At 38.9% G+C, this 72,089-nt stretch overlaps 2 protein-coding genes across 2 annotated transcripts; both read left to right on the top strand.

Moving 5' to 3' along the window:
• The first annotated feature begins 41,666 nt into the window (after positions 1–41,666).
• On the top strand, positions 41,667–41,729 carry LOC129523580 (uncharacterized). Its single transcript, XM_055351902.1, has one exon. The coding sequence runs from the start codon at positions 41,667–41,669 to the stop codon at positions 41,727–41,729; it is 63 nt and encodes a 20-aa protein (XP_055207877.1).
• A 3,007-nt stretch (positions 41,730–44,736) lies between these two features.
• Positions 44,737–58,646, top strand: LRRC8B (leucine rich repeat containing 8 VRAC subunit B). Its single transcript, XM_019027993.4, has 2 exons — positions 44,737–46,875; positions 54,839–58,646. The coding sequence occupies exons 1-2, from the start codon at positions 44,737–44,739 to the stop codon at positions 55,109–55,111; spliced, it is 2,412 nt and encodes an 803-aa protein (XP_018883538.1). The 3' UTR covers positions 55,112–58,646.
• Positions 58,647–72,089: the final 13,443 nt, after the last annotated feature.

Raw genomic sequence — 72,089 nt, 5'->3', positions numbered from 1 at the left:
AGAAACCCCCACCCAACACATCACTTACTATGATAGACATTTGCCCATCACTGCTAACATATTAAGTATTTATATTCACATTTATTCTCCTGATGACCTGCAGTAGAGGGGACAAGCATTATCCCCATGATACAAACATGGAAACTGAGTTCCTGAGGGGATATGTGGCTTATGTAAGTGAACCACACAGTTACCAGCAGATATGGCACTCGAATCCTGATAAAGCAGCTTTTTCTATAATATATTGCCTGGCTCCTTTTCACAGGTGTATTATTTTAGAAAAATCTCTAAGGATTGGGAAACTTGCCTTAAAGTGATTGTATGAAGATTGAGATAGATAATTTCATAAAATACCTAGTAGAGTGCATGGCTCTTAGCAGGCCCTAGAGTTTTCATTCAATAGATTTTTTTGAGCACTTAATATGTGTCAGGCACTGTTTACAGGCACAGGGAATAAATCCAACAGAGAAAACAGAAAAAAAAACCCTTTTTGCATGAAGCATATATACTAGAGGAGGGGAAATAAGCAAATGCAAGGTATAATGTCATGCAATAAAGTGCTATGAAGAACAGTAAAACAGAGTGAAGGACTAGAGAATGGTTCTTGTTGGGGATTAGGTAGTATACAATCAGGGACAGCATTTCTGGGGTGGGCAGTTTTGATACCAAGTATGATGCTCACCTGAGTCTGAGTTCAAACTTTGAGTTTATTTGAGTAAGTTGATTCGACTCATGGTATTCCAAGTTGTGTGGAGGAAACCTCAGAGGGTACTTTTAATTTTTAACTTTTTTATATTATAGATATACTTGAAGGTCTTTCCCAGAATACACACATACTCATATGTGTACAATTTCAACATGCCTTGAAATCATCCTTAGAATCCTCAAGCTCATACCCCTGTTCTATTTCAGTCATTCTTTTAACTGGTAAGATACTAAGATTGAGAAAGGCAAAGTGAAAATTTTCCACAGTGTCACAACTAATTAGTGACTGAATCAAGGACCTAAGATTCCCACAAAGTCATTTATTGCTTTTTCTATTGAAATGTGTAACACCAGGTCTGGTAGGGGAGGCTTGAGGCTTGAGTTCAAGGCTGTAGCACTACGATCATGCTATAAATAGCCACTACATTTCAGCCTGGGCAACATAGCAAGACCCTGTCGCTTAAGAACAAAATGTGCAAGTAGCTAGAGTGTTTCTCCTGATTATTTTGTGTATGCATTGCCATGGTCTGAGTGTCGGTGTTCCAGCAGAATTCAAGTGTTGAAACCTAATCCCAAGGTGACAGTGATGAGAGGTAGGACATTTGGAAGATGATTGGATTGCAAAAGCAAAGCCCTCATGAATGGGATTGGTGTGTTTTTTGTTTTGTTTTGTTTTGTTTTAATTTTGAGACAGCGTTTTGCTCTGTTGCCCATGCTGGAGTGCAGTGGCATGATCTCGGCTCACTGTAACCTCTACCTCCTGGGTTCAAGCGGTTCTCCTGCCTCAGCCTCCCTAGTAGCTGGGATTATAGGCACACACCACTACACTGGGCTAATTTTTGTATTTTTACTAGAGACGGGGTTTCACCATGTTGGCCAGCCTGGTCTCGAACTCCTGACCTCAAGTGATCCAGCCGCCTCAGCCTCCCAGAGTGCTGGGATTACAGGCATGAGCCACCACGCCTATCCAGGATTGGTGTTCTAATAAAGGAGGTTGGAGGGAGCTTGTTTGCGTCTCCCACCATGTGAGGATACAGCAATAGGGCACCATCTATAAGGAACTGGACCTCACCGGTCACCAAGTCTGCTGACATCTTGTGATCTCAGAATTCCTAACTTCTGGAACTGTGAGAAATAAATGTTTGTTGTTTATTAGCCACCCTAGTTCATGGTATTTTGTTATAGGAGCCTGAATGGATTAAGACATGCATCATTTTTATTTACACAGAGTAAAACCTCCCCAAGTATGTGGCTGGTAGGGCTCCTTGTCCTGTTTACTCTGAAAGAAACTTCACTCTGAAAGAGCATGGTTAGAACATACCACTCTTTTGGACCCAGGCATGGTGGCTGGAGCCTGTAATCCCAGCTACTCAGGAGACCAGTATCACAAGATAAATAACATTTCAAGTATTCCAAATGTCCTAGAAAATTATGAGCAAGGAGAACTCTGGCTGGTGGCGGGAGAGAAAAAAAGCAAAATAAGAAACAGAGGTCTTGAAGTGGGAAGATTTCTCTTTCCTTACAGATGAAATTTTGGCATGGCAAAGAACAGTTAGGAACTGATAGTGCCTTTGAAGGTCTGAACCAGTAGACAGGAGAGAATGTTTCCTCTTTCTTTCATAGAAGCAGTGACTCCCTTAGAGTGAAGTGACCGTCATCCCCCACCCCAACCCCAGTGATTTCCTTTGGGGACATTTTATACAGAGACTTGGAAGATAAACTTGTCACTTTTAGGGAAATACTCATTGTAGTAAGTTATCTTCCCAACCACACTTCCTTAACAGATGTGTCAACTTTTAGTACTACAAAGTAACTAAATATTTTAAGTAGCAGTCATCCACACTGCAGCATGAGTATGTCATTTCCAAAACTAGATGCTGTTTAAAGGTTTCAATTAGCATCTTCGAGGTTTTTTTTTTTTTTTTAGACAGAGCCTCACTTTGTTGCCCAAGCTGGAATGCAGTGACATGATCTCAGCTCACTGCAACCTCCACCTACCGGGTTCAAGCGATTCTCCTACCTCAGCCTCCCAAGTAGCTGGGACTACAGGCACCCACCACCACACCCGGCTAATTTACGTATTTTTTAATAGAGATGGGGTTTCGCCATGTTGGCCAGGCTGGTCTCAAACTCCTGACCTCAGGTGATCCACCCATCTTGGCCTCCCAAAGTGCTGGGATTACAGGTGTGAGCCACCACACCCAGCCCCTTCAAGGTTTTTAATACATCTGGCTTTAAAATCTCAGAAGCCTAGCAAGACTACCTCATAGAAACATTGATATTTATTGAAATTTTAGGGTATTTTCTATTGTTGCTCTCTTAAAGGCAAAGAAAACCTATTTTTCTAGTTAGAATTACCCCTTAATGCATTGACAACTCTGAAAGAAGAAATTCTAGCCTTTTCTTTCCTAATCAGTGAAAGGCCCTTTCCCCCATATTGCCCTCTCTGCCCCCCATATTTGGGTATTTCTAGCCTACTTTTTCATCTGTATGCCCTGTTACTATGGTGACAGGCACCATAGAAATAGAGAACAAAGCAGATGTAATAAGCATCTCCTACATGGTTTACAATGCCAAAAAGAGATCTAGGATTTTCAGGCGTTGCTTTTTCTTCATTGATGATAGAACTGGACCAGCCCAACATTGTGGGGGTATAGGGACTGGGGTTATGGGCTGATTTGGACCCTACAATTCCCATCGTCTTTTACTTTATCAGTCCTTATTCTACCCAGGAGTCATGAAGGTGAAGAAAGACTAACGGGAGTCTGCATGGAAAGTGTAATGTAGAAATTAGGGCCACAGAAACAGCACATTGCAAAGGACAGATACTTCTGCTGAAGCATATTCCGTTGGAGGGAATCAAGCCAGCTGTAATGTTCACCAGTCATTGATCCTTTTGCTTGATTTTGCATTGTTCAACTTAACCTTTCAATAGAAAGATTTATCAGCTAGGTTTCTCCAACTTCAAGGTACTTAGCCTATGTTAGATTTTTTTTTAATTAAATAAAAATAAATCTGGATTACTAATAACTTGCAATATTTGCTCCTGGCCATTGGGGCCATTGAACTTTTTAAAATAAGTAGTTGAACAGCTAATGCATGCTCATTTTGTGCTTGTTTTAGAATTATAATTAAATATTCAGCAGATATTGTGAAAGTTAGTTTTCCATAAGATCCAGGAGAAATTTTCCATAAATTGTTTTTAACCTTCTACATTCATGTCTATTATTTTATTTATTACATCTTCATGTATCATTTCTGGATATCTTTAATCAATTACTTAAGATTAAATAAAGTGTTCCAACTACTCAATTCCATCACCTAGACAATTATTTTTAAGTTTATTATTTTTTAAGTTTTATGTTGCTTATATTTTTATGTTTAGGGACCTGTATAGTTTTAAAATAATACTATGTTTAGAATATAAGTTGTGATACATGAATCAAATATTTGGAGCTATAGAAGCTGAATGATCCATGTGTCCATTACATTGTGGTATGAGGGCCTGAAACTCCTTCTACCTCTAAATTCTTGTTTCTTTGCCTATGTGGCTCTTTTCTTTTTACTTGACGAGCAAAAGAAGTATACTTTGCCAATTTTGTTATCTGTTGTAATGGCCCTAACAGTGATGTGAAAATATGTCTGAATCAACCCCACACTTTGAGTTTTAAAAAACCCACACAGTGTAACCTTCCCCAGTCATGTCAGCTTTTCCCCTTTGTGACATGAATGAAAGAACAAGAGCATTGGAGTGGGAGTTGGAACAGCCAGTGCTGACCGTGGCACAGTCTCTGCCAGGGGTGAGCTTGGAGATACATTTATATCTCTATACAAAGCATACAGCTTCCTCAGGAAGAGCCCAGGAGCCCCAAGGAAGGTTTTGAGAGATTATATCAGATTTGTTTTGGGAAGTAACACTGGCAACTGTGTGGAGGGTGTGCTGAAGATGAGAGAGATCATATTGCGAGACCAAGTAGGGCAGTGGGATGAAGTAGAGGAGACTAGTAGAAAAGTTAGTTTAGAAAAAAGTCATAGGATTAAATATTCTATTTCCTTTTATCAGAAGATCCTATGGTAATTACTTAAGTCAAACAGTGATTACTGACATTTTACTAGTTTTACTATAGCTTCTAACTTTTTCAGAGAAGGAGTGGATTAAGTTTTGAACCAAATGATTTGGGGTCAAATTGTCAAATTTCAGGTTACCAGTGAGTGTGCTTTATATTAGCACAACTTTTAAAATTATAGCTTCTAAACATTTATGTCTTCTGACTGGAAATGGGAAAAGATTTGGGGGAAGTACTATTTGTTCTATGGAAGAATAATGACACTTTGCACAGGAGAGGTTTGCTGAAACCAGGTAATCCCTCCAGGCAGCTTAGCTCATTGTCTTCCAGAAAGCTAAAAAATTATGGGCTCATGTGGTAAGGTTTCTTGGCCTAAGAGAGAATAGAGGTTGTATTTGTGAGGAGCTTATTCTTTCATGGATTGCTGTTCTCTAAAACCTCCTGGGCGGAGAGAGTTCCCATCACTTTTGATGTTGTCATCACTGTAAACATAGAAAGTAGACCAGGTAGAGTTATTTCTATTTTTATCAATTAAAAAGCTGGCTTTCTGAGAGACTCCATAACTTGGCTAAAGTTAAGGCAGATGGTAGGCAGGATAAGAGTTCAGTCTCCTCCATCTTTTTGCTGACTTCTACTCTACCACATGCCTGAAGTAGCCACCTTCACACATTCTTCAGAACAGAAAGCATTGACTATACCAAGAATCAAATTTTCCTGATAATTTTAGTAACTGTTCTCTTGATATACTGTACAAATTATATTATTTAAATGACTAATTCACGGATTAAAATTTTTTAATGTAATATATGGCTTTTACCTTTAAAAGTTGTAAAATCCTGGGAGCATTTGAAACTTGAACACAAACCCAAGGCTGCTCTCGTGTACCAAAAATATGGAACTAGACAGAGACCTCCTGGCCTTGAACATGTCTTGCTTTCATGACATCTTGGTTATTATTTATTTCTGCACCTACCTTTAGCTAAGGGACTAGAGAAGAGTGTCATCTGCTAGGGCAAGCTTTTGAGCTCTCTGGCTCAGTTCTCACAGTGGCTCAGTCTCCTATGAGTTTCAGAGTCTTCAAGGTGGTTCCTCTACCTGCCCCACAGCATCTGAAGCACTTACCGTGATTATAATAAAATAACTGAGGATTTGTTTAATCTTTGTCTCTGTCACCAGACTATAAATTCCATGAGGTAGAGATAGCACCTGTTTGAGGACATCATGGGTTTTGTTTATTTTGTTGCTTCTCCAGGGCCATTTACCACGTAACAGCCACTAAATATTTACTGAATGACTGAGTGAATGAATGAATGAATGAATCCATGTTTAGCCTGTTGTTCATTCCATGGAGCTAAGCTACTTTTTATTTTTCTCAGAGATCTCTTTGAAGAATATTCATATTGATGCTCGTTTTACTATTATGAATTTACTATTTGTGCATGTTTAGATAAGTCACATAACTGTCTCAGTTGCCAATCTGTAGTGGAGAAAATCTCATGGGGTTGTTGAGAGTTTTAAATAATTTATATAAGCACTTATAAAAATACTTAACATAAAGTTATCTCATCATGAGTATTGGCATCCATTATGGTTATAATATACAAGCATATTCAACTACTTCAACCTCACATCAGCTACTTGTTAGGGCCTATGTGTCCTCACACTAGACTTGTTTTGTCTTATGTACTGGGGGGAACTATTAAGGCAAGCTCCACCTGATTTATCTTTTGTAAGTTGTCAGTTCAGTTAACTAGACTTAAATTTACTTTTTCCTGGTAATTTTTAAAGTAGGGTCAAATTACTTAATGATGAAAAATTAGACTTGCATAGTTGTTGATCTAATAAAAGCGCTATTGGCAAAATAGAAAAAATTATAGCTGTCTCAGGACCAGATCACAAAAGCCTCTAAATTTTCGTTATAGCCTGAAACTTGTTCAATCTTCACATTTTCTGAAATTCAGCCTTATTCAGTAAATAGACAAGTAAAAGAAAACTATGGTCCTTCACATTTTTTATGTATATTTTGAGACATATAGACTATAACCTTGAAAAGTCTTTTATGCTAATTGGTCATCATGGGTAACAATACTCAAAGTATTCAAAGTAACATAAGTCTAAGGTATAAATTCATATTTCATTTGTTAGGAGTCTAAAACTTCTTTGATTCTTTTTCTGTTGTGCATGAAGGTAACAAACGCCAGTGAGTAGTAGTTTTCTTATTATAAAACAATCTATACAAGAAAAAATTTATTCTAATATTATCTAAGTTTTGAAAAACTGATTTTTTTTTTTTAAGTTGGAGTCTTGCTCTGTCACCCGGGTTGGAGTGCAGTGGCACAGTCTCAGCTCACTGCAACCTCTGCCTCCTGGGTTCAAGTGATTCTCCTGCCTCAGCCTCCTGAGTAGCTGGGAGTACAGGCACATGCCAGCACGCCTGGCTAATTTTTTTTTTTAGTAGAGATGGGATTTTGCCACATTGGTCAGGCTGGTCTCAAACTCCTGACCTCAGATGATCCACCCACCTTGGCCTCCCAAAGTGCTGGGATTACAGACATGAGCCACCGTCCCTGGCCATTTTTTTTTTGAGCTGGGGTCTTGCTCTGTTGCCCAGGCTGGAGTCCAGTGGCACTGTCACGGCTCACTCCAGCCTCGATCTCCCAGGCTCAGGCTATCCTCCTGCCTCAGCTTCCTGAGTAGCTGGGACCACAGTTGCATGCCACCAAGCCTGGCTAATTTTTATTATTATTAATTATTTGTAGAGATGAAGTCTTGCTATGTTGCCCAGGCTGGTTTTGAACTCTTGGACTCAAGTGATTCTCCCTCCTTGGCCTCCCAAAGTGCTGAGATTACCGTCATAAGCCACTGCGCCCAGATGATTTTTAAAATCTCTATAAATGTCTGTTTATGCAGAACAAGGTGTAAGAATACATAGTTATTTGGTGTGTGCAGTAGGGTTTCATGAGAAGGGAAGGGAAATGAAGGAAGCTGTTGTTCAGTAGTTTACACTTTTGATTCTTGTTGTTTTCCTCTCTAGTAACATCCCAGAGATGTTACACATGGTAAAGTCGTAGTAAAAAAAAATTATTTCTAAACAAAATGTTTCTTTCCCTAATGAGATTCTGGTTTGGGTGCTTTATTGTCAGTGTGCTGGGAATTTTGGAATGTTCTCTGTGTATTTCTATGATTTTGACCTAATAATCTCATTTGGATTTACCAGGCTCAGCAGCTGTTGTTTTTATCGACTATTGCTAAGTCGTATTAATGTCCAAAGTTGAAAAATCCTTTTCCTATGTTGGCCTAGATTATTCAGAGTTTTACAAAATTTAAGCCTTTTCTCCAATGCCTGTAATTTTTATTTGCTTGTAAGAAACCTTATAATAATAATAATATCCCAGTGGGTACTTTAGATGGGCTAAGCCTATTTGCAGATCTCCGCAGGATGGTAGTGAAGTTTGCAGGATGGTTTGTAGAACAGTGCTTTCTTGATAAATCCATCTATCCTCTTTTCTACTGGAGGAAGAAAAAGCCTCAATTATATTGACTTTAAGTACTGTTTGGTGTAACATGATAGATCTTTGCAGTTTGATATTAATGATTTTCCTTTGGCAAAGCAGAATGCAAAATTGAGAGGTCAAAAACATTGAGAATGTCCTAGGAGAGCATAAACTCAAAATTATAACCATTTTATTGGATACAATTGGAAAGTTTTATTTGAAGAGGAAATCAGATGTTGAATTTTGCCTTTTAATTCAATTTTTAACATAATAGGAAGTTTTCTTACATAGTTGAAAACATATATTGCTTTCTTTGTAATTTCTAATTTGTTTAATTATAAGGCAGTGGTTTTTGAGGTCTAAAAAAGATACTAGGTATGCTGTTACATTCCTCCCAGGGTGAGTTTTCTTGATTCTTAATCCCATCTGATCTCTGCACTATCACATTCCCTTTTTTCCTGTTGGGAGTTTAAATTTATTCTCCTTATACATTTGGGATTCAAACCAACAGCTCTTCTTGTTGTCTAGTGATATGGTCAATGATTTCTGCATTTACAGATAAAGATGAGCATCAACAGTGTACTTTATCAGTTATAAAATCATCTTTACATAATAATCACATTTGATTCCGACAATTTAGAGAGGGAGAGAGGAAGAATGACTGCAATTAATTCCTATTCCTCAGAGAAGTTACACAATATACCAAAATAGCATGTAAACAGAAGGGCAGGACAAGAACCAGGCCTTTTAGCTCTGTGTCCAGTCTTCTTTCCACCCTGTCATACTGTGTCTGCATGCCCTGTCCAAGGCATTTACCAAGACATTTCCCACATACAGAATTTGGTTAATATGCTGAATAAAATTGTTGTGTCAAATTTTAATAAACTCTATAAAACCAATTGGATATCCTTTGGTTCTTTCCCTGTTAAACGTGAATTCTTGCACTATATGTATGGTGAGAGAGGTTTCCTGCTTTCAAGGCCAATGACAGTGAGTGTTCAACTTAAGAGTTAAGAACAAGAGGACAACAATAAGACAGATGTCCCAAGAAGGCATATGACTCACAAGTTCAGTGGAAACATCGTAGGAGGTGAGGCTTGCAGGATGTGATAAGATATGGAAAGTTGAAGAAGGGGGTGGACGGGAAATGTTTGAGCAGAGGTGTATAGGAAAGAATGTATGCAGTACTGAAATCATTGCGGATGAAACGATACATCCAGGATTTGCTTCAAGACACCTGGCATGGGTGTGATATGAATTGATCATTGTTGGAGCTGGGTAAATGGTATATGGGGGGCCCTTATAATATTATTCATACTTCTATATACATTAGAAAATTTCCGTAGTAAGAATTTTTTTTAATAAAAATGGTATATTGTGTGTTTTTTGAACAATAGGTTAGGCTAGCCTATCAGAATAGAGAGCATGTTCAAAGGCATAGTAGGAAAGGTTGGAAAAGCGACCTGGTACCAAATTTGATGGTGGGGGAGGATTTGTGAATGTATGCTGTGGAGCCTTGGTGAGTGCTAGTAGGCACTGGTTCATTGGTTGGACTTGAGTTCTGCTTGACTGTGAGCCCAAAGTGGAGTTGCAGTCCAGTGTTGGCATCTTATCAAGAATGGCAGTAACTCCACTTTACCATCTGCTTCAGGAGTGTCAGATCTAATGTGCCATATTCAGTTCTGGAAGGCACATTTAAAGAGGACTTTTTGCGAACCAAGTTTCAATGGTGGGATATATCAAGCACGGAAGAGTAACTCACATCTTCTTAGCAATCTTCTTTCTGTCAGAACACTCCATCAGCTCATGGTTGTCTACCTGGAATAGATGTATTTTCCCTTCTTCCAAGTCTCTCTACTACTCCCTTTCAAACTCTTTGTCTTTTGAGAGCCAAAGAATAGGCAATAAAAAGCAAATTAAACACATTACTATGATTCCTTAGTGATATGAAGGTACATAATCACAATGGCATCTGACTCAACCTCCTGGCAACAGACTAACAGCTGACTGAGCTATACCCAGAAAGGACCCCTCAGTGTAGCTTTCTGAAACAAAGTTCCTCCTCCTTCTTGCTGAAGCTATTTCTCTATAGCTAAGTAAAAAAGACAAGAGATGTATCAGAAATTTGGTTACTTGATAATATTAAGGAATTGTTCATTATTTGTATATGTTTCAGTAATGATTCTAGAGCTGACACACATAAGCTTGTGAAAACTGATTGTTGTGTTATAGGAATTTTGCAAGATAGTTAAACATAGTCATTAAAAACTAAATTGTACAAACTTAAAATTAAAGTACTAAAAGTAAAATAAATACTCAAAACTCTCACTTCCTCATTATTTTGCTATAATTTGTTGTTATCTATGCCCTTAAGGTTATTTATGTCTAAGGTATCTGCAGAGTAGAAGTGCTGTATAATGATGTGTGACACATCTCTTCTCAACTCCACATTCAGTGACATCATGTTGGTACTTTGAAATTGGCCATGGTGGGAATCATGGAAAATGGCAAAGAACCAGGGTCCTTTTTTTTTTTTTCTCAGAAACCTGGTTGTTAAATATTTACCAGCATGCCACTGAATATTATTATGATATTGTGGTTATATCTTAAAGACTCTTTCTGTTTTAGAGATCCATACTGAAATAAGACAGAATATATCTAGAATCTGTTTCAAAATAATCCAATGAGGGTGGGTATTGTGGTGTTGAATCAGAGTGGTGGGCAGATGGGTTTCATTGCACCACTCTCTCAACCTTTGTGTATGTTTAAAATTTTCCATAATAAAATGTTAAAACAGCAATTATGGAATGTTACAATGAAAATAAATTGCCTGTACCTAGTAGACGTAGATAGCAATCCAGTCTGGCACCTGTCTGTCTGTCCTTCAAACTTTGATGCCAACATTCCTTTGATAAAATCATATTCTCAAATTTTGGAGCACTTATTTTGTAAATGGTTCACATAGGTCGTTGATTTTAAAGATCTGTTTCTCATTAAATAAAATCAAGAAACCACCATGTGCAGTTTATCATGCCCATCAGGGCAAAGGAATCCACTAGAGCCTTCCCAAGGACAGCAAAAAGCTTTCTTCATAGTGGGCGGGGAGGGGAGGGGGTGCGGGGCATTCATTTGTTGGATTGCAATCCTGTTTGCAAAACCAGTTGTACGAATAGGGAAAAATGAATCAAGTAATTGCTCAGAAGGCTACTTGCGGCTACATGACAGCTGTGTACCCTTTAGATTTATTTTCAGTCTAGCTGATTTGAGTCATTGCCCAAAAAAGGAGTGCTGTCAAGTGAATTGTCTTTTATGCAGATGATGACAGCCTTTCTAAATATTGCCTGGCTGATATAAGTGATTTGTTTGGAATTATTGGCCTGTGAATTAAATTAGTCCTAATCCAAATGATTTAAAAAGTTCTCGCTTAGATTATATATTGATTACATTTCACAAAGAGCACAAAATAACTATATTTTTTTCTAGCATATATTTAGACATCAAATGGAAAAAGCTATAGCATGAATTACTCAGAATACATCTTTTTTTTAAGTTTGAAGTTTTAATTTCATTCTTAATATCATTTTGGAGTATGGTAATAGTTTCTCCTTGGATTTGATTATGCAGTAATGCATACAAACTAAATCCAGTTGACATGGAAAAATATTTATGTTGTGTAATGAATGCAAGTGGTCACTATGATTATCCCATCAAACAGAGTAGTGAGGAAATTATTAGGTTTTATAATGAGGACAGAGAAGGACAATCAGAACCTTGAGGGGGAAAGTAGTCTGTTCTGTCTTATAATATTAAGTTAATGTGAGTTTCTGGTCTGTGTAGAAATACAGGCTTATTCTCTTAAGGTAATGACAAAAAAATTCAAAGCCTCAAGCAATGAAAACAACAGATGCAAATTCAGGTTTGTTTTGACCCCTCAGTTTTGTTTCACCCTGGGCTGAAACAGATACTGCAAATAGGAATTGAGATCAGGGAAGCCAGAAGTCAGAAGAGTGCGTGTAGGAAAAAAATCATTACAACTTCTCCTCGTAAGACAGAGCTGGACAGAAAAATCACCTGGAGAAACTGGGAGCCTTTGTTGACACTTTGCTGCAGTTTTTCCCATGTTAATTCCTTTGTACCAATACCCTTCAGGGCTCTGCAGGGTCCCACCACAACATACATTCTGAGAGTTTGTTTGAGGCATATAAATACAATAGAAGTCATAGTTCGAAATTAAGTTGGAGCATGAAGATTGGGGTGTGATTGCTAAGAAAAAAGGACATATTAAGTTCCTGAAGTGAGATAATCACAGACTTGTGATTATTCACTCAAAAACTATTTACTGAGCCCCTACTATCTGGGCTAGGTGATGGGATACCACAGTGAGCCCTACAAATAGAAGCCCTGTGCTACCAGAGCTTACTGCTTACTGTGCAGAGAAAAGTGATAAACAACCTAAGTATATAGTACATTAAACGGAGACAGATAATGTAGGAAAAACAAAACCAGAGCAGTTCTTCAAAATTAAATTTCCAAAGGATAACATTTTCCAACTCTATCAAAGCTAGTAAAGAGAGGAGATTGGTATTTATAAAAATACAACACATACCGCATCAGAAATTCCTTCATGTTTCTATTAACCCCGTTGATATGCTAAATATATTCACTATCTCTACAACCATTAGAGAACAAAGTAAAGATGAAGTAGCTTCGAAAGGGAGCAGCTCTTTAACACTGAAGTGAAATGAAAAATATGCCCTTATGTTGTGTTAGTGAGTTGACAGTTCATGATCAGGAAGACAATGAGCACCTGCAATCGGGAGGCTGGAAGTTATTTTTAAAAAGAATGTCTTTGATTGCTTCCAATTCTATTTGTCTCCAGTTGGACAATCAAGTAGAAGTCATTTGAAGAGATGTTTTGTAGTTATGTGGATGCGGATTTGCATATGTGGGCGTTTTCGAACATATAAACTTTATATTTTAATGAATTCAGTCATCTTCATAAAAAACTAAATTGTCCCAACTTTAAATGGAAATATTCTGGAAGGAAGGTATTAAATGAGTTCTTTTATATGGGAGATGGACTGAGGCTGCATTGAGTTATTTATTTTAAATAACTTTTAAAATTTTACCAAGTGCAGGTCTTTAAGTCCAACATTGGCCCAAGTCTTCAGCAAAAACAGCTTAACAAACTCATTTGTATTTTTTCCTCTCCCTAGGGCTCCAGTTTGTGTTTTCAGCTGCCTACTAGACCTCACTACCTGGATGGCCCACAGGTACTGCAAACTCAGTGTTTTAAATAACACACTCATTAGCCCCCTTCATCATTGACCCTGTGGCCAAAGCTAGGATAAGTCACTTGTCCTCGAGTCCTGACTCTCCTTAACATCTAATCTGCTACCAAGTCCTTCTAAGGGATACCTAAGGAGCCCTAGAGTCTATGCCCGTAAGCTAGTTAGCAGAGCACCTGCTCGAAAGCACTTAAAAGTAATAGCAGTATTTTTGCTTCTATCCCCTCTTCTCTTCACACTCAGGCACATCTTAGTTCAAGCCACCTTTCCTGTTTATCATCTGGACAATTGATCTATCCTGATCTCCTCCCTATGTGTATTTCTCCTTTTTAACGAGTTGTTCATGCTGCTACCAAAGTGGCAAATTCTAACTTTTTAAATTTAAGATTTGACGCTGACTGGATTAAGTCACTCCCTTTCACAAATACCTTTTTGGGTTCAATAGAATGGTACCTGTGTCTCATTAGGTCTGGACCTAAATGGCCTTTTCATCTCACCTTCTTCAGCTTTCCCGCTAGGTTCACTTGCGAGAAGAGTACTCAGTCAAACCTTAGCTATGCCAAACCTTTAATAAAGCATAAAAGATTAATTATGTTAATTGTTAGCCTTGCTTTGATATGAAAGGGCAAAATTCACCAGTTAGCTCCTTGGTCTTCCACTGAATATTGGAATATTAACTAGCACTTTATAACAGAGCCTTTCACCAGCCCAACTTTACTGCTCTTCCCTTTTCCCAGCTCTCTCGTCAGCCAGAACCCACAGTTCTGCCTAAATTCCTTCATTCCTGGTCAGTCTCACTGATACTACCATGGTCTTCACTCTCACTGCTTCAGCATTGAATGACTGCAGTAGGTTCCTGCCTGGTTTCCTTACCTTCATTTCCCCCGGCCCCCGATCCTGCCCCATTGTATCTCTCATGCCTTACCAGGTTAGTTTTCCTAAAATATTGCTTGCATTCTATTTTAGAATCTATAATTGTTCTCTTTGGTAAGTCAATTCAAGCCATACTCTCATATTCTGGAATCTCCAACCGTAAATGTCCTCACTGCCTCATTTATTTGTGAAGTCGTCCCCCTCTGGCCGTGAAGATCCTCTGCAGCCTCACTGCTCTTCCTCAGGCAACACCCCTCTGCTCTTTCCCTCCCCACCACCCCGCTGGAGATTTTTTTCCTGCTCCAGCCCCTGCATATCCCTAACGGCTCAGAGACACCTTATCTATGTTGCCTTCTCCATTCCCTGAGCTATACCTGTTCATCTTACGAGAGGAAGCTTTGGATGGTTGGAAGAGCACCATGTTTGGTGTCAGTTATAGGATCAAGCTCTTGCTCACCAGCCATGTGTCATCAGCAGCTAATTTTTTTTCTCTCTGAGCTTGTATCCTTATCCTAAAGTCAAGTGTATGATTTAAATGACTATGAAAAAAATGCTCCATAAACTTTTGAGCATTATATAGATGTTCAGAGTTGTTCCACTCCACTATTTAATCCTTCATTTTTTTCCTGTTCACTTTTTGTATAAATTTCTCATTTTCCTAACTTTATAAGTGTTTTAAGGATAGATAGAAAATGAAATATACTTTCTTATCTTATTCAGCCCATACCACAGAAAATGTTCAATGAATTCTCCCTGTCAAGAGAATTCAATGAATGTAAATATAAAGGATCAGGCTCTGTGGTGAAAGTGCAGTATTTGATAAAGTGAGTGAGGGAGTAACAAGAAAAGAGGGTGCCCAAAGAAAACGGGACTGACTAGGGGTCTGGCCTGCCTCAATACTTTTGGTGCGTCCACAGACAAGCTCTGAATGAGACCCACTAGCCAGGCTCTTCAACCTCTTAACACCATGGCAATAGAATTGACTCAGTTTCTTAAGTGTGACACCGTTCTTAAAACATAGTAGGCTCTCAAGTGTTTCTAGAATTCACTAACCACATGAATTGAATATTATACATATTTATACACATGCATGTACCGTGCTAATAGATTTGTCTGTCACTGCTTATTTATTCATAGTTTTTTTTCCTTTTACATTTCGTTCTTATACAGAGCAGCAGTATGTCTGCTTTGTCTGCAGAGTAGCACTAATATTCAGATTTGCATTGTGTTTGTGCAGTGTCTAATAGGGGTACCTGATCACTTGCTGAAGTCATAGGTAGTTCAAGAACTACCTTCTTATTTAGATTGCTAGGACATTTTCATAAAAATATTGTACTGTATATAATACTAAGCTTACTCAAATCCTATTTAAAATTAAGTATAAAGAATAATAATTAGTAAATGAGAATATATTCTATTTTTGCATGGTGTCTTCTAGCCCCTTCTCCCACACCCAATCTCCTTGGAATAAGAGATATAGTAATGGAGCCCAGAAATTCATGATCCTACTTAGTATCCATCTTAGCAGAAAAATGTAAACAGTAGTGAGTTTTGTTTGCTAACACTATCCTTAGACAATAAGAATAATCGTTAGGTACTTATAATAACTCTCACTATGTTTAGGTTACTGAGTCAGTTAAAAGCAGACTAATCAGTAAAATACATTTTCTGGTTTTAGAGAGCTTATAATTTACAATAGATTAAAGGGAATGACAGTAACCACAGAAAAATAATTAAGAGAAATGTGATTTACTTGTTACCTAAGAAGCAAAAGATACATTTTTCTCCAAAGTAAGTCATTAAAGATTGCAATCGTTTATACCAGAGTTGATTTACTAGCATGAAAATGATTGCTTAACCCTGCTCCCTGTGTTCACCAGGCGGGTTGGGTGAAAGCTTGTGTTTCAGATGAGCCAGCCTGACTACAGGAAAAGATATTTGCATAGAAGACTGGGGACACTGCCACACAAGAAAATGAAGAATTATGCTTTTGAAATTCCTTTTATTACTGCCTTGATTAAATTGTTGTTTCCAAGGGAATGGATTTTCAGATGAAATTTTAATAATGCTTCAGATAATTCCAATTGTGTTCTTTCATTTTACTCTGCTTTCACAATATGATCATATTTGGTTTCACTTCCTGGTTAGTGCACACAAGCCTGTTGCTGGGAAATATTTGAATAAAGTGTTTATGAGAGAAGACTATTGTTTCAAAGTAGAGGAAGGCATTTTTGTTTGATTTAGACTTAGTTCATGTAGTAATTTTTGTAGAAATAAAATTTCTGACATGTAAATTGGTTAAAAACACTCTTTAAAAATAATCTAAAAGTCTTATTTGGCACTGAAATTAAGTTACCTTGTGGTGAAATCATCTCTTCCACAGAAGTGTTTGATTAGGTACCAGTTGTGCAACAAATGAAATGTTTGTCCATAATTAGAGTAATTGTAACTTGATTTTAAACAGAGGTTTGATTGCATGGTGAGTGTCATAATGCCAAATGATTTTTCCATTGATTCAGGGCCCAGTGTATTCTTAAGTTGATGTTTGCTCTCAGCATGTTTAACCTGGCCAGAATATATCTGGCACCCTTTTGTGTGTGTTGTAAATGACTGTTCTTCTGTGTTACAGCTTCATACAAAATCTTTGCCTATTCTAAAAGTGGTATTTTTACCATTAAGTATTTAATTCCACCAGAGTACTCAGGTATTACCTAGTCTAAAAAAGTACAAATCAAATTTATTTCTCTTTTGAAAAAGTCAGTTAAGAATTTCAGGAAACGTCTGCTTCCTTAAAATCTAATTACTTTGTCCATTTGCATCAGTTTACTGGCTAAATCTGAAAGTTTAATTTTTTAAAGCATAACTATTTTTCTACTCAGAATTTTAATTTTGAGGTCCATTTATGTTTTATTTCTCAAGGTACTCAGATATATACCCTAATATAAAATTAGGCTTCCTGCTGTCAATCTTGAACTCTCTCCAATGAATTCTTTCTGATGCTTTCAAATTAATTTTCTTGATATATAATAGTATGTCCCTAAATGTATTTTTCTGTCATTTCCTTGCTCAGATATCACCAGTGACTTCCTACTGCTTATATCAAGCCTAAATTCCTCTCTCCTTGTAAAAAGATTTGAATATTCTAAAAGTGATATATTTACCCCCTGAAGCAATAATTTCTCAGGTGCCTGTTATGTTCTGGGCCTGAGTTAAGTCTTGAAAATTTTTTAGTGTGGAATTTGAGACTAACTTAGCATTTGATCCTAATCACCTTTCCACTCTTATCCCCATCATTTCTGTCTCATAAATTCCACTCCATCTATGTATCTGCTCACTAATTCATTAAATTGACCTTGGCTTTCTTTTGCCTTCTTTATTTGTTGTTCCATTCCTCCACATAAAATATTATGTGTCCTGTTATTAACCAACCCCTTTTACCCCTTATTCCTTCACCCCCTAACTATATAAATCTTACGCATCTTTCTTTCTTGGTCCAACTCATAAACCCTGTACAGTGACTATTGTTCTTCTAGCATGTATTACTTTAAGATGTAACTGTATAATTCATTTGTTTGATCTTTCTTGTACTTATGCCTTCTCTCACCAATGCATAAGCTCCTTTTGAGATTTAGGTCTGAGTGTGACACCTTTCGATTGCCTTCATTACCTGGGCCAGTTCTTTGCACCCAGCAGAAGCTTCATCATGATTGTCGAGTACACCTAGTGTCAGAGCATGTGCAAGATGTAACATTTCCACTTTCTGTTGGTGACACAAGTTGGTGTTACATAAGGCCTTCTTCATTTCTACCTTTCTTCAACTGAGAGTGACAAAGTTGTTGCCTTCCTTAAATGGAGAAGACTCTCCACACAATAAAAACAGATAGTATTGTCAAATATAAATAGGTAAATATTATTTTTTGTGCATGGATGAGAGAGAAAAGACAGGAAAAAAACTACACTTGTAGTTTTCTTGGCACAGTCTTTTTGCCCTTCAAATTTGGTTGCTAAGAAATAACCATAGATTCATCTGCTGTGTATAAAGGAGAAACTTAGAGACTCTGTGTGTTGTGCAGCTGATTTTGTCACTCAGCTATGACAGAGCCCCACCCTGATTTAGAAGTCATGTGTCAAACTTCCAGATGGGGAGTATATCTTTTGTCTCCTGGAAAACCATTGAAACTCTGTTTCCAGAGGGCCCATGTTTCTCCCCTTTGCTAAGACCAAGTGAAGCTGCAGAACCCTGCTGAGTTATGAAGCCCGAAGCCAGCCTAATGTGGAGAAATGACCTGTCACCTTTTTTGGAATGTAGGCATTCTATGTGATTCATATTAGTTATTTGTGGGTTATTTTAGAAGAATCTTACTCTATCACTTCAGAGTGCCCAGAGCTGCCCCAGCTTATTCTGAATGCTATGGCTGAGCTAAATTCATCTTCTCTGCTGATGGGGCTCAAATGGAGTCTTTAGTCTCTGCTAAAGGATTCAGGAAGCCTTGCATGTCATGTAGAATTTGGGATGTAAATTGAAGGTAAGAAGGTATGAAGATTGTAAGATGTTTTTGCAGTTTTTGCTTCCAAACAAGGAGGTCTAATTAAAACTCTTGTATCTGTTCAATTAATATTTAATAGCAGCTTCTACAAGCTAAGCCCTGGGGTGCATTGATAAGCATGATACATGTAGACCAGACCTCAGAGAGAAATAAACCTTTAATCAAACAATTACTTATAGGTTTGTGATAAATGTTACGAATGGAAGGGATAGAGAACTACAGGAGCATGTTGTGAAGTGACCGGTCATCATGTCAAGGAGGTGTCCCTTAGGAAATAACTTTGTTAGTCATTGACTCAGGGCATCAGTGACTTAAACAACTGCCTTGTTTTGGCCTTGAAAGCAAGCTTGACCTTTTAAGTGAACTATCTGGCACTGTTTGAAATTGCATCAGCCAGTTGGAATAAGAATTCGCTCTCCTGTGAGACTTTTCTTATACAGCATCATGTTATGTGTGTAATAAAGTCATATTTGGCCTTTGCCCCCATGTCACATCACAGAGCCCCATTCCTGATAAGAGTGTCCTTTGTTCTTCATAGCGAGCCCCTGTTAACCATAACTAAGTTTGTTCTAATATGGTAACTCACTGTAGGCACCTGGGTAGCTTCAGGATGGGGCCTGGTCACCAGAGGATCTAACCATGTGATTCCAGCATTGGAACTTTTACGCCCACCATCAACTTCTGGAAAGGGGAGAGGGACTGGAGATTTTCAATCACTAACGGCCAATGTTATTTAATCAATGATGCCTACATAATGAAATTTTCATAAAAACCCCTAAACAATGGAGTTCAGGTAGCTTCCAGGTTGGTGAACACATCGAAGTGCTGGGAGGGTGGTGAGGTTGGAAAGAGCAGAGAAGCTCCATCCTCCCACTGCCCTCAAATACCTTGCCTTTTGCATCTCTTCCATTTGGCTGTTCCTGAGTTGTATCCTTTATAATAAATCAATAATGGTAAGTAAAGTGTTTTCCTGAGTTCTATGAGTTACTCTAGTAAATTATCAAATTTGAAGAGAGCGTTATGGGAACCCCCAAATTTATAGTCAAGTCAAACAGAAGTACAGGCAGCCTGGATTCCTGGGACTTGTGATTGAGTTTGAAGCAGGGGCAGTCTTGTAGAATGGAGCCCTTAAACCTGTGGAGTCTGATGCTAACTCTGAGTAGTTAATGTCAGAATAGGATTGAATTTTAGGACACCCAGTTGGTGTTACAGGGAGTGATATCAGAAAAAAAGACATCTCAGTCTGCATTTACCCTAAATGTAAACCAGACATTCTCCCTCTCCAGCTGAGGAGCAAATGGCAACCAGTGATTTTGACTACCAGCAGCCATTAACCAAGTTACAAATATGAAGCATTAATTTAACACCAAGGTAAAAATGGACATTTTACCTAAATCGTAAGTGACATAAGAGCTTGCTCTTTCAAAACAGACTGGTTTCTTTCTGAATGCTCTTGCCCAGTGCTTCATTCCCCACACCTTCCTCCATGGAAAATAGGAGCTGGAACAGATAAGCAGTGTTGGCTGACTGGAATCTTTTAAAAAGTCTTCTCTGGGTTGGGCAGTTAGGCGTGTGCACTCCATTGGCACATTGAGCCAGAGATTGTGCGCATTCTGTTTTTATCTTTTTCCAAATCCCCAGTTGACAGACATTAAGGGATCCATTATCATTCCATTATTGCAAGGCAGATTTGGAGAAGAATTTTCTACTGAGATGGTTGTTTTGTCACAGTGAAACAAATGAGTGACATTCTATGTTTGGGCCACATAGTTCTTCTGAACCCCTGGGCCTCAATGCCTTTTTTGAAGAGTTCTTTTTGACTTCACAATAGGACCCAAATATGATGAAATGTCAGTGTCTTTGCAACACTTGCTATTTTGTTTCCCTGGAACCACAGTGGCATAAATAAAGCTCACTTCCTGGGTTGTTTTGTTTCAAAGATACCGTCCCAAGGCCAAAAGCATCCTCTTTTTAAATCACTTTGCTAGTAAAAGAATTAGCTTTCTTTATAAGAGTTCTCTTTTGCATCTGTTTGCTACTGCAGTGATTTCAGAGTGCTTCCATGATATTTATTTTACCACTAATATCAGTTCTTGAGCCAGTGTGATTATCTGTATTTTAAAGCTGAGGAGATGGAGGCCTGTATTTGGTGAGTGATTTAAGCCCATGCAGATGATGGTGGAGGCAGGCCTGGGACTCAGTCCAGTGTTCATTTTCCACACTGCTGCCATGGAAAACCAGCCCCTGCTTCTCACTCTCACTAGTGCGAGGAGTGGAGAAACAAAATGAGACTGTACTCAGTCAGCAGCAGACACATAAAAATTTCCTAATTTTTATTTATATGTTTATCCTAATTTTTATTTATGAGTTTTTATGTTGTGTGTTCCCCTGCTAGGGCTTGGGGAACATTGAAATTAGGAAATTTGTACTTACCTAAAACAGCTCTAGAACATTTACACAGTAACAGATCAGCAAGTAGAGCAATTACTCTAACATGTGCAGGGTTGACTCTCACAGCAGTGACTGCTGCTGACCAGTAAGTCAAGAAAACTTCTGTAAAAATGCCTAGTATCTGTAAGCATAGACACCAGTGAAGTATAGATAGAAATAAAGCCAGAGACTTAAAAAAAAATCCCTTGCCATCACAACAGGGTTCCAAACTGATTGGAATCCATGAGACAGGCAGCATGATAAAGCAAGAGGTGGCCATAGCTAACTGTGAGGCTGAGTGAGTGCCCGCAGCGAGTCACAGGGTGAAGCATCCTGTTGTCATGTTTGCACTGTTCTCAAGTGATCAATGATCACTGTGATCACAGAATTCATAATCCAGTCTGCCCTGCATTTTGGGGTCAAACTTAGCACTCCTGGGAAGGAAACAGCAAGAGCCAATAAAACAGAAAGCAAGAGAAGCTGGAGATCACCACTCTTTCCCCTCACTTCCCATTGGCAAGCCTCCCCAACCCTCCCTGAGACATCACTTTGTCTTTATAATAACAAAGCAACAAGTCAAGAGGTGACATGTTTTAGAAAGAGCTCTCTGACTGCAGTATGGAAATGGGACTAAGGAGGGCAAGAAAGGAGGCAATTTCAGAGTCGTCCAGCCCAAAGATGACACGGGCCCCACCCAAGACAGTGGTAGCAAGATTGTAGAAGGGGCTAGTTTAAGAGACCATTGGATTTGAGGGAATAGAGGAAGAGAAAGTTTCTGGGTTAGGTGCCTGCCTTAGTCTGTTTGTGCTGCTGTAACAAAACACCTAAAACTGGGTAATTTATAAGTAACGTAAATGTATTCCTCACAGCTCTGGAGACTGGAAGGTCCAAGATGAAGATACTACAGATTGGATTTCTGGACGTTGAACATGGTGTAGGAGTAGAAAAGCAACAGGGACGGAAGGAGAGAACTTACCCCTTCAAGCCCTTTTATAAGGCACTAAATCCCATCATTGAGGGCAGAGTCCTCATAGCCTAATCACCTCCTAAATGCTCCATGTCTTAATATTGTTGCACTGAGGATTAAGCTTCAACATGAATTCTGAAGAGGACACAAACATCCAAACCATAGCAGTCAATGCCTTAGCCCTTGATGTTGCTATCAACCTGAGATTCGGGGATCAAGGAAGGGCAGGTATGATATCTAGGTGTGGGAGGAAATGGTAGATGCAGTTTGGGACATGCTGTTTGAGTTGCTTCCACACATCTCAGTATATAGCCAGGAGGATATTGGGGAGATGATTCTGCAGCTTGGGGTTAGGGAGCTGGGCTCACCATATACACAGAGGTGGTGGATGAAACCTTAAGCATAATGCTCAGGATGTCACCCGAGCATAGCATATGCGTGAGTAGAGAAGCTACAGGCCCAAGACTGAACCCCAATGCTTAAGGGATAAGCTAGTATTAGGAACCTTCGATGGTCCTAATACCTTTTTATCTTCAGTTAAAATTAGTACTTCCTGCCGGGTGCAGTGGCTCATGCCTGTAATCCCAGCACTTTGGGAGGCCGAGGTGGGACAATTGCTTGTGTCCAGGAGTTTGAGCAACATTGTGAGACTCTGTCTCTACAAAAAAATTAAAAAATAGCTGGGTATGGTGGCGTGTGCCTGTAGTCCCAGCTACTCGGGAGGCTAAGGTGGGGTGCATTTAGCCATGACCACAACACTGCACTCAGCTAAATGACAGAGTGAGACCCTGTCTCAAAAAAAAAATATATATATATATATATATACACACACACACATACACACACACACATATATATGTACACACATACACACACCCACACACATTCTTGTGTATATGTGAGGCAGAGTGAGTGCCCATAGCAAGCCACATGGTGAAGCATCCTACTTATTTGTAAACATATAAATAAATTTAAAAAATTAATACTTCCATTATATGCTTGGCTTGATGACCTTTTCTTGCTATAACCAATTTTTGGTCGCTTTTTCAATGAGACCAGTTTATGAGTTGACAATTGTAGACATTGTACTCCTTTTCTAAGGAAACCTACACCATTGTTTTTCCTGGTGGTCTAACTTTTAAACCCCTTCTCAATCCTCACCACTCCAGAGGAGTCTTTCAGACTAGATATTCCCTAGCTCCAACCACAGTTAATAAACTCATAGCGTTGTGGGAAACTGGAAGTAGAGACTCTATCAATCATTTGTTCTCTCTAACATTACATGTAAGGAAAATTAGGTTACGTGAGATGACAAGGCCAACATTATGCCGTCAGTAAGATGTAAAATGAGGAGTAGAACTTGGGTTTCCTAACACCTAGTTGGGTATTCATTTGATCAGGTCATGCTGCCTTGTAGTGTTGATCCTTCCCTATATCTCAGTAATGGTTACTTTCCTTCATTTGAACATCTAATCACATTACTACATTCCCCTCATCCACCAATATAGTTCTGTGCAGAGGCAGAGCAGCTGTTTCTCTATTATTAACTCATATGATAAGGCTTTAATATATCTATCTCATTTGGTATATCTTTTAATATGTTTGTCTCCTTTTATATGCCTTTATCCACTCGTGCTTTAGGTGAGCAGTTCGACCCCACATATCCAGAGACTATGGAAGTAAGAAGGCAATCATGCAAAAATGAGTTTATTACGAAAGTCTCAGGGATATGTGGATGGATGGATGGATTGATCTATTTATTTCACATAGGCACCCAGTAAGTGTGTCTGCTATCACTAAGGCCAAGGATTGCTATTACTGTCTTATAACCACCTCCCAAAACACACACACACACACACACAGACACACACACACCCTCTGTATTACCACCACCCATCCTCCCACTTTCTTATCTTTTCCTTTTCTTCCCTGCCTTTACCTACCCTATTATTGCCATCCTTGATGCCTTCTGGTGGATTGACCTCTTAACAGAAGATTAACAGGAGGATCAAATACTTTGCATATCCATTAAATTATTAGTGAATTTTGTAAACATGTGGGAGCTTCAATTGTTATTTTAGGAAAAAAAAAGATCTCCCATATTCAGTTACCTTAATAGTCACCAGAAGATTTTTTAAATTTCTTAACTTCATGTATTGCTATTTATCCTTTTTTTTTTTCTTTCCGAGACTTGGTCTCACTCTGTCACCCAGGCTGGAGCTCAGTGGTGTGCAGTCTCGGCTCACTGCAGCCTCGACCTCCTGAACTCAAGCAGTCCTGTCTCATCCCCCTGAGTAGCTGGGAGTACAGGCAGGCGCCACTATGCCCAGCTAATTTTTAAATTTGTTGTAGAGACATGATCTTGCCTTGTTGCCCAAGCTAGTCTCAAACTCCTGGGCTCAAGTATCTTCCCATCTTGAGCTCCTAAAGTGCTGGGATTACAGGCATGAGCCACCTTGCCTGACCATATTGCTATTTAGTAAAGAAGACCTAAATGTTTTCTAGACAAATTTGGGGGACCACATTCTCTCTCCCACCCAAATCAGGATGTTTTCCCACCCAGGGAAGGATGTACCCTTCCTCTGGCTATCTAGCATGTCAACCTTAAGTATTTAGCAGGCAGGCAGGATGGAGGAATTCAAAGTAACAAACAAAATTGATAATTAAATATTTAGTAGTTATTATGGTAACCTATGAATTATGAACAAAGCAAATTCAACACATTAAAATTATATTTTTTGTGTTGGTATGTTTTCTAGTATATTGAGACCAACAATATATTTAATTTGTGTAACTCATTTATATTCATTTTAAAGCAATAAGAACAGTTTTCCTGTTTTACATGAGTATAGATTTTTTGTGGTTTTATATATATATATGTAACAAAATTTACTTTTTAAACTATTTTAAGTAATTTTTCCTTTTTGAAGTATTTTAACTATTTTTAATTCTGTGGCATTAAGTTCATTTATATTGTTGTACAACCATGATTATAGATTTTAAGTCGTGACCCTCTGCTTGGGTGACAGTCATATCAGACCTGTCTGCAGCATAAATCTTGACTGGGATTATAGACATTGCATCAAAAAGTAGAGGTTACCTGCACAGGTTAACTTTTTAGAAACATTGCATTAAGGTATATTAAAGGCTTCACAACACTTTGCCTTCCTTATGGGCCACATAATAAATTATTAAGGAAAGTTACATTTCTTTTCACGACACTTTCTAGTAATGAGTCTTGTGATATATGGTGAGAACTGGCATGGAAATCACAACTTAGGTGGAAAACCAAACCTCCTAATATCTAATCTGGTATTTGTTTATAGGATCATACTTTAAAGGCAACCTTTAAAGGATTAATTTTAGATAGAGTTACTACTCTGTTAATAAATAATCATGTTTAGTGCTTACATTGTGCCTGCTGCTGTGCTAAGCATCTGAATTGTAGTTGTCTCAATTAATTCTTAAAACAACTCCATTAGGTTGAAACCATTATTATGGTTATTATCCCTATTTTACAGATGAGAAAAGGGATACTCAGCTTATCTAAGATCAAGCAGATGGTAAACAACAAAGTCAAAACTCAATCTTAACTATTCTGCTCCCTTCCCTTCCAAGTCTCTCACGTTTTCATCAGTTTTAGGATAAGAACTAGGCCTAACAAAGTAACACATTGAAAACATGTGATACTCCTTTTTAAAGTCTTTCAAAAAGAAGGTCATATATGGGTAGTATGGTTTTGATTTATTTTAACCACATTTTAATCGGTATGTCTGGAAGAAAAGCCATGTAAAACACTGTCATTTAACTACAGATTAAACTTGAGTTATTCATCTTGTTATTAAATTGTTGGTAAATGTTTCTTCATAAGAGGCTGTGCAAGCAGGATGTACCCTTGCTCTGGCTATCTATCATGTCGACTTTAATTATTTAATAGGCAGCCAGGGTGGAGGAAGCACTTGTTGATTCTGTTTCACTAGATGGAATACTGAGCAATGAGCTAGGAAAACAAAATAGATCTCATTTTTAAATTGTCTCTCTTAGTTTTTCTAAAAGATAGATTGTAGCTTTGAAAAAAGGAGAGAGCTGTCACATTCTATATAAAACTCCTTTTTATATAGCTCCTTGGAGAGGCTGTGTAGCAGATGGCTCTTAGTCAGCTCTGTTGTGAATGCTGGGTCTGCTTATGAACTTGAGCAAGTTTGTTTCTCTGAACCTCAACTTTTTCACCTTTAGAGTTGGCTAATAATACCTACTTCACCAGGTACACAGTAAATGTTATCCTTCACCTAACTCTATCACTCCTTTCCATTCAACAGACAATTATTGAGACTGTTAGTGTCAGGTTCTTCCTGCACACCCGACTCTTCTAAGAGCTCAAAGGCTGAGGCAGGAAGGCATCAAATCAGATATTGGTGATACAGTTTAATGGAAGCATAATAGAACTATCAGTATTCCCTAAATGCTAAAGAAGCTTGAAGGACTAACTACTTGTTTAGGGGGACAAGTAGGGTAGCAGTGTTTGTTTTAAACATCTTTTGTGTTTAATAGTCACTTAAATACTGAACATTAAATGTTTGTATTTGGTGGTCAGAAATTAGCTCAAGCACTAGGCTGATTTGCAATGCATGACAGTTTGATTTTGTCTTTGGGTTAAGAGTGTGTTATAGCAGATATAGCATTATTTACAGTGATCATTATCAGACGTTATTGGTTTTATGAGACTAAAGCTATCTAAGGACATGCAATATTGTCAGCTCAATCATAGCTCACAGCATTGTGGAATTAGAACATTTATGAAGCACCTAATATGTGGTAGGCTCTCAGGAGACTAGAAAGGTCTTTGCCCTCCAGAGTTCAGGACAAGTGGGCACAGAATGGTATGATGTGCAGCATGCTTGTTTGGATGATACCTTGATAATCCCATTGGTACCAGTATTGTTCTTGTTGCATTATACTAAGGTTAACTTGTGGAAAAGGGAATAATTGTGAAATCATAATTTGATAAGATATTAAGGTCATTTTGGAATGCTGTGGCATTTATCCAGTGGTCCAACACTGATTCAAAATGACTCTCAGTCATTATAATGCAGCCAGTCATGCTGAATTTGACAGCAGTTCCCCATTCAGATTTGTGAAACATCCCATTCGGTGAGTAAGTTGGCAAATATAAATTTTTCTCCTTTCTCCCTGAAGGATGAAGACTTAGCCTCTGCTTCTGAATTTCTGCCCCTGCCATGGGGTGATGGAAATGCCTGAGGCTCTGTCGCTGTCATTTGCTTTGCCACCCTTCCATACCCACCATGTGTTTGCACCAGTGGTGTTCACAGATCTTTCTGAAAGCCAGGCCTTCTCCTCTGTACCCTTGGTTCCTAAATGGGTGGTGAAACCTGATCTGCTGTCCTTCATTTACTCAACAATGATTTACTAAATATTCGTGGCACAGAGAGGGACAAGACTGACACAAGGGGAGTGGGCTCATCACCGATCACTCTGAGCTCTGAGCAGGCTAAGGATTTGATGCCATTTCACACTGGTATTCACTAAATATTTGTTCACCGTGTTTTTAAGTGGAGTGGTGAAGCACTGTATTGAAAAAGAGTAGCAAAAGAGCCCTCTGGGTCCTCCTTTTGCCAGTTTCTGACCCGAAGGAAATAGACTCATGATATTTTCTTCCAACCACATTCAATACCATCCTTGAGAAAGGTTCAATAGGTACTATTTTTGTTTAATCTAGTTAAGTTTCCAGAGATCTAAATACTCCATTGATGAATCCATACATAGTAGCTGCTATAATATATAGGACCTTAATCTAACCCATGAAAGAGACATTGGGATACATCCTGGGATGCCAATAAATGAGATACTGCCCCAGCCCTCAAAGAATCGCGGGCAATAGCTTCACATATGTTAATAAACAATGTAAAAGAAATATTAGTAAATGACTTCCTGGAACGCAGATGAAGGAGCAACAAATTCAGCCTGTGCTGGTCTGGATGGCTCATAGAGGTGATTCCACTTGATCCAGAATGGGACAGATGATGCAGTGGGATGTTCTTTTTTTAAATCCATCTGTTATTTATGATTTTGAATTTTTCAAACTGATGAAATGGGAGACTTTAATTTTACATAGTAAAGCCTTAAACTTATACAATTGCCCGAGGCAGGATGAATGAGTATGATATTCCAGTGATTCCTGCCATAGCTGTCCTGCCAAACAAGATCCCAGTGACTATGCCTTTAACCCAGTTCAAGTCCTTTGACCAGAGATTCTTGGTATCTTGCTAGATCTTTCCTAAGATTTAACTATCCCTACAAGACAAATATACCCAAATGGAAAACCAGGCTCAAATTCCAAAATTGTATAATAGTTCTTTGTGCGCTACAAAAAAGTTTGTTTTGTCAAATCCACCATCTCTCCTGACAAGAAAGAAACAAGAACATCAAGAGTAAGATCCTTTGGGGCTTTTTGTTTTTCTATCAGAAAGCTGATTGCTGCTGTGTTGTTCCTTAATCCTCAGTCACTTGGGAGCCGTTCCTTATATGTCCTTGGTTGGGAGCCTTCCTTTCAGGAGGAAGCTCTTATTTGCGAAAGAAGAGAATTCTCAGTGTTATACTTATCTCCAAATCTTCCAGAATACCCTTTTATTTTTAGGTTATCTTGGAATTGACTTTTTAAGTTAAAATACACCCGTCTTGTGTCCTTCCTCTGGAGAGAGAATGTTTTTGAAGGGGTAGATTAGCTAGTTGTGTAACACTCATTAGCATAGCAAACTGGTAGACGTGCTGACGCAGGCCGCCTGCCTCAGCAGCTGGGTCAGTCAGAATTGCTTTAACAATCTTTGTCCTCTTTTTATCCTGCCTAATATGGACTATTTATGCTATTCTAAGAAGCATTGTCATTTAGTATTTCTCATTTCATTCTTCCAACTTGGTACTTTTATGTTTTGCTAAGGAGGAAGAAAGGTGATAAGTTTAGTTACAGTTTCTAAAATTGGTTTGAATGATTTGGTTTTATCCTGAATAAAGAAACTCAGCTATATTTTGTTATTTACTTTACTTGACAGCAGTGGCTTCACCCTGAGATGACAAATTGTCATTATGAGAGAGCTGTCATTTATATCTTCTCAGCAAAATACTCCTCTGGTTTAGGTAAATGTTAAATAGGAGAGAGGAATGAAATGCATTAGTAAATATGCTGAAAAATGTTCAATTCAACTCAAAGAAATGCCAAATAAAGCAACAATAAGATCATTTTTCACATATGGATTAGCAATTTTTTTAAATAATGGTTTTTAAGTCTGGTGAGGTGCTACTCATGCATTGTTGACAGGAAAGAAAATTGGTATAAACTTTCTGAGAAATAATTTGATGCTGTATATCAGAGGCCTTAAAATGTTTATGCTCTTTTGACCTAATTCCTTCATTTTTGAAGTATATGCAAAAAAAATCATATGAAGAGTACTGAGATGTTTACAACATTATTAGTAATAAAAAAAGGAAAATTGAAAATTTAGCAGGGGAATGACTTCATAAACTAGGACATATCCATGTGTGAACTATATGTTTCCATCAAAAATGATGCTTAAAGAAACTTCATAGCAGTATCAAAAAAGCCTGTGATATATAAGTGGCAAAAAAAGGTCTCAGTATTGTGCCATTGAATTTTACAATGGCATAATTGTATAAAACGAGTAGGTCAGCAAAAATTAAAAACTGGACAAAGAAAACTGTCCCAAATGTTAAGTCTTTCACGTTTCCCCTATTTAAGAAGCATAGATACTTTCAGTTTGTTTTTCCGTCTTACATTTGTAAAATCAGTGGTACTCATATATAATGCTATCTTATTCTCCATTAAAAATTCAATGTTTATGTTTTTTGCCTTATAAGCTACTGTTGTGATGAAGTAAAATGTGTAGTTTGTGACAGTGATTTGTTTCTCTCCCTGGGTAATAGTTAACCTCTTCTGTGAGAAGTCAGAAGGTGATCTCTTTAATGCTTTCTTTTTAAGTAAGTTATCTTTTGTATGTTTCATAAAATTATTACATATGTTGGAAATTTTAGAACCATATCAGTGGATAAATTATCTTGCAGTCCTATGATGCGTAAAATATAACAATATGCTTGTGATTTCTCCTTAGGAATTTTTCAAATTGAGACTAATTGCAGAGGTTCCAGTTGACCAGCATTCATAGGGTAAGATTAACATCCTGCATTGTAAACACATGGTAAAGATAATTACAATTAAGTTGGTAGCTTGGGGCAAATAAATACTGAATACTTAGTATGTAAAAGAGATTACTATTCTTACAGATGTTTTGAGTAAAATCTTTCTGAGGTTTTTAAACCAGTTAATAAACAGAAAATTACATCTGTATACCTTTTAGTAAAAATGTCATCTTCCTACTTTTTGTGGATTTTGTATGCAGGAAAATATATGTGTATATGATATTTGTCATTTTTAACAGTAAAATCTAAGGAATATAATAAATGGCCGTGGCAGACTTGGAGTCCATGTCTGTATTTTTCTGATTTTTGTTTAAGGTAGGATATTTAATGCTACCATAGATTTGGTTTTAATGCTACCATAGATTTGGTTTGCATACTTCTATTAAGTAAAAGATGGCCATACTTTCTTTGAGTAGGCAAGCCAGAAATAAACAAGCCCTATACTCTGTTGCTTTCTGCAAACATCATTGTTCTTTTGTAATTGCAGAAGATTAATTTTAAGTTAGATTGTAGCAGTGCTTTTAGCTTTGACACAATGAATGAAGAATTTGTACACTGTATTAAATAGCACAACTCTCTAATGTTCTGAATACAGCTTAAAAGTGTCACCCAGCTCTGAACATATAGTCTAGGTGAATCAGTGGTGAAGACAGGGGGTCTGTCACCTACTACATTCTAAACATCCTTTTTATACAGATGAAGGTGAAGATCCTTTGACTTCTTAGGTATATTCACATTTCCATTCTGACTCATGGAGTTAACTATAAATTTTTTTTAATTTTGTAATTTCAACTTTTATTTTAGATTTGGATATACATGATCAGATTTGTTATAAGGGTATATTGCATGACACTGAGGTTGGGAGTAAGGATGATCCTGTCACCCAGGTAGTGAGCATAGTGTACAATAGGAAAACTTTCAGCCCTTGCCTCCCTCCCTTCCTTTCTCCTTTTGGAGTCCCCAGTGTCTGTTGTTCCCATCTTTATATCTATGTGTACCCAATGCTTTGCTCCCACTTATAAGTGAAAAAATGTATTTAGTTTTCTGTTTCTGCTTTAGCTCACATAGGCTAAGGGCCTCCAGCTTCATCCATGTTGCTGCAAAGAACATGATTTCATTATTTTTTATGGCTATGTAGTATTCCATGGTGTATACGTATCATATTTTCTATGTTTTTCTTTATCTTTTTTTTAACTTTTAAGTTCGGAGGTACATGTGCAAGTTTGCTACATAGGTATATTTGTGTCATGGGGGTTTGTGGTACATATTATTTTATCAACCAGGGATTAAGCCGAGTTCCCATTAGTTATTTTCCCTGGTCCTCTTTCTTCTCCCACCCTCCACCCTTTGATAGGCCCCAGTATGTGTTGTTACCCTCCATGTGTCCATGTATTCTCATCATTTAGCCCCTACTTATAAGTAAGAACATGTGGCTTGCAGAACATTTGGTTTTCTGTTCCTGCATTAGTTTGCTAAGGATAATGGCCTCTAGCTCCATCCATGTCCCTTCAAAGGACATGATACCATTCTTTTTTATGGCTGCATAGTATTCCATGGTGTATATGTACCACATTTTCTTTATCCAGTCTATCACTGATGGGCATTTAGGTTGATTCCATGTCTTTGCTATTGTGAATAATGCTGCAATGAATATACACATGCATGTGCCTTTATAATAAAATGATTTATATGCATTTGGGTATGTGCCCAGTAATGCGATGGCTGGGTTGAATGGCGTTTCTGTCTTTAGGTCTTTGAGGTATTGCCACATTGTCTTCTACAATGGTTGAACTAATTTACACTCTCACCAACAGTGTATAAGCATTCCTTTTTCTCCACAACCTCGCCAGCATCTCTTTTTTGACTTTTTAATAGTATCCTTTCTGGCTGGTGTGAGATGGTATCTCATTGTGGTTTTGATTTGCATTTCTCTAATGATCAGTGATGCTGATCATTTTTTCATATGCTTCTTGGCCATGTGTATGTCTTCCTTTGAGTAATATCTGTTCATGTCCTTTGCCCACTTTTTTATGGGGTTGTTTTTTCTTGTAAATTTGTTTAAGTTCCTTAAGATGCTGGATATTAGACCTTAGTCAGATGCATAGTTTGCAAAATTTTTTTCCCATTCTGTAGGTTGTCTGTTTACTCTGTTGATAGCTTCTTTTGCTGTGCAGAAGCTCTTTAGTTTAATTAGATCCATTTGTCAATTTTTGCTTTTGTTCCAATTGCTTTTGGCATCTTCGTTATGAAATCTTTGCCCATGCTTATTGTCCTGAATGGTATTGCCTAGGTTGTCTTCCAGGGTTTTTATAATTTGGGGTTTTTATAATTTGGCCTTTAATCCATTTTGAGTTCGTTTTTGTATATGGTGTGAGGAAGGGGTCCAGTTTTAATCTTCTGTATATGGCTAGCCAGTTATCCCAGCACCATTTATCAAATAGGGAATCCTTTTCCCATTGCTTGTTTCTGTGTTGTTGAAGATCAGATAGTTGTAGGTATGCAGTCTTTTTTCTGGGTTCTCTATTCTGTGCCATTGGTCTATGTGTCCGCTTTGTACCAGTACCATGCTATTTTTGGTTATTGTAGCCCTGTAGTATAGTTTGAAGTCTAGCAATGTGATGCCTCCAGCTTTGTTCCTTTTGCTTAGCATTGCCTTGGCTATGCAGGTTCTTTTTTTGGTTCCATGTGAGTTTTAAAATAGTTTTTTCTAGTTCTGTGAAGAATTTCAATGGTAGTTTAATAGGAATAACATTGAATCTATACATATATTGCTTTGAGCAATATGGACATTTTAATGATACAGATTCTTCTTATCCATGACCATGGAATGTTTTTCCATTTCTTTTGTGTCATCTCCAATTTCTTTGAGCAATGGTTTGTAGTTCTCCCTAGTTATCTGTATTCCTAGGTATTTTATTCTTTTTGTGCCAGTTGTAAATGGGAGTTTGTCCCTGATTTGGCTCTCAACGTGACTGTTGTTGGTGTATATGAATGCTAGTGATTTTCATACATTGATTTTGTATCTGGAGACTTTGCTGAAGTTACCAGCTTAAGAAGCTTTTGGGCTGAGACTATGGGGTTTTCTAGATATAAGACCACGACGTCACAAACAGGGATACTTTGATTTCCTCTTTTCCTATTTGGATGCACTTTCTTTCTCTTTCCTGATTGCCCGGCAAAGACTTCAATACTATGTTGAACAGGAGTGGTGAGAGAGGGGATTATTGTTGTGTGCTGGTTTTCTTTCTTTTTTTTTTTCTTTTTTGCTAAGGAATGTTTTACTTCCAATTATGTGATCAATTTTAGAGTTTGTACCATGTGGCAATGGCATTGAGAAGAATGTATATTCTGTTGTTTTGGTTGGATAGTTCTGTAGATATCTATCAGGTCCATTTGATTCAGTGCTGAGTTTAGGTCCTGAATATCTTTGTTAATTTTCTGTCTCAGTGATCTGTCTAATATTGTCAGTGGGGTGTTAAAGTCTCCTACTATTTTTGATTGGGAGTCTAAGTCTCTTTAAGGTCTCTAAGAACTTGCTTTATGAATCTGGGTGTTCCTATGCTTATGAAGCTTCATTTGGCCAGATATGAAATTCTGGGTTAAAATTTCTTTTCTTTAAGAATGTTGAATATTGACCCCTAATCTCTTCTGGCTGGTAGGGTTTCAGCTGAGAGGTTCGCTATTAGTCTGAAGGGCTTTTCATTGTAGGCGACCTGACCTTTCTATCTAGCTGGCTATTTAACATTTTGTCTTTCATTTCAACCTTAGATAATCTGTTGATTATGTGTCTTGGGGATGATCTCCTTGTGAAGTATCTTACTGAGGTTCTCTGCACTTCCTGAATTTGAATGTTGGCCTCTCTAGCTAGATTGGGGAAGTTTTCATGGATGATACCCTGAAATATGTTTTCCAGGTTGGTTCCATTCTCCCCATCTCTTTCAGGTAAACCAATCAGCCATAGATTCAGTCTTTTTATATAATGTCATATTTCTTGGAGGCTTTGTTCATTCGGAAAGGCCATCTTCCAACTTTGAGATTCTTTCGTCCACTTGGTCTCTGCTGTCTGCCTGTCATTTGAAAGGTGAGAGTGTGATTCAGAAGGGACTACATAGGGAGTGGGTTTTGTTCTACGTATTATGGCTTGCTTACTGTGGTGTTGGGGGGTGGTCAGGAAAATAGTCTTATAAACAGCAAAAGGTGATGGAGAAGGATTTGAGGTTGCCTTCTATTTACACCTTCTCTGTAAGAATTATCCAGCAACTAGTGGCTTATGCTTGTGTTAATATTACAAGAATATGGCTGCAACTTCTTTTATTTTAAATAGATTTTAGAAAATATGGTAGCTTACTAAAAACTTCAAAGAATTGATAGATCTTTTCCTAAAGAGAAAAATATTATCTACATTAAATATATGATGTATTCTATAACTGCCAGAAATAAGTAAAAATGAAGCAATATTCCTTAAAGTTTAGGATAACTCAGATGTCGGCCAGGCACGGTGGTTCACGCCTATTAATCCCAGCACTTTGGGAGGCTGAGGTGGGCAGATCACGAGGTCAGGAGATCGAGACCATCCTAGCTAACACGGTGAAAACCCATCTCTACTAAAAATACAAAAAATTAGCCGGGCGTGGTGGCAGGCACCTGTAGTCCCAGCTACTCAGGAGGCTGAGGCAGGAGAAGGGTGTGAACCCGGGAGGCGGAGCTTGCAGTGAACCAAGATCGCGCCACTGCACTCCAGCCTGAGCACAGAGCAAGACTCTGTCTCAAAAAAAGAAAAAAAAAAAAAAGAACAACTCAGATGTCATTAGGATTTCTAGAATTTTTCCATGGTTTTAATTCACTCAGTAACTTTTTTATTTAATTTATTACTTACTATTTATAATTATTTATTTTATTTCATTTATTCAGTAACTTTCTCCGAGGGCTTCTGATGACTAGGGTAATTTTCCTAATGTTTAGAGTATTCATCAAATTGTTTCCCAGACCCGTTATCTTACTACAGTTTTGGGTCAGAAGCTCTGGAATGGCAGTTATATGTCTCTCTTCTCCTTTGGTTTCTGTGTATTATTTTATGATGATGTCAGCTTCTTTACTTGAATTCTGATTTTTGTGTTCCAGAAATACTGTGCTTCTCCTTTACCTCACTGACCCTGCTTCTCTATCCTTTTTCACTCTTCCTTATCTAATAAACCTTCCTTATCTATTTTATAGAGGGGACAGCAATTCTGTCCTTCACTCACTAAATTCTTTCTCTCAAATAATTCATTTCTGTGGCACTGACCACCACTTAAGTGTTCATGACTTCCTACGGTGGGCTAAACATGGCTGCTAAGGCCTAGCAACTCTGCCTATCGAGAGGTGGAGTTGATATCCCCACCCTTGGAATCTGGCTGGCTGTGGTAGGTTTTTTGATCAATAGAATGTGGAAGAAATGGTGTGGAGTAATTTCCAAGGCTGGGCCTTAAGAGACTTGTAGCATCTGCTTTTGTGTGCTTGAAACATTCCTCTTAGATCTTAGTCTCTTGCTATAAGGAAGCCCGATTAGCCATATAGAGGACTGGCAAGGCCCCTGGTCGACAGCCCAAGCTGGGCTCCCAGCCAGCAATCAGTAGAAGCACCAGTGTTGTGACTGAGGCACTTTGGGCCTTCTGAGTATTCTAGCATTCCAGCCCTCACCATGTGAACTGCCAGATCATCCCATAGAATCATGAGAAATTATGAATTGTTACTTTAGCCACTAAGTTTTGATGTGACTTGTTACACAGAATAAAGAATCAAAACAAAAATTGGTACCTAGAAGTGAGATGCTGGCATAACAAAAATCTGGCATTTTGGCTTTGAGACCAGGTGTCAGTGAAGGCCTGAAGGGCAGTTAGAATACTATTGCTATTGGAGGATGTCAAATGGTACCCTTGTTTTATATTGAGAAAAAAGTCAGCAAGACCATGACCTACAGTAACATGGAACATAGAAAATGAACCTAATGAACTTGTGGATCTAGCTTAGGAGATTTTCCAGCAAAATATCAGAAGCTCCGAGTGACCCCTTTAACTCCTTTTTTAACTCCCCTTTTTTTTTTTTTTTTGATACTGTGATCAAAGTATTTCAAGAAAGAGACTAATTAAAGAAGAAACTATTTTGATTTTAAGCAGACTTTAGAGGAAGTATTTCCAATCCTGAATTTTCTCAGATTGTAAATCCAACTATTTCTCATCCCCAGCTCCTCTACCCAGCAAAAGACCAGTTCCTCTACCCAGCAAAAGATACTCAAAGAAAGAAGTGGCCTCAGGTCCAAAGATCAGATCCAGAACATTACTGCCAGTAAAACTTGGGCTCAAAGTGAAAATAAAAGCAAAGGCATAGCCATAAGACCCTTCGTTAAAACGTCAAAAAGATTGAAGGCAGTGCGTCATAGAACCTCTCAGCTAGACGGAAGGGCTTCTAATAATTTCAAGGGTCTTGTCCCACAGCATTGTAGAACTGATTTAGATGACAAGATCCTGGACTTCAAGCCTGAATTTGATGCCATAGGAGGATGAAGTTTTTGGGGGGCTTGGGAAAGGGTTTAGTGTGCTTTGCATGTAAGAGGAATGTAAATCATTTCTGGCCAGAGAGTAGACTGTGGTGGACTAAGCATGGCTGCAGACTCTTTGCCACTCCTCCTACTGAAAGGTAGAGTCCACTTCCCTTCCCCTTGAATCTGGACTGGCCTTGTGACTCCTTTGGCCAGTAGATTTTGGTGGATGTGTCACTGTGTAGCTTCAAGCCTGTGCCTTAAAAGAGCTGTAGCTTTCACTTTTATGCTTGGAATGTGTTGTCTTAGAACCCACCCACCATGCTATGTGAGGACACTCGAAGAGCCACATGGAGTCTCACATGAAGGAGTTACCAGCCAGCAGTTAGCACCAACTACCAGCCTAAGGAATGAGGACATTTTGTACCTTCCAACCATCTGGAAGGTGTGCCAGCCAACACTATGAAGTAAAAAAACCTCCCACAGAATCTCAAGAAGTAAAACCTTTTCTTAAGCCATTAAGGCTTGGAATATGCAGAACAGTTAGCAAAAACTCTTCCATCTCTATTGTTGCTGAGTTCTTGCCTCTCCCTAGGAAAGGCTCTATCACCCTGAATACACCCTAAAAGTTTGAATGGTTAGGGGATCTTTTTCATTTTTGTACATTTAATTATTACATAAATATTTATTGTGCCCCATGTGCTAGAAACTGTGTAAGATACTATCATATCATAGGATCAAAATCTGAATCCACTTGACTCCTGCCTCTCCGTGGACCTCTTTATCTGATGTTGCTAGGTGGTACTGAATTTTAATTTCCCTTGACTATTTTATTCTTTGCTTTCTTTTTAAACGTATTGTAAACTTTAGCCTTATTATTCTATTATAAAGTATTGAGTTTAAGAGAAAATGTATTCCCATTCCCGTGCCTGACAAAGACATGTTTTAAAGTACACATTAAACAAAAGAAAACTGCTTTTCAATTACTAAATGCAGTGCTCAGTAGGACAGAAAACGTACTGCTTCTCTTAAATGCTAGACCTTTAAAACATTTGCTGGATGACAGCACTATTGAAATAGCCTTTCAGCTGCTCCCTTTGTTTCTAATCCCTCTTCCATAATCCATCCTGCATCTCCCCAAAGCTCAGTGATTCACTGTTCTACTGCTTCACGTTCCTGAGTCTCTAAAGGATTCATGTGGAGATGGTAGCTGTTACTTTGTAGTCTGTAGAGGGGAGAGAGCATCCTAGAAGTCTAGTGCAACTTCCAAGAAGACTTAAAAGACAGGCACTTTTCTCAGATAGTTTATTGTCTATCTTGTACGCTTTCTCCTCCTGGGGAGATTTGGGGGAAAAAAAAAATCTGGCCTCTCCTAGACCAATTGACTTGCCCTTTGGGAGTAGGGCCTGGGTTTACGTTTCTTTTAAAAGTGCCCCAAGAGGTTCTAAGGTGAAGCTGAGATTGAGAATCACTGTCTTAGGTTTGTGATTCTTGAAAAGTGGTCCTTGGACCAGCAGCATCAACATGAACTAGGAATTTGTTAGCAATGCAATTCTTGAGACCTACTTCCTACCTTACGAATTGGCAACTATGAGGGATGGACTAATCACTTCATGTTTTAATAAGCTCTTGGTGATTTTTATGTACATTAATGTTAGAGAACCACTATTAGAAAAATCTTTCTAGGTCTCAAAACTATGACTGAGTTTGGGAAGCATGTTTGTTATTTGAAAATCACTGTACTAACAAGATTTGAAAGAACTAGAAAGGGACATAAGGAAACTAGTATATCAAATGTTATTGCCGGTGATCATTTAAGCACTTGAAATATGTTTAATGCTTGTCATTAAATCTCTCAAGAATGGTTAAATGAGTTACTTAGCATAAAGAAAAGGGGCATATTAATCAGAGATACTGATGCATTGTTTCCTAGAGAGAGAACTCAACAAAAGGTGAATTTAAATTTCAGTTAGATATATGTTAGTCCCAAGAAACATCTTAATGGGAAGTAGCACTAAACATTTTGAAGGGATATAAGGTGATTTTTAAATCAATTTTCAATGAGAGTAGTGTAGAGAACCGCTATTTGGAATTGTTCGGCTATAATCCCTGCCTGGGGTCAGAGACAGATCTTTGAAGTAGCATCCACTTCTCAGTATATAATGACACTAAATACCATCTGATCATCATTTGTTTATTTTTTCACTTGTTATTTTAGAAATGCTTTCAAAGTAAAATAAGGACTACTGGGAAGTAAAGATGCCTAACTTGAATGTTGATGTTACAGTCTTAGAGACTTTGGAGTAAGACTGTCAAGTGAATTCATGTGTTTTGAAAAAGCTTTTATTACTTCTTAATGAGGTTTAAAAGCTGAAAGAATGGGATTAGAACCATAAAATCCATTACTCTTAACATTTCTTTAGATTGATTTAGTGTGTTTGTATATTAGAAATAGATATTTTATTTGGATTGAATCATCATTGTTTACTAAAATATGGTCTGGAAACAATTTCCTGGACAGACAGTATTAAATGGCATAATGACAAAGGATAGCTATGCTTAAACTCTCTAGTTAAGCACTTCAAATAGGAAAATTATCATCATTTTATACATAGGAATGCTGAGATGTTTTATATATACTTAAATCCAGATGCTATATATTTAAATATTAAGTTTTAGTTCAGTAGAAAATATTTAGTAGGAACATGTTTAGCTGAGAAAGTAGATTATAGGTAACGGAAGACATTACAGAAAACTACATTTGCATCCTTATTCAAACCCAGTTATAATGCAGTTATAACCCAGTTATAATGCAGATATTGGATGAGTTGGGAAAGAGCGCTAATTAGCTTTTTCTTCAGCTTTTGAGAGACCTAAGACTGTGGCGTAGTTAATTGGATTGACTGAGGCCATGTGGTCTGGTGTGCATGAGGTTGGGATTTGAGTATGAGGACCTAGGTTCCAGTTGCAACTTTATTTCTTAGAGGTTTTGTCACCTTGGGCAAGGTTAATTCTTTGGGACTGCCTTAATTTCTATGCATATAAACATAAAGAGTAATACTATTTATTTCAATGGCTTGTTTTAAGTATAAAACAAATTAATGTAAATGAGACATGCTTTGAAGGTAGAAAAACAGATGTTAAATTATTAATAAAGTAGAAAGTATATTTCTAATATTTAAGGAGAACTGTATAAGAAGAATCATGGCTGAGTAACATTTTTGAATTATGCAATAAATTCTTTTCTGGCATGTTACAAATGCAGCCACTATGGAAGAATATGTAAAATGTTTCACACATCAGATGTCTTTATCATGCTCAGTGCACATAAATGCAGTCATGTGATATATGTTGTAAGACTTTTATAAAGGCTTGTGAATTGTGAATGAGAAATTCTTACTCCAGTTGTGCCCTGTAGTTATGAATTAGTGTACAGCTAGGTTCTTATACATACTAACTGTGCTTTCTAACCTGCAAAACAATTTGATGCTGAATGGTGACTAATTGTAAAATAGGCTTTGCACATGACTTGGTAAACCCAAAGTAAGTTTCGGACATGCCCAACTTTTTGATATTTGAAATGACAAGCTTAAAAGATTATTGCTAAAAGTATCTTAAATACAATTTGGGGTCAGTACTCTTAGGAAGATTTGAAGTACTTTTTAAAAAGGATTGTATAATACAAAATCTCCCTAGAAACTTTTTTTTGAGGTTTCATAGGCACTAAAAGATATAATTTTTACTTTCAATTAAAAACAAATTCTAGCATTTTATAATTTTCTCACAGTTCAAATTATCAATATATATGTAATTTAACTATCACAAATTATTGAACTATAAATGTTACAAATGGCTTTTATTAACCTCTAAATTAAACAAATCTAATATAAAGCTTAAGTATGTTTAATAATAACATAATTTCAAGTAATTTCAGCCATATCTCTGAGCTGTATCTGAAAAAGTATATTAACTTGTCACTTTTTCTAATGAGATTGGTAGGCTAAATTTTAGGAGCATTGAGACTTATTTGGATAGATGTTTGGTTTTAAATATGGGTACAGAAATCACTTGGTGTGACAAGCCGTCTGAAAAATGCAAATAAGAACGACTGTGTTTGAGGAATGAGTGAGAGAAATTAACATATGTCGACTACTTAGAAAAGCTGTGTTCATCTAAGTGTTGTAGACACAGAATTTTAAAATATATTGTGTTTAAATTGCTGTAGGAACTAACCTGTAATTGAAAGGAAGTTCAGGGAGTGAGTATGGTTTAATGAATGTGAGTGGGGCCCTGTAGATACACCTTTGCCAGAATGTGCCCCAGTGTGAAAAGTAAACTGACCTATGAAAATCTAAGCCAGGCACAGTGGCTCATACCTGTAATCCCAGCATTTGAGAGGCCAAGGTGGAAGGATTGCTTGAGGCCCGGAGTGTGAAAATCTATTTGCCATGTCATGTCTTATGACTGAGAGGGCTTCTGGAGACAGTATCTCCAGTTTGTTTGTTTGAATGACTGTAGCTATTTCAAGATATTTATGTTTTCTCATAGAATGAAGACAAACACAGAGATGGTGTGTCTAAGAAACTTCAAAAGGTGTAGACCTCCTGACTGAAGCATATTGGATTTATTTAATTTTTTTCACTCTAGTAAGTATAAATATTTAAAACACTTTTTTGGTCAATGTTGACTTGTATTTTTATTGAATAAATATTCACTCTGTCAAATACCCTTATCATTGTTAGAGCTATTGTTGTTTTCATTCTTCTACAATTTCAGTTGCATATCTTAAATGAATTTAATTCTCAGGACCTTTGAGAGGACAAATGAAACATGAATTTAGAGCTGAAAGAACCCTTTGAAATTATCTGCTTCACTCTTTTTATCCATTACAAGAAATTCCTTTGCAACTCTCCTGATGGATGGTCATTTTATTTATCAAGATTCTGCTCAGGACATAGAGCTGAACTGTTTCACAGAGCAGCCAGTTCGATGACTTTCCACCACAGATTGAATCAAAATGTCATTTTCTAAAGCTTCCACCGACCTGGTTCTACCTTGGGAACAAATCCACTATTCTTTCACCTGTGAGGTTGTTGCGCAAAAATGTAAAGATAAATTCTCGGGCTCACCTAGTCATCTATTATCTCAGCTGAATATCATCAATTGCCTGTGTTCCTCTGTAGGAAATGGTTTAGAAACAACAGCTCCTGGTTGGTTTTTTGCCCATTTTATCTTTAACCTGTAACTGAGCATTGGGTTTCAGTATTGTGATCTCACGAGGCAGGTACAGAAGGACTGCAGCTCTTTTATCTGGGTTTACCTATTAATATGGCCAGATGTTATAATCAATATTTCAGTGTAACAGCTGTCACATGACTAGCTGAAAGTATGCATACATGTCAACTAAAATCCTAAACTATTTTTCACATGTTCTTTCTTTCATCCAGCAGTGTTTTCTACCATCCCTCACACCCCTGGCCACATCATATTTATAGTATTTTGAGGTCTAAGCCCAGGACTTTCTCTTTGCCTCATGTATTCCTCTCATTTTAGTTTCTGTCTTACCTCGACACACAATTATGTAAGGCAGAGAGGTGAGGCAGAATGAGAAGAGTTGAGAGTTAGAAATAGATCCACTAAACTGGAGTGAAGGAGAGAAGCCCTGAAGAGCTGTATAATCCACCTGTAGGTCCTAGGAGGAAGGTAAATCCATATAATATTATGTGATACCCAGAGAGGACACAAGCAGAAAGTAGTGCTCCAGTCCAGCAGTTAAGCTCAGAAATTGTAAAATGTCTTAACAGGTACAAGAGCATGAAGCTGTAGGGTTCAGGGTCAGATGGTCAGGAATATGCTGAGGATGAGACTTATTAACAGGGAGCAGGGACTCTGTAATGGGACTCTAAGGTTCAAGGCAGGATACCAGACCCCAGAAAGAGGGCAAATGAGAGTAAAAAAGTCTTCCTGGCCAGGCACAGTGGCTCAGGCCTGTAATCTCAGCTCTTTGAGAGGCCAAGGTGGGCAGATCACGAGGTCAGGAGTTCAAGACCAGCCTGGCCAACATGGTGAAACCCCATGTCCTGTCTCTACTAAAAAGACACGAAAATTAGCTGGGCGTGATGACATGCGCCTGTAGTCCCAGCTGCTCGGGAGGCTGAGGCAGGAGGATTGTTTGGACCCAGGAGGCGGAGGTTTGTGAGCTGAGATCACGCCACTAGACTCCGTCTCAAAAAAAAAAAAAAAAAAAAAAAAAAGGCTTCCTTGGGGATGCTACTAATACTAGAGTGTCTAGAGAGTAACTCTGGCCCAGAATAAATGATAAGACTTCAGACTCAAGAAAATCCAAGAGAAGCCCTTGAAAATAGATTAGAGCTAGACTACCAGCAAGGGGGCACCATGCTACCATTGTTATTTTTCTTCTTTTTCTTACCAGATATTTTCTAAGACCCACATATTTCCTTTTACCTTACTCTGTGCCATCTTATAGATCATCTGGATTTTTCTGATTAGCAATTTTTGAAACAATTGATGTATGTAAGACTCAACATAGAAATTCTCAGGAATGTTGTCTGAATACTTTTCAGTATGAAAATACAAGATAATCTTGTTTTCCTGAAGGCAAAAATAATTTAATAATGGAATATGCCTTAATCGTTTATCCTTTTAGTACTTTGCCATCACAACATTAAACATGAGAGGGAGTCCCCGTGATAGAATATTCTAGCGGAGCTTTTCTTTCTTATTCTTTTTTAAGCCATAACTTTTAAATACTTCCCAACTTTTAAATACTCTAAGTTTTTTAATACTCATGTACTTAAATTACAAAGCGAAAGCTTGTGTGGAAAGGAGATAATGCATTCAGTGACAGGTTGTTTTGGGCATAGAATTATAGACCCCTCTAAGCCTAAGGGGTAATTTCACAAAGCAGAGCTTGCTTAAAAGAGGCTCCTTGTGATGACTAAAACAACTCTTGGGCTGTAAGTGATGCTTCAGACATGGGACAAGGTGTGGAAAGGAGCTTACTCAGGCATTTTGGAAGGTAAAATGTGACCACTGGAAATTAGGTGGCTGGCTGTGGTGACTCATAGCTGTAATTCCAGCACTTTCAGAGGCCAAGCAGGGAGGATCACTTGAGGCCAAGAGTCTGAGGCCCGTGAGACCCTGTCTCAAAAAAAAAAAAAAAAAAGAAAGAAAGAAAAAAAGAAAGAAAGAAAGAAAAAAATATTAGTAGCATAGGAACAAGTTTTTCAAATGTCAGTTGAAGAAAAATGGGCTCCTGGTTTTCAGTAGCCTAGCCTGGAGTTGAGATACAAGAGGTAACGAGATAATTACCTCAAGGGCTACCCCTAAATTTCTTTCTAGTCACTATCACTAAATGGTCCCCCATCTAAGAGACTATGGTTCAGAGTTGGATGGCCTATGGTTTCAAATGAAACCAGAAGACTTATGTGCCCCTTAATCAGCTCTTCCTTTTAGGTTTTACCCCAGAGCTAAATCCTACTTGGGAAGGAGGGCATGTGTGTATGAATATTAGAGTAAAATGCTTATTTGAGTACTTGCTTCAGTAGTGTTTCTTTTATTTCCCTCTTCCAGTTTCTGTCCTCCTACAAGGGAAAGTCATGATTACACTAACTGAGCTAAAATGCTTAGCAGATGCCCAGTCATCTTATCACATCTTAAAACCATGGTGGGACGTCTTCTGGTATTACATCACACTGATCATGCTGCTGGTGGCCGTGCTGGCCGGAGCTCTCCAGCTGACGCAGAGCAGGGTTCTGTGCTGTCTTCCATGCAAAGTGGAATTTGACAATCACTGTGCCGTGCCTTGGGACATCCTGAAAGCCAGCATGAACACATCCTCTAATCCTGGGACACCGCTTCCGCTCCCCCTCCGAATTCAGAATGACCTCCACCGACAGCAGTACTCCTATATTGATGCCGTCTGTTACGAGAAACAGCTCCATTGGTTTGCAAAGTTTTTCCCCTATCTGGTGCTCTTGCACACGCTCATCTTTGCAGCCTGCAGCAACTTTTGGCTTCACTACCCCAGTACCAGTTCCAGGCTCGAGCATTTTGTGGCCATCCTTCACAAGTGCTTCGATTCTCCATGGACCACCCGCGCCCTGTCAGAAACAGTGGCTGAGCAGTCAGTGAGGCCTCTGAAACTCTCCAAGTCCAAGATTTTGCTTTCGTCCTCAGGGTGTTCAGCTGACATAGATTCCGGCAAACAGTCATTGCCCTACCCGCAGCCAGGTTTGGAGTCAGCTGGCATAGAAAGCCCAACTTCCAGTGTCCTGGACAAGAAGGAGGGTGAACAGGCCAAAGCCATCTTTGAAAAAGTGAAAAGATTCCGCATGCACGTGGAGCAGAAGGACATCATTTATAGAGTATATCTGAAACAGATAATAGTCAAAGTCATTTTGTTTGTGCTCATCATAACTTATGTTCCATATTTTTTAACCTACATCACTCTTGAAATCGACTGTTCAGTTGATGTGCAGGCTTTTACAGGATATAAGCGCTACCAGTGTGTCTATTCCTTGGCAGAAATCTTTAAGGTCCTGGCTTCATTTTATGTCATTTTGGTTATACTTTATGGTCTGACCTCTTCCTACAGCCTGTGGTGGATGCTGAGGAGTTCCCTGAAGCAATATTCCTTTGAGGCGTTAAGAGAAAAAAGCAACTACAGTGACATCCCTGATGTCAAGAATGACTTTGCCTTCATCCTTCATCTGGCTGATCAGTATGATCCTCTTTATTCCAAACGCTTCTCCATATTCCTATCAGAGGTCAGTGAGAACAAACTGAAACAGATCAACCTCAATAATGAATGGACAGTTGAGAAACTGAAAAGTAAGCTTGTGAAAAATGCCCAGGACAAGATAGAACTGCATCTTTTTATGCTCAGCGGTCTTCCAGACAATGTCTTTGAGTTAACTGAAATGGAAGTGCTAAGCCTGGAGCTTATCCCAGAGGTGAAGCTGCCCTCTGCAGTCTCACAGCTGGTCAACCTCAAGGAGCTTCGTGTGTACCATTCATCTCTGGTTGTAGACCATCCTGCACTGGCCTTTCTAGAGGAGAATTTAAAAATTCTCCGCCTGAAATTTACTGAAATGGGAAAAATCCCACGCTGGGTATTTCACCTCAAGAATCTCAAGGAACTTTATCTTTCGGGCTGTGTTCTCCCTGAACAGTTGAGTACTATGCAGTTGGAGGGCTTTCAGGACTTAAAAAATCTAAGGACCCTGTACTTGAAGAGCAGCCTCTCCCGGATCCCACAGGTTGTTACAGACCTCCTGCCTTCATTGCAGAAACTGTCCCTTGATAATGAGGGAAGTAAACTGGTTGTGTTGAACAACTTGAAAAAGATGGTCAATCTGAAAAGCCTAGAACTGATCAGCTGTGACCTGGAACGCATTCCACATTCCATTTTCAGCCTGAATAATTTGCATGAGTTAGACCTAAGGGAAAATAACCTTAAAACTGTGGAAGAGATCATTAGCTTTCAGCATCTTCAGAATCTTTCCTGCTTAAAGTTGTGGCACAATAACATTGCTTATATTCCTGCACAGATTGGGGCATTATCTAACCTAGAGCAGCTCTCTTTGGACCATAATAATATTGAGAATCTGCCCTTGCAGCTTTTCCTATGCACTAAACTACATTATTTGGATCTAAGCTATAACCACTTGACCTTCATTCCAGAAGAAATCCAGTATCTGAGTAATTTGCAGTACTTTGCTGTGACCAACAACAATGTAAGTAAATCCATTCTTTCTTTTATTCAGTATCTGCCGTACTTGTAGTGCGTTACATAGGGAAAGAAAACACACTTCAAATCATACTGTGTGTTCTCAAGCCAAGCCCAATCCGATCTTGCATAAATTACCAAAACACTGAGCATCCATTTTTAACCTAAACTACAAGTCATCGTGGAGATTTTATGAAAAAACAGAAAAGCATTTGGCACAGTTCCTGGCACATAATAGTTGCTCAGCAAATGTTTTTCTCTTTGTTTTTTTTCCCAGTTTTCTACATAAACATCACAAAGTATTTTAAACTACTTAATTCGTTATGGTAGAGCTTACTTTTTGTTTTATAAAGGTTTTAGGTATTTAGGGAGTTTGGCAAAACTTTTCAGCTTTCCAAATCTGTCATAATAAAATAACTTCTTGTTCTAAAATGCTGGGATTATGAATTATTCATAAATCCTTTTTGTGATGTGGTGAAAAAGATTTGAAATCTGCATGCATGTCTAGAAAGATGATTCAAAATGAAAGGCCTGCCTCTATAATGCAACACTACAGCTTCTTAGAAGCTTTTTCCAGGATCCATGCTTTAGAATGAACCAAATTTGCAATAGTAAAACCAAATTAAAGAAAACTTAACTTTACCAAACCATGAAAAAACAAAATAAATGAGTAGTTTCCTAGGTTAAGATATGGAGGAGAAGGAAAAAGGAAAAATTCACTGTAGTCTAAAGGCAAGAGAGTGAGGCTAATGTCCATTTGGGAAGAAAGAGGGAAAACCTGGTCAGAAATCAAATCTACCAAGGGATGAAACTGACATTCCTCTACTTGAAAATGGGTACAGCTATTCCACCACACTTCAAAATATATTATCCAAAAATTAGCTGGGCGTGGTGGCATGCACCTGAAGTCCCAGCTACTCAGGAGCCTGAGGCAGGAGAATCGCTTGAACCCGGGAGGTGGAGTTGCAGTGAGTCAAGATTCCACCACTGCACTCAAGCCTGGTAACAGAGCGAGACTCTGTCTCAAAAAAAAAAAAAAGAAAGAAAGAAAATGTATTATCTTTTAGACTTTTTGTAGTTCATATGTCATGGTAAATATAGCTATGAGCATGGTGTTGGCTAATAAACATATTAATCATACATTATTTTTGAAACCCATGGGTGTTAGATAAATACCAGAAAATTGGGGGATGTGAGCAAAATTCATGCTGATTTTTAGAACTCCCAGACTTTATTCCTATGTAAAAGGAGAGAGTCCATTGTTAGATAAATGAGACATCTTCAGATCTTAAAGGTTTATGAGATTTTAAAACTACATTAGGATTGAACTAGACTAACAGTGTACATCAGAATTATCCAAAAGGCTTGCTGAAACACAGATTGCTGAGCCCCGCTCCCAGGGTTTCCGATTCAGTAGGCCAGATGTAGGACCCAAGAGTTTGCATTTCTAAAAAGTCCCCAGGTGGAGCTGATGATGCTGGCCTAGTGACTGCACTCTGAAAAATCACAAGTCTAGAAGTGTATCAGTGCCATTTAATTATGCAGGTGATTAATATTAATATTTTGATCACATTTTTTCCATTGTTAAATTTATAATAAAAATATAAATAATTATTTTTAAAGGCATTGGTTCCACTAAGCAGTTATACACAGTTAAATCACTTTCAAAAATGGATTTTTGAAAGTCGGAGCTTATTCAATTGTTAGCTGGCCATGCATTATTTAAATGTATGAGCAGGTGAATGTTTCCACCAAGTTAATGTAATGAAGAAACCTTAAGACCATTAGTACTTTTGACACCAAGTTTATGGAATCCTGGACCATATCTGAAAGAATAAGTGTGAATATCAGACACATGCTTTCTTGAATAAGAAAGAATACTTTGTAGCACAGGAAAAGTCTTATGCTGAAAATACTTTATAACCAAAATAGAATGGTATCTTTTTGAGTGGCTTGTCCCAGAAATCTGAGAAAAAGTAGTTGCTGATCATCTTTGGAGCCAAAGTGATGAACATGACATCTTTGAATTGGTGAACTTAGGGTCAAAGAAGCACTGTGCAGAGACTATGTAGCAACAATATAAATAAACTAAAACTCATCAGAGGACAGCCACCAGGAAGATGAAAACTCTGATGGAATACTTTAGCCTCATAATGGGAACTATAGGTGGGACGGGAGAATTGTCTACAATATTGGTCTTCAGATATTTGAAAAATTTACGTGGAGAACAAAACTTGCTGGGAATAGCTACAGTGTTAGAACTTAGGGCAAGTGGAGAAAACTAGGGCCATCAGGGGAAGATTTCTCATCTTTCCCATATAGCATTCAAAGATTGAATGAGCATTTGAGGAGGGAAAAGTCATTTTCTTATTAATAAAGCTCTCCAGACAGGGACTGCCAGATACTCAGTAGGAAGGTTGTTAAAGGGCATCAGGAATTCATGTTTCATGTGGGGATTTAACTAATTTTAAGATTATTTACAACCTTCAGAGTCTCATGATTCTGAGTTAGATCAAAATATTGAATCACGAGGTCAGGAGTTTGAGACCAGCCTGGCCAATATGGTGAAACCCCGTCTCTACTAATAATAAAAAAATTAGCCAGGCATGGTGGCACACGCCTGTAGTCCCAGCTACTTAGGAAGCTGAGGCAGAAGAGTTGCTTGAACCCGGGAGACAGAGGTTGCAGTGAGCCAAGATCTCGCCACTGCACTCTAGCCTGAGCGACAGAGCAAGACTCCATCTCAAAAAAGGAAAAAAAGAAAATACCACATTGGCTGCATACATAGTTAGACATGCATATACAAAGAAATTCAAGCCAATTAATCCATGTGGAATGGCAGTTAATAAAGATTCCTATAAGAGGCATTTTAAACGTCTGATCTCAAGACTTGGGCAGTGTATCAGGTTTATAGATGGAGTTAACAAATACTACCTCTTAAGCAGAAAAGACATTAGTTGAAAGGATATTAGGTATCTCATATTACCACTGAAAAGATTGCAAAACCAAGCTTGGAAAACAGTCAGGCACAAAGTAAGTCAGGCAGCAGTGAGGACTGTAGCCAGAATCATAGCGGAAAAGCACAATGGTGAGGATACACTGCCGAGGACCTTACCAGCTCAGAGCACTGGTTCTGTTCTTGAAAACTTGATGTTGCTGCTGTTGTGACCCTAGGCCTCCCACAGAATAGATTCTTCATGGCTTCCACTTCTTTGTGGTGTTAGCCCCGGTTCAAAGTCCGAGTCTGAGCAACTGATTGGCATAGCTAATGAATGCCCACAATGTGGCTATAGGAGAGCTGAGAACACAAGAATCTGGTGGCAGTAGTTTCTCTAGTAGAAAGTGAGCTCTACTACCCACCAAGACTCATAAGGTAGGGAATTCCCTCGACATGGGAACGTGCTGGGCAGTCCCTGGGTGGCGGATATTCACTGAGCAGGCACTTCAGGGTGTCTTCCATAGGACGGTAATAGGTGTCACCACAAAAAACATTAAATGTTTCTTTTGATCATATTTTTGCTGCAGGATTCTTCAGAGCCTTTAACATATGAATATACATTGTGCTACTCCAAGGAGAGATGGTATGCAATATTCATCAAATGTGTTTGAGCAAGACACCTTTTTTTAATAGAGTGACTCTTGTGTTCTGTGAAGCATACCCTAAGAACACTGGATTAGGGAAGTGTTAAAAAATAGAGGTCATCCACAGAGGACTGAAAAAAACATAACCAAATATGATAAGAGATGAGACCATTTAGTAAGGTGGGTCAGAATGGAGAGTGCCTGGAAGTCTGCCAGTCAAATTCATGTTTGATTCATTGGATAGTGACTAGGGTGAGACTTGAGCTTGAAAGTGCTAGTTAGCCTGAACTGATACCTTCAAAGGAGGCTCTGATTGTAGCATATAAAAGGCTTAGGAGAGGACAGCCAAGAAACAAAACCCCATGGAAAGGTTGAATCAGTTATGATTTAGAAGTAGGAGTATAGATTTAAAACAAGAGACAAAGACTCTCATACCTGAAAGGAACACTGAGTCCGCAGACTGCAGCCTGGGGGTCAAGTCTACCCACTGCCTGTTTTTATACAGCCCAGGCTAGGAAAGGTTTTTACATTTTTAGATGGTTGGGGGAAGAAAATCAAAAGAATGTTTTGTGACCCATAAAAATTATATGAAATTCAAATTTCAATTTCTACAAATAGATTCCATCATTTTTGTTAGTGGGCCTGTATTACAACAAAATTATATTCAATTGTTATATTTTGAATTTCATTACTTAAAAATGTATGGAATATTTTTTCTATTATATAAGGACCTACATAATATTTTCACTTTTGCCTCTTGGCCCAGAAAGCCTAAAATACTTATTCTTCTGGTCCTTTGGAGAAAAACTTTACCAGCCCCTACTCTAGTCCACTGCCCTTATTTTACTGAGGCTCAGAGCAATTCACCTGAGGTCTGAAGTTTCCTTGCAAGGGGGCTAGGATGGAACCCAAACATTCTGATTTCTACTCTGCTATTCTTCTACTATGTCTCCTATGCATCAATCCAAGTGATTCTACATGGGGTACAGTGGTATATGCGGGTGGATGTGGAAGGTGGGAGAAATGGAGGCAAGATCCATCCCTATCACAGTGCCAAAGAGTAATTGGATTATGGTGGCATTGATTGTAATGGAGAGAAGCACAAGGCATGGGAAAGGACTGAGCTAGGTTTGCTGAAATCTTAGACCAGTCCAATTTACACCTAGGTCTTCTTACTTCCACATTTGTGCTTTTTTTTTTTTTCTTATATTAGTTTGAAGACTTCTAGCCAGAAGGTGAATAATGTAGAAATTCCTTCTGAAGATCATCTATGTGACACTGGGTTTTGTTATTTTTGGCATTACTACTTAGAAACAGAAATATTCAGCTGTGTTTCTTGAAATGATTGGACTTTAGGGTTTGGTAAGCATTTCCTGAGATGGCATGTGTCATTGGCCAGAAAAAAAAAAAAAGGAAATCTGGTATTGAGAAGGATTCTAAAGTAAGATCTCAGCCGCTGGGAAAAAGCCAGGGGTATTTAATTAACAATGTCAGCCATAGATGTAAAAGAAAACCATCCTGTTCTCGGAGACTTCAATTCATTTTGCTGAAGACATTTGGTTGTCAGAGAATTCTAGGATGTAGAGAGATAATATAGCCATTAGTTTTTGTTGTTGTCATCTATTTTGTAGTTTATCATATAGTTTATGTATGTGTGTATTATATGTTGTAGTTTATTCCATAAAACTACTGTTGAAGTATGTCATCCCCATAGTAGTCTGTAAGCTTTCCCATTGGTTTTTTTAGAAGAAATCAGTGATCCACTAAGGTAATTTTTGGCTCTCTGGCTCATGTGTCATACAGTCTAAGAAAAGGCATGCTAAATAAATTAGTTTTAAATAATTGTTTTCTAACATTTTTTATAAAATTTGTTGACCCAGGCAAAATTGGAGTTCTTGTAAGCTTCAAGGCAAACTATTTTTAAAGCTGTAAGTAGATTTTTCAGGATAAAATTGCTGAATTGAAGGAAAGTCTTGAGTCTTTAACAAAACTCCCCAGGCTCCTTGAGAAAAATTGAATGAGAGTAGGTGAGGTAGATCCTGTGCCTTAGCTGGGCAGAGAGCTGGAGAGAGAGCCCCAGAGATGGACCCTCGCACATAGCCAGCGCAGCCCTTGACTCACTTTCACAGCAGCAATGCTAAGGGGCTGGCCCTGAGGCCCACTCCCTCTACCTTGGGAAATCCCTCTCTTCTACTGGAGCCTAAGAAGTTCACTAAAATCACAGATGTAGAGATTTGAAAGGAGACTGGTGGGAATGTGGTAGTGCTGATAGCCAGACAAGAGAGTGAGGGCAGTGGCTTCAGGGTAATCACCCAGTAGGAAATCAGTCCAGTTAAACGAGGTACTTGCTGGGAATCTGAAGCTGACTGAAGAAGGGAAATACGGAATTCCCTAATGCAGCTCAGGTTAGGGCACTTTTCTTCATACCACTCATTACAGATAATTGTGTAATCGTTTCATGTTTCTCTCTTCCGTGAGACTTGTGGTTCTCAACTGGGAATGATTTTGCCTCCCAAGAGACATTTGTCTGGAAACATTTTTGGTTGTCACAACTGGGAAGGGGAGTGGCACTGGTAACTGGTGGGTAGAGGCTGAGGATGCTGCTAAACATCCTACACTGCACAGGACAGCCCCACAGCAAGAATTTTTCTACCCACAATGTCAACAGTGCTGAGGCTGAGATGTCCATGGTGACCTGCATTAGGCTAAAGTTTTCAAAGGCAGTCTTTCTAACTCAGTACTTTATCCCAGCACCTAGCTGGGAGCCTGGCACATTAGAAGGCTCAGCATGTGCTCACTGAATATAAATGAGCCAAGCCTAATTTCTTTTTTAGCCAGTTTGCCTGAGTCATTTCATAGGCACCAACAAGCACTCTTAATAATGCACACTGCAAAGGACTGATTTTTTCCTTCACTTGGACATCATTGATCCTACTTCTGAGCTGCAGGTATCTCTGTGCAGAAGGGGTTGCCTTAGAAAGAGGTTGCATTTCTTCTCATCTTTCTGCCTCATCTCCCAATGTAAGTCTGCATATGTAGGGTTTGCATCTGCTCTTGGGAAGGAAATGAAAGTAAAGGGTAGATATTTTTCCCTTTGTTTATATCTAATATTTTGGTGTACAATGATGATCTATATGGAATGTTGTTCTTAGCAGTGACAATCATTAGATTTATTTTTAAGGATATACAGCACTGAACGTGTGTTAGAGGGAGGGGTGATGTAGGAGAATGGAGTTTACAACATCATTAACATTTTTAATGGAATTTGGTCATTTTTTAGTTTATATAAAAGCTATTTATCCTTTCGAGGAGAGACAGTTCTGGATGGCCCTAGAAACTTGTCTCCCAGCCGGTCTGCATTAGCCCGTCAGAGGATATAGGCCAAGTCCCTGAGTGCCCTTTTTATCCCTGTTTCTAACAAAGCCAGTTTTGGAACCAAGGAACCTACATTATTTCATAGTTTTTGTAGGTGGCCCCTGTCCCCAGCCAATATGTAGAGTATTATGGGGGGTGGGGAGCGGTGGTATGTGCAGTCTATCTATGCTGAGGCCAGACTTATCCCTCAGTGAAGTGATGAGTTGAAGGGATTGTGTATGTGCTCAACTTCTTCTCTGGAGGTCTTTCCTCAATAAACCCTGTTTCTTCTATGTACTGTGGCTCCCTTAGAAATTGACATGCAACCTGTCTACCATATAGGGCAGCAGTCAACGGGAGCAGCTTTAGGAGTTGACCTAATTTGCATGATATTTATTATATTTAAAATTATCTGTGTTATAAATTATTTAGTTGAAACCATGCCAGAGGGAAGGAACAAGAGTAAATATTCAGGTGTATGTGTATGTAGAGGGGAATGAAATGTGCATGTATATATAATCATATTTTTTTGCTCTGCTTCTGTAGGCTTTTTTAAAAAAGAATAAAGTTTTCAGTCTGCTGTCAGATTCTTAGGATGTTTTTAAGGGTATTATTCATTACATTACACAGTAAACTTTTTATGAAGACTCTTGAGGGTAATTTATTTCTGATCAAGGACTCAAGAGTAATTATGATTCTTCTCACTGGTTTGTTTCTATCTTAACGACAATGTGTGTATAACTACATTTTCTTTAAGAATTGCTTGTTAGAGTGTTTAAAACCAAATTCGTTGCCCACCCATATACAGCAAGGATGTAGGTGTCCAGGGTAGCCACAGTCCTCACTCCTCATTGTACTCCTGTCTTCATTTTCCCTCTATCTTTTCATCTACTTCAAATTTATCATCATTGTAGTCTGCATCACTTATAAACCTCCAGAAATGTTTTTTTTTTTTTTTTTGGAAAAAAGGTAAATGTCTTATCATAAGCCACCAAGAACCTATTTTACCAGCTTCTTTTTTCTTCCCTTTCCAGATTGAGATGCTACCAGATGGGCTGTTTCAGTGCAAAAAGCTGCAGTGTTTACTTTTGGGGAAAAATAGCTTGATGAATTTGTCCCCTCATGTGGGTGAGCTGTCAAACCTTACTCATCTGGAGCTCATTGGTAATTACCTGGAAACACTTCCTCCTGAACTAGAAGGATGTCAGTCCCTAAAACGGAACTGTCTGATTGTTGAGGAGAACTTGCTCAATACTCTTCCTCTCCCTGTAACAGAACGTTTACAGACGTGCTTAGACAAATGTTGACTTAAAGAAAAGAGACCCATGTTTCAAAATCATTTTTAAAAATATGCTCGGCCGGTCGTGGTGGCTCATGCCTATAATCCCAGCACTTTGGGAGGCCAAGATGGGCGGATTGCTTGAGGTCAGGAGTTCGAGACCAGTCTGGCCAACCTGGTGAAACCCCATCTCTGCTAAAACTACAAAAAAATTAGCCAGGCGTGGTGGCGTGCGCCTGTAATCCCAGCTACTTGGGAGGCTGACGCAGGGGAATTGCTTGAACCAGGGAGGTGGAGGTTGCAGTGAGCCGAGATTGTGCCACTGTACACCAGCCTGGGTGACAGAGCAAGACTCTATCTCAAAAAAAAAAAAAAAAAAAAAATGCTCCAGGGCTTTAAATGAGAAGTAAAATTTTCTAAGTTAATAAAGATGAAGAATGGGTGACTATTATGATGAACCATAACTAAATGTCTTATTAAAGCAACTGAGTGTCTAGCCCTAAATTAACCAGGTAAAAACTGTTAACACTGACCTGAAGTTTTGTGAATAACTGTTCTTTAACTTATTGAGATGTTGCAAGAAATGCACATCCAGGGTGGACTGGGAGCTATGAAATGACTAAATTCCTCCTTGCAGTCTTTACCTTCAAGACTGTATAGGTATTCTCTCCTCTTCTTCCCCCAGTCCCCATTACTTATTTGCACACTTGTTTTAACTGACTTCCTGTTTTGATATTTATCACCAAGACCATAAACTCATCAATATGAATTTTCTTGATGTATACTCACGACTGTCTTTGATTTATGTTCCTAAATTTTTTTAGATAGGGTATGTTGTGCTTGGCAGAATTCTTTTTTGGCTTAATTTTTACTTCCTTTCCCAGCTTGCTTGAGTCTTCCTTAACCTGGTTTTCTCTTAACACCAATGATGAACCCTGAGAAAATGCCTGCATTTGGCCTTTGCCTAGAACAGGAGCTGAGTATTTAAGATGTATTATCCTCGGGGCATCCTGAAAATTAATGTATTCCCTAAAATTTCTTCTTGTCTATCATCAAGGCCTTTTTTTATTTGTTAAGAATTTTTATATTAAATGTAAAACATATAAATATTTTCTATTGTATAATCTTGGATTCAACAGCTGTGAGGATCATTTTTGTAAGATACATAGAATTTATGCATTTCTTTATGAACTTACTGTTAGTGTTCTTGGTTTCGGCTGTTTATGACTCATGTTTATGTACATTCTGCTCCAAAATGTTTTTGTACTCTGCAACTAATTACTTTTGGATAACAAAAGCCTTGTGTTTAATGCCCTAAAGTATTTGGGGGTTTCCTTGTGAGAGGGTGGCCGAATCATCTACCTCTCTCTTCCGTAGTCGCTGTTTAATCGTACGGGTAAAATTCTTAATTACTTACAAAAACTGTGATAGAGGGGAGAGGTACAGATTTGGTTTTTAAATTGATTTTAAAATACTTTATAGAAATTTAGTAAGAGTTAAAGCAAAAGACTTTTTTTCCCTCCATCTATGTAATCTCTAGCTATGATTATAATGTAAAACAGCCTCTATTCAGTGTCTAAAATGAGTTCTCAAAACCCACAAAGAAATAGATCCATTTAACTGAAATTCATCTCATGCCTTTATCTAACTCTTCTGGAAAATACATTTTGCTCCTTTTTATAAAGAGCTTTGTGCTTGGCCTTTTATTATGCATATTTTTAATGAATAAAATCAACTGACTCATTTTTGGGAAATGTACATCTTTAATGTGTTTTTCCCTAAGGGTCTAGGCATTATGATGCCACCTCTTCATTTTGGATATAACTATGAAGAAATCTATTAACTGCACCTACACAAAACTGGAAAACACTATAGGTAAACAGTACTGTGTATATGGAATTGTGGTGCGTGGTATGTGTTTTCTCTTGCTTTGTTCCAGAAAGATGAAAGTGAGTCTTTAAAGCATAGCAAATAGAGCTTCCCCTCACCTGCCACACACTCCTGCACTAAAGTTCAGAGAAAAGAATTATTCAAATCAAATGAAATTTGAATAATATTAGCTATCAGGAATATAGGACACCAAACACACTGACTCACACATTATTGTTTATTCTGAACGGAAAGGAACAGTGTAAAAATAAACTACTTACCAAAACTTGCCTTTAGTCAGAACATTCAGCTCTCAGGGAAGCAGGTATAACTGATGAAACTTCTAGGACTTCAGAAAACAGATTCTAATTATATCCATGTTTTTTGTTGTTATTTTCATTTTTTAAGTGTGAGTTGATGTTTATTTTAGTGTTTCACAATAGAATTATCACGTATACTGATTCCAGTGTGGCATGTGATTAAGTTTTGGACATGAATATTCCAAAAGTGCTTAAATGTTTTTGGCCACATAACTAGCTAGAATTTCAAAACAAAATTCAGATTTGCTACCATTCACCTGACGAACTTCTCCATGGCTCGTCACTGGTTTGGTTCAACTGCAAAAGTCATTGGCTAAATTTTCCTTATCACCTACGTAAATTTCTAGAGGAATTTACTAGCAGGATTAATAATGAATATTATAAACTGCTTTCCACACACTAGGGTATAATTATTGGTGCAATCTATGTTGTTCTTGATGCCATGGTTTTACATCTTTTAATTTAAACCTTATACACCAGTGTTTAGGTCGCTTTTGAGACAAGGTAGCCCTGATGCAAGGAACAATGAGGCTACTACTTCACATAAAAAATAGGGTGTTCATACCACCTTTACTGTACTGTTGGAGCAGATCTTTATTTTACAAGTGTTCATATTCACATAAGAGAATTTTAAATGTAGAAAATTAAGTTTGTTAAATTATAATTATGAGACTTTCGTTGGCATTTGATTTCAAGAATACATATGCATTTTCCAAAAAATAAATGTGGAGGTTATTCAGAACAAAATTCATAGCTTATGGTAGTAATGGCATGGATTAATTTTATTTGCATGCACACACAGACACACATACTTCATATATGCAAATTACAACATTAGGTTTTGATATATCTAGTGGTTTTTTTTTTTCAAAATTGCAGGAGGTTGTAGATTAAATAAGTATGATAGCACGTTTTTTAATTCATTAATCATGAAGTGCTCTGTTCCCTAAGTTATGACATTTAGAAGAAATCACATGCTCAACCTTAATCTGAGAACCTAAGTGTTTTTGAGCTTTCCAGTAAAGGAGTAGTGTTCTTTTCCTAACTTACATCAGGGTACATCTGTGTGGCACACAGATACTATATTTTCATTCTTCACTCCCAGTCTTAATTTCTTTCCCCTGTATGTCACTGTATTTTATGTCACTTCACATTGTGTTAAACAGGGTAAATAGAGATCCTCAGTATCTCAGTGCTGTGGCATAGCTCCAATAGGTGTGCTGTGGTGCACTGCAGTGATGTATTTGCATAACATTGTTTGATAGTGAAAAATTTTTTTTCGGTTCAAGTGTTATGTGATTAAAATTTTATGTTTAATTAAAATATTGCATAATATTGATGCATTCAAAAACCATTAAAATAATCAAACAATTATTCTGTGCCCTTAAAATTATTTTCTTGTGTTTTCAGTAAAATTTTCTTTTCATCTTTCCATCTTCACATTCTCTTAGCATCATCCTATGCACATAAGGTATGTTGTTTTTCTTCTCCACTCACCTACCACACTAAATTTGATCAGCAATTGTACAGTAACAGAATATATTTGTGCCAGAAAATTTGCAATGATATTTGAGCATGTGTTTATTTAGGAGGAAGCCAGTGCCTGTAATTATGTCTCATTGAGTAGTTTTACTTTGCCCATCCTGCAGTATTTAGAGCTGATCTGTACCCAAAGCAGGACAATGTAACTGTAGATCTGCTTTGTTTTCAGTAACTGTACATTGCATCAGAATCTGTTTATTTCTATCTGGAAACAGAATGGTGGGGGAGGGAAGGAGTTATTTTGCATCCTAGTTTGTATTATGAAGTCATCATATATATATTTGAAATAGTATAAGCTAATTACTGTTGCAGAATGCCCTCGATATAATTATTTCTTTTCAGCTGGATGTGAAAAGCTGAAGCAGTGAAAACCTGCAGTCTTATTTCATTGGTTTCCTTCTGTTTCTTGTCCATCACTTCTGTATCCACAGGGAGCTATCTACTACATACCTTTGGTAACAGGCTACATTCTCTTCAGATTTTTTATATGAATAATTTCATCAGCACTAAAGCATTAACATAGAATAATGAGCCAAAGTACTGAGTCGAGATGGCTTTCAGTTGAGTTTAATTTCATATTTAACTTTTGCATTTGACTTGCATAATACACTACTGCTGAGAAAAACAATTATGAATGCCTTCTGCATGTTGTACATTATCTCTAACAGAGATGGTGCAATTTTAAGAATACAAAGGGGTATAGAGTTAGAATGGATGTGTTCGTGCATATATATATTGTATTTAAATATTAATGTTTACAAGAAGATTTTTTAAAAATTCTTCACATACTTCACTTAGTGAAATAATGGGCCAATCTGGAACAGAGACATTTTATTTGGTTAGTGCAAGAGTGAAAGCTAGCATTTGTTAACCTTCACATATTTATCTGTGTACAATTGTTTTTGCTTCTGGTAATGAATTATTAGAAAATGGAAGATTTTGTTCAATGTTTTTGGCCCTCAGGTTTACTGTGTAAATCTGCATTTTTGGTGGTAAATCCCTTTGCCACAGATTCAGTAGCTTTTGGTAAACTTCACTGTTTTTAAAGTACCTTTTGTGTAAAATAAAGATCCAATTTTTATAACAAATGGCAAATAAAAACAGTAAATGCTGGAAGAAGTTGACTGTACTAATTTTAACCAAGTTCCAAAAGTGATTCCCTCTCTCTTCTCATGCTTCCTTGTACCGTCGTACTGTTATTCACCAAATAATAGATTTCAGATTTACATGTGAATCTTACAACAATGGTATGAGTTTTCAAAATATGCTACCATGGCCACAAAATAACAAGCACCTGAAAAGAGCTGCGTGGATCCTAGAATACATGGGTTGCGGGGGGTAGTAGATCTCTCATGAGTGGGCCCGTCTTTCCTTGGAATTCATCAGGGACAGATGTTCATAGGACACCTCATCTCTCTCCTTTCTTCTTGGTGTCTGTTTCTCCATTTCCTGTTTAACGCTGAATTGTGAACCAGGTAAGCAAAAGCTAAAGAACTGCAAGACAGGCAATTCTGAGATGGTTTAGTCAAAGGTGAAAAAATTGAATTACTGGATAAAATAAGTACATGATAGTTTGAACTTTTCGATAGAAAACAGCCTTTCTTGGTCTCTTACATGCACACACACACACAGTTTCAGGACCACATTAGAAGGCTGATAGCCAGAATTTTGCTGGAATATATATAGACTGAATCAGATTATGAAGGAAAGTAACTTAGTTGTTCCCTGGCCATATTCTCTGAAAATGCAGTAAGTCATTCAAGAAAGGCTTCCCCCATCTCTAAGTGGTTCAGGAATGGGAAGTCTATTGAAATGAAATGAGTGCCTGCCTCCAGGCATTAGCAGCCTTTCAGGGACTGCTAGGTGCTTTGAGATGCTGAAGTTATATGCTAACAGTCTGCCCAGCAGTGACATGGCCCCCTAAACACAGCAATAACTGTGGCTTCATGTACTTCAGCATTCACTTCCACATTTCAAAATGGCTTTTTGAAAAAGTGGTAAAGGGCTTAACTGGAAGGGAGAGACTCCGGTGCTGTTGAGGGCAAGGTTCCATTCTCTGGAGCTGCAACTTTTGTTATGGTTTGTTTCCTTCTCCTCTGTTCCCACCTGGTGTTTTGTCACCCTCATTCCTGAGGTCTAAGGAAAAGCAGTTTATCCAAAATGCACAAAGCCAGACCTCAAACTCAAGTCCCATATTTACATAAGATCCTACATCGACATGCTAAAGAAGGATCAGAAAAGGCCACTTTAATATGCGTAGTCTTTTTAAAATGCAAATCTCTTTCTTTATCCCATGTTATCTCATCTTCCCCTAGACTCGAGTTATGTTTTTCTGCCTCCTAAATAGCAGAGATTCTATAGAGCTGCCTGTTAGCTCTTGAGATTTTCAAATTATTTCCTTATGATAAATACCTTCCATTTTGGAGCCCTTTTATTCCTATAGGGCTCAATCCACATCATTTTTTTACTCTCTACCTCCCTCTGCTGCTGAGAGGAGAAAATGTCAAATAGAAGCATGCCATCAGCACCCATCTGTAGGTTAATATAACTCCAGATTCTTTCTTTTGGAAAAAAAGAGTCATGCCTATCTTACTTACCTGCAAAGCCATCACAGATTCCCTCTGCTTTCCTTTAACACCAAACCTTCTGGTCAGCCCTATTTCCTCACTGAGTATTCACTTTTCAACCCACTTCTGTCCAGCTCTCCACATGTCCCAGTTTCTGCCCCTCCTGGTAATTTCTCTTACACAGATTACCAATCGTTTATTTGCCAAGAGCAGTGACTTCTCAGTCCTAGCCTCTGTAGGTAGAGTAGAAATGCTTTTTTAGGTTTATCAACATTTGTAAATCTTGGCCAACCTTCTTCCTCATGGAGCGTGGGCCTCACAATTGCAGGTGTAAAAGATTTACAAAGTTATGAATCAGCACTGACCCTGCAATTACTGTTTTGGAGCCTAGCGTCTCCTTCCTGATATGGTCCTTAAACCACAGCATCCAGTTTCTTGCTCCTATACTCAGTTTCTCCTTGCCTTCCCTTGCCTTTGTCAAATGCAGCCCCCAAGGTAAGATCTTGAGGATTCATTGGCCCTCACTTAATATCAGTAACTGTACCTCAAATGAGATGCACATAGCCCCATGCAGTTCCTGGCACCAAGATCAGACCATACCATGAGGGCACCCTGGGCAGGTAAGTGTGTGGTACCCCTTTAAAAGAACATGCTTAGAATGTTTATTCAACATGTTTTTGGTAGAAATGGGAAAACTGGCGTTCTGTTGGAAAAAACAATCATGAACATTTTAACTATCTTTGTATTCCTTTTTCCAAAGCTAAAACTCTATCTAGCAAGAATGAGATAGAGTTTAAAGATAATTTAGCAGAAAGACAAGTGGGCCTAGGGGCTGTAGGGAATATGAGGTTTTACAGCTCACGGCATTTCTGTCGAATATCCCCAATCGACAATCAGTCTCCCAGGCCTTGTGAGCAGGCCTGTCAGCTGCTAAGTCTCCCTTCTTGTTCCCTTTCAAAGCATCCTACTCTCTTTGTCCCCCACCCTTATCCCTCCCAGATCTCACTCCCTCCAACCACTCTTGTGGGCTCTTGCTCTCTTTCGCTTGCTCTAGGATTGTGCTGCTCGGCATTGCCCCAACCACCATACTCCAAGCTTACGTATCCTCACCTATTACTAACTCCCATCTTCAAGAATATGAAATACCTATTATTCCAAGAATGATGCTTTAGCTTGTTCTCACCAAAATACATGTCTCCCAGTTATCAAGATTCTCTGTTTCTAGAAGGTAGTTTCTTGCCACAGTTTCAAATTTAAAATAAGAGACTTATTCGTTATGTTGAATGGGCAAAGGGCCAAGTTTCATTTGTTAGGCTGCTAACGTAAGGAATTACATGTGGAAACCTGAGTTAACTGGCACCAAATTTCCAATTACTCCAATGACATGTAGTTACTCCTTGTAAATTAATACCCCAGGCACCTGTTTAAGTGCACTTACCCTTAGTTCAGCACAGCCTAGCATGTGAGTACCTTGGATATGGCCATGACTATTTTCTTCTCAACAGGAGTCAACGAGTTACCATTGTGGTGTGAAAAACTGTTTCTCCCTTGAAATGCTTCTCAGTCATTAAGGAGTAGGTGGGAAGGTTTCCCTTCTGGAGTTTCTGAAACTGCACCACTAGTGGGGACTAAACACCACCTGTGTGAAGGGAGTTTCCTTCTAGTCTTTCCCTGAGCTTGGGTTGGATTCACACCCTTGTCTATAGTAATGCATAGAGAAACTTCTCAGATCCTCAAGGGGAGAAAAGAACAGTTCTCTTTTTCAAGTGGATCAAACCACGCTTTTCATAATAGATTGAGCCTTTCTCTGGCAGTTGTTCTGTGAAAAGGGAAAGCCTAAAGAAGTAGCCACGTGAAGAATTGATGCAACGTGCATTAAGTGGCCTGAGGAAAATCTGCTTGGCTTGTGATATCAGAGCAGCACAATGCATGTCAGGAACCTCACTGATGGCTTCAAATTGAGAAAAGAGAATAAGCTAACTATTTAGTTCCTGCTCCTTGAGTTTGGAGAGCATCACTGTAGGAAGAAGTATTGAGGTGGTATATGACAATAACTTTATTTTGCACCTCCTGTGTGCCAGGCAGTCTGCTAGGTTTTCCATGTGTACTCTCTCAATCCAGCCAACAACCCTATTTGGTATGTTGTTCTGATTTTACAGGTGAGAAAGAAGACTTTCAAATTATTACCATCCCAAGGTCTCATGACTGTTGAGAACAGGAACCATATTCAACCTACAGGTCTGCATAGCCTGTTTCTACAGAGATTTAGCTGAACAGTAAACATCAACTTTATCTTCTCATAACCACCTTGGCGTTTTGAAAACTCTGGTTTTCAGAGCTCAGTGGTCTCGTCCAGTCTGCTTTGATCCTAGTGCTTCCTCCTGCTCTATAGCTATCCTAGTTTCTATCTCCTCAGCCATAGTCACTTCCTATATGTTTTATTTTCCTCCTCATCCTCTAATGTAATTCTGGATTCAGAGATCTTCCCAATGAGAAGAAACCATGGAGAATTTGCTGAGAAGGAAGGGTTAAGTGGCTTGTTGGAGATCACAGCCCCAGTGATTCAGGAAGATGGTACCATGATCTGTGCGTGCCCCTGTTGAGTGCTCTTTTCACTCTGCTGTGCTGGCTCTGAAGAGCACAGATAATCCGCATTTCACCAAAGCCTAGTGGAAGAGCCAGATCAGCACCCATGTCTCCCACCTAACTCTAGAATCTGTGTATTCTCTAACAAGCTGCATTCATTTTAGTTGTAATCTGCATCTTAATGATAATCCCTTCCCATGCACAGTGCATCACTGTACCAGAGAACTTTAGGCCATTTTCCCCATTTCACATATAAGCAAACTGGGCTCTGAAAGAGACACCTTCAGTGGTTACCATTATTGGGAACTACTAAAGCACCTGCCATGAGCTTTATAAATATCATTAATCCTTAAAGCATATCAAGTAGGCATTACCTCTATTTTACAGGTTCAGGTAGCTTAACTAACATACTAGATTATATAGCTAGCATAGCACATGGAAGAGTCAGGTTTTAAACTGGGGACTCCATAGCACCATAGACTCTACTTTTTGTATACTATGCACTGCCATGGTCATATGGCTAGTAAGTGGTAGGGTTGTGAGCACACTCTAGGATTTTAACATCTAATTCAGTATTCTGTTCTTTATAATGTGCAGGCTCTGAATATTCTGAATGTTGAAAAAGATTGATACACATGTAGACATGTGCATGCCTACACACAGTTTTAAACATTTTAGTATAATTTCTTCCAAATAACCCATTTATTTATAAACTTTGATTATTTTGAAAGTGCATAGTTTATATTTTAATGTTTTAACCTAAATATATATTTGCTCTCATTAGAAGAATGGAGTGTCATGCTGGATTTCTGACCCCGTGGGTGATGTTGGATAATGACCCCAACCTCTTAAAAAGAGTTGTTAACATTTAGTGTTTTTTGTTTCAGTTTGCAAATGAGGCTCACGTCAGTTTGGGTTTTATTAGAGAATGGAAGTTCCAGTTTAACTCCCTGAGAGTGCTGATTTATTATAGGAAAATGCTGGCAAACATTTTAGACTTGCAAAATGACTTCTAATCACAGTTCAGGCTAAATTTGTTCTTCTGCTGATTTAGAATGTTGGAGAGTGAGAAGAGTGAGGAGGAGGGACAAGTTATGCTGTCCTTATTGAATTCATGCCACGTTCCAGATAAGAAGCTGCCTTCCTTGCCCTGGAAGATGCTGTGACCCTGGCTTTGCCTTCTGGCTGAATGCACTACGAAGCAGGAAGAAAGCTTCAACCCCAGCTCTAACAATCCACTGCCATTTAACACTGGTTCACTTGGCATTTCCCCTGAGGTTCTTCAAAACGCTAGCCCTTTGAAATGTTTGTCATGTCAGGTCCACGAGAGTCACCTGCTCAGGTGTCCCCAAGGCCCATTACACAGTGGGACTGTGGCTCTAAGGGGTCCCAGGCCCTCTCCACTGAGCTCTTCTATGAAAGGAAGATGACTTACCAAACGACCTTACTGGGACTTTGCACTATTTTTAAATTTTCTTCTAGAAGATGAAAGAAATTAGCCCTTCTCCCTTTTTCTTTCTTTCTGGTAGTGAGTATAATAATTTCTCCTGATGAACAGTGTCCACAGAGAATTTTTTCATGCTGGAAATAAGGCAGATGGCTTGGGTGTTGTCTCAGATCATCAGTAAAGGCCCCAGCTAAGTTAATGACTAGAAGGGCCTGGAAGAAATTAACATGCTTCTCAGTTGGTAAGCTGTGGCTTGGGGAAGTTGGTGATGGTGAGGATGCTGGAGGATGTCTGATAGAGGGAGAGAAAATAGGGTTCTTTTGACTTCTGGGCTTCAGCACTAGCCCTCGTGATCCTGCCATTTCCAGTGTGATCTGCCTTATGTCAGCATGCACAGGGTAGCAGCCTAACTGAGCCTTGTGAGTGGGTGGGCTTGGATGCTTGCTAGCTGGCCTTCCAACTCCAATATTCTGATCTACATAAAATGCTGAGTGAGTGGGAAGTGTTGATCACGTTTAATACTGAGTAATTTTCTTAAGAACTTGAGTATGTCATACATTTCTTTTTTCAGCTTTGGAAATGATTCACTTTTATGACACATGAATAAGACTTTTATTCACTAAAGAACCTCAAGCATAATAGCAAGTGAAGGAGGATGGAATTATCTTAAAGGGCTGTTCTGCAGTGCCTCCCCGTCAGGAGAGCCAAGTAGACAGTGAAGAGAAGCTATTTAGGGCAGGACAGTTAGAAACATTCCCAGCAGGGCCTTCACAATGCTCAGGTTACAATTCCCAGTTAAGAGAAATGTCCTGAGGTTGCACAGGTATAAAGGTGACCTGTGAGGTACTTGGCTGTCTTGGGCTTTAACACCAAAATTTGAAAGCTGAGGCTGACCCTTTATCACTGGCTTTCCTCCCAGAGTCTGACCTGGGGCAAATAGATGCCTGACAGTTTTAAGTTCTCCAGTTTCTGTTCAGCTGAGACCTGAGTGTCAGGTCAGCTAACAGGCTCCCTGTTGGAGAAACATGGCTCTAGGTTTCAGTGCACTGAGAGATGTTAACTTCTGCCTGGTCTTAGGGTACAGCCCCATCTGGGTGCCAGCTCCAAGGGCAGACTATGCGCTCACCAGGCTCATCTGATAATGCAGTGGGCAGACATAGCTATGTGCTGTTCACTTGCTCTGTGCCCTCATGCCCAGTCTAAGACTGTCCAAGGCCCGGCCTATTCTCTGCTTTATCTGGAAGAAGACAAGACCATTTTCCTGGACTGACAGCCCAGAAGGTACTCATCTCCAACCTGGATCAGAGCCCTATTTTCACCAGTAACTCTTGAGTCATCTTGTATCTCTGAGCCTCAGCTTCCTCGTCTGTAAAATGTAAGCTTTATAAATATTGAGTGTCTGCTACTTACCCAGATGCTGCCTAAGGTATTGTGAATACAGTGGCGGACAGCAGGGACAAATAAGACCCGCTCCTCATAGAAACAAACCTCATAAGATCTTAAGAGGATTCCACGAGATAATATGTGTAAAATGTTAGCATCTTGTCTGACCCTAGTGGTTGCTTTCTACGTTAGCTTTAATGAGTTTTCCTCCAAAGATGATAGAAAATATTTCAAAGTATGTCCTTTCCTGCCTTGGTCTGTGCACATGGATTTCTGCCAAAAAGGCTCTTCCTTAATTCCTATGCCTAGCTAACTCCTGTTCATCCAGTTCTCAGTATAAATGGTCACTTCTTCAAGGTGGTATTTTTCTGACCAGTCCATCCTTAGATCCCTCTGTTGTTTGTTCCCAGGGCAACTGGTACTATACTTTGAGGTATCCATCCTCTTGATAACTATGACTTGTTTAGTGTGTTTCCCTGACTAGACTGTAAAGCTAGTGTAAACAGCATCCATGTTCACCAGAAATCTTGATGCTGAGCTTTGAGATTCTGCATAAACATCTGACCATCTTGCTGATATTTGAAGGGAATGTTCCCCTTCGCATGAGAAAATTACATTGGACCAGAAAAGAAGAATCTGGCCCACCAGGAGCACATGGGTCCTTTCTTCCCTCTTTTCTCTCTCCTATCATGAAGAGGAGGGATGGCCAAGAAATGGCTGAAGAAAGGCCATTCCCAGGGCTGTACCCACATCTCCTAGAAGTAGCAGGTAGTCAGGGAACATAGGATGGACAGTTGGGTTCCCCATTGTTCACAGGAACTTACCCAGTACCCATTCAAGGACTTACTGGGAATGGGGCAGTAAGGGTCTTCTTTGATACCATCTGCCACAGCCACACCCTTTTCCGTTCTCACCACAGCCAGGCAGCATGACTTAAAGGAGGTCTTGTTTCTTGTAACTATAGATAGTAGAAGCTTGATAAAATGAAATCTAAGGTCATAAGACTGGAATGGTGTCAGCCGCAGAAATGTCTCTGTCAGCTTGTGTGAAAGATGCCCCCAGCCTCAGTACCTTTTGGAAGAGACCTTGGCAAAAATACAGCTGTTTACATGTGACTCACCAGAAATGTGAATGTTCTTGCCCTTTTGTGCCCTGTGGGATTTAACAAAGCAGCAATGTGACCTGACCCCAGTGGTTTTCTTTTGGCCAGAATCCAAGTCCTCCAGGCAGTGCTGGACTTCCCACATGCATTCCTGCCAGCCCACTATATGGAACTACAGGGCAGTCCTCCTCTGCCAAGCCTTTCTAACCTCTATGCCTTTGTCCAGGCTGTTCCCTCAACCAGAAGTTCCTTTTTTCCATACATACACATATGAATAAACCTCAATTCATTCTTCAAGACTAAGATGATATCACTCTATAACTCCTCTAATCACCCTCTTTCCCCAAACTGGAGTTAGTTATTCTGAACCCTTATACCAATGTAGTGAGGTTATGGATTTCCCGCTCAGTCATCTGAAGGCAGAAACCAAATCTCGTTCATATTTGTGTCCCCTTCCACTAATATAGTATCTGCACCTATAATTTGTTACAGTATTCTACACTGTAGGTGCATAATGAATAAATAGCTGAAAGCTGGGCATTTGCAAGGTGTGTGCTGGCCAGTGGGTCAGCCAGGATGCCTAAGGGCAAAGGCACATGCCAGAAACCACTAATGGAGACTTTTGTGGGCAAATTGTTGAAACAGTGAGAAGTTGTTAAATCCTTGTGGGTAAGAAAATGGCATAAGGAAGTAGTACTTTGGATACAGTCTTTGAGGGCATGGGTACAATGATGTTAAAGGAAGAAAACTTACATTTATTCTATAGATGGGGGAACTGAGGCTTGGGGAAGTTAAGTGATTTGCTAAAGGACACACAGCTAGTAAGAAAAGGAAACTGGTTTAGAATCTAGATCTGGTTTCAAAGTTTGTGTTCTTAAACAGTATGTGAAAACTCAAACACATCTGCATACACTACCTTGAACTAGTGTCCTTTAGATCTTCAGGGTATTCCCCTCCCAACTGTGTTAAGTTTGATGGCAGAATATCACTAGCCCTCATGGGGCCTCAGTTTCCTCTTCAGTAAATGAGGAGAGTTGGGCTAAGTGACTCTAAGGCCACTTTTAGGCTCTGAGATGCTATGATTCTCTGTAGAATACAAATGGACTTTCTAACCTGGAAGTCAGCTTGGTCAAAACATGAGCGTACTTGTGTATCGGGCCTGAAAATCCTTCTCAGGTGTTGCAGTCATGATTCCAATACACACAAAAAGCTGGGAACTATTATCTTAGAGGTCTAATCATTTGTCCCAAATGAGTATTCAAAATACACTCAGGCATCTAAGTTTTCTGAACTCATAGAAAGTTCCTGTTTATCCGAAGTCTACTTAAGTCACAGCAAAGTTTCCACTCATTCTCCAGGCGTTCCATGTTATTCCAAATCACACTGAAATAAAGTTCAGTATCGCATTACCCACACCTATGGCACCCAACCCCCAGGCCCCCGCCACCTCACCCCATCACACAAGTCTCAATCAAGCATACATGCACTTCTCTGACATTAGGCTGAATCTTAGGGTGGAACACATCTGAAAATGTCTGTGTGGTTCAGAATGAACTCTGAAAAAGTTTCCGCCCATACCATTGAATAACATCCTGTTGTTTTGGCTTTTTTTTTTCTATCAAATCTGTGCAATAATGCCTTTGATTTGGCTTTCATTTACAATGATCTGCCTGATACCATTTCTCTGAAACATTCGGAACCAGATACAATCTTATTATAGTCAGCTACATAAAGTGGACCTTTCAGAGCATAAAGAAACATCTGTCCTCCATCTGTCGTGCCTGAAAAATAGGACTTTCAATAGAGCACTTTGTAGGGCACTAGTGCTTTTAATGGGCAAGAAATCCATTTCTGACTAAAATCTCAATAAATATGTCTAAAAGAATATTTTCGTCTTACAAACTGTCTTTCAAAGAGCACTTCAAAGGCCACTCTAGCCAAGTGGCATATTAAGAACATCGTCTCTAGACTCAGCCAAACCTGGTTCAAATACTTGCTCTGTGGATATACTGGCTGTGTGATCTTGGAAAGTTATTTAACCCCGATAATTTTAAGTTTTCTCGGGGATGTAAAATAGAATGCTAGCATCTACCCTGAGAGATAATATTTTTAAAGAGACTGGCACATGGTACAGCACCAAATAAACATCAGCTGCTGTTCCTGTTTTGTTATTGCTGCTGTTAATACTAGGAGTGGAATGGCCTGATTCCTGATGCAGCTGAATGAACACGGGATTTGGAATCAGAAAACCTGATTTTGCACTCTACCATTGCCACTGACTAGTCAGATGACCCTGGGGAAATCACTGAATGCTTCTCAACTTAGCTTCCTCATCTGTAAAACAGGGAAAATAAAAATAGCTATCTCACAGATAACAACTGTGAGGTTCAAATAAGGTGATTTACGTGAATTTCCTTTGCCAACTTCTAAACTCTGTACATATGAGTTCCTTGGTGATTGTTAGTGTTATGGGCTGAATGTTTGCGTCTTCCCCTAGAATTTATACATTGAATCTCTAACCCACAATGTGATGGTATTAGGAGGTGGGGTTTTGAGGGGTAGTTAGGTTTAGATGAGGTCACAAGGGTGGAGCCCCGTGTTAGAATTAGTATCCTTACAAGAAGTGACTAACAGCTCGCTCTTTGTCTGTGTGTGTCATGTGAGGACACAGCAAAAACTCAGCCGCCTACAAGCCAGGAAGAGGGCCCCCACCAAGAACTGAATCTGCCAACACCTTGATCTTGGACTTCCTAGCCTCTGGAACTGTGAGAAACAAAGTGTCTGTTGCTTAAGCCACCCGGTCTAGGATACTTGTTATCACAGCTCAAACTGACTAAGACCGTTAGTAACAACACCAGAACTGAAGAATGTATCAAATTTTCTTATTCAGAAATTTTTATTTACAAAAACCTTAGTGACGTGCTTAAGTAATTGTAGCTGATTTCCACTTAGTCACGGAAGTGAGGACTCTTTGCAGGGACTAAGGTAGCATCAGGTGCAGAACGTCTGCCTTTCCCAACAAAACTTTGTCATCACTGTGTACTCACCTTAGACCTGGTCTCTGTGAATGTTTAAAATGTGTCCTTTCTGTTGGTGATGGGTCAGGAAAAAATAAGAAAAATTTTAAAAACGTGTCCTGGTCAATTGCCAATGTATCTGAAGAGGTAGTGTTACGGGATCTTTGGGGTGTCACTTTTCTGGCCGGAAACCTCTGTGGCTGGTGGTGCCTTTGTCTGAGTTTTGCTCGGCCCGCTAGGCTTGTTCCACCCACTCAGCCTGGCAGACTGCACTCAGCTCACCATACTGGTCTGGATCCCATGCCTCTAAGGGAGACTGCGAGTCAGGCATGGAGTGGCAAGGGATGTGTAAGTGAGCATAGGGTCTGGCCACTGCGCAGTCAGACATGCCGGCTGCTACCACAGGGTGGGCAGCTCCACGTGCCAGCACAGGCACTGGTTCTCTGTGAGGTTGCAGCTGGACCAGGTGCACCACGAGCAGCTTCCTTGGCTGGCACCAGGGAATGTAGTGGCACCCAGAAACTTGGAAACATCAGGAACCACAGAGCCCCAAAGAGGGAGTCAAAGCCCTGGCTCTAGGAGCTCCCAGGTCTGGGCTTCCCGAAGGGTCACAGCTCTTCTCTCCTTTTCACCCACAACGTGGCGAGCAAGGGGCATGTTTCAGCCCTGTTTGGGTTATAGATCTTTTAGCTTCGCCATTTGGCAGGCCCTGAGTTCTTGACCTGCGACCAGGAAGAATGAGGTGCACAGACAAGTGGAGGGTGAGCAAGACAAAGAGGAGCTTTTTTGAGTGATAGAACAGCTCAGAGGAGACCTGCAGTGGGCATCTCAGCCAGTGTTCAGCTCTCATCAGAGAGGGTAGCTCCTCTCTGCTAGGCAGGTCATCCTGATGAGTGTCTAGCTGTCAGCAGAGAGGGTAGTTCCTCTCTGCAGCTGGTCATCCCATTGTCTTCTCAGCTCTCAGCAGACGGGAGACACTGAGGTGGGTAGTTCCTCTCCGTAGCAGGTCATCCCACCATTTCCCCGTCCTCTCTCTATCCTCTCTCTGTCCTCTGCCGGAGTCTGGCTGAATCCAGGGTTTTTATGGGCCTCAGAGGGGAGGAAGTGTGTGCTGATTGGTCCATGGGTGGCCATGGGCAGGCCCAGAAAAAGCACTACAAGTCTTCCCTCCGG

The sequence above is a fragment of the Gorilla gorilla genome, chromosome 1 (genome assembly GCF_029281585.2).
Source record: "Gorilla gorilla gorilla isolate KB3781 chromosome 1, NHGRI_mGorGor1-v2.1_pri, whole genome shotgun sequence".
NCBI classification, from domain to species: Eukaryota; Metazoa; Chordata; class Mammalia; order Primates; family Hominidae; genus Gorilla; species Gorilla gorilla.
Note: the sequence above shows the minus strand (reverse complement) of the source record. Positions and strands in the feature narration are given on the sequence as shown.

Bases quoted from the DNA above. Each gene is read 5' to 3' on its own strand.
- LRRC8B (XM_019027993.4), top strand. From the start codon at position 44,737: ATGATTACACTAACTGAGCTAAAATGCTTAGCAGATGCCCAGTCATCT. The intron at 46,876-54,838 runs GTAAGTAAATCC...TTCCCTTTCCAG, and splicing joins TTGCTGTGACCAACAACAAT to ATTGAGATGCTACCAGATGG.